Source organism: Neopsephotus bourkii, unplaced genomic scaffold (genome assembly GCF_033783945.1).
Source record: "Neopsephotus bourkii isolate Nb327-2 ecotype Australia unplaced genomic scaffold, CSIRO-AGI_Nbou_v1 NB_1183, whole genome shotgun sequence".
Lineage (NCBI taxonomy): Eukaryota > Metazoa > Chordata > Aves > Psittaciformes > Psittacidae > Neopsephotus > Neopsephotus bourkii.
The window spans coordinates 3190150-3254096 of record NW_026901668.1 but is presented as its reverse complement, the minus strand read 5'-3'; the positions used below and the strand labels follow the sequence as shown (position 1 = coordinate 3254096).

The following is a 63947-nucleotide window of genomic DNA, read 5'->3' as shown; positions in this document are numbered from 1 at the left end:
TGAGGCAAACATGCTGTAGTGATAAGGTGGTCGGAATGCAATGCAAAAAAAACTTGGTTTATCAACAGGATCCTGTAAGTACTCCATAATGCTATGTTAGGGCTGCTTGTGAGGCTGTAATGTTTGCTTGTACTTGGAGAATGGATCCAGGTACAAGCGTAAGTTTGGAGCACTGTGTAATGATGCATTTTTCTCTGGCTGCCTCTCCCACAGCAGATGCCCTGGCTCTTTTTGCTTCATTTAACTGAAAGCAGACAAGATAATTAGTTTTTCTCTTTAATCCTCCTCCTGTTTTTTGTTAGTGCCATCGGTTACATAACAGTTACACAACTCAGGGTTTATCATTCATCCCTTTCTTTTGGGATTCCTTTTCCATAGGACTGCTCTGACTCTGCTCAGCTTCTTCGGCCTTCGTTGTTCAGAGAAGTCAGTGAAAAATGCACAGTGATAGATTTTGTCTTCACTGCAGTGCATTTTCTCCAGAGAGACTAGAGATCAGCTGAAGTGCCAGTTTGCTCCTGCTCTCCTTTATACTCTGAACCACTCAGGTTTGCAGTGCTGTGCTGGTGATTTATTACTGTCAGCAGTGCCGCATTCAGCAAACAGTCTGTGATGAGTGGGTTTCAAATCTTGGTGTAGGAACTACCAGAATCTGTCAGATTTTGTACTAGAGCAGCACCAAGGTGAACTGGCGCCATCAGAGTAGTGCTTAGTGAGTCTGACAGCTTGCAATGCCTGATTGTCCAAGTAAGATGGAATCTCCTATACAAAAGGGCAGAAGACCCTGCAGTGTTCTCATTCTTCTGAGCCTGTGTTTTTAGGGAGAGGTTTCAAGTCCTTGTGTTCCTGCAGCAAGGAGCTGGGTAGAGTGTGTGAGAACAGATAAAGAGACTTGGTGGAGAGCCTGGCTGAGAAATCCAATTTGTCATTCCTCTTCTTCTGAGATTTTGGTGTTGATTCCTCTGTGAACTCATTTCTCCAGTGAAGGTGGGTGCTTGGTTTTCCCCAATGGTTTCTTGAATGAGATACAGCTTGGTCTTTTAGCAGAGGATTTGGGGCAGAAGGTTTGCATTTTGCTTTGCTGTTTGCTGGGAAGACTGAAACATGACAGCATCTGAATATGGGTCAGACCAGGGGTCTTCTCTGGGCAGAAGGTTTGTATTTTGCTTTGCTGTTTCTACCTGTTGGTGTGACACTTTCTCCAGATCATGCCAAGACACAAGAGGTGTCAGTCGTTTCTCTGTCCTGAAGGCATGACTGGGATTGTCAGATGATTGTAAGACCTTTGGGAAAGAAGTATACTGAAACTTGATGTTTATCTTGCTAAATGGTGTGCATTGATTCAACTTCCAGATGCTTGTTAAGGCAGGAATGCAGGTAGAGGTTAGAGGTTTAATACAATTCTAAGACCTTCGTGTCTTTCTTGCATTGAGTTCACATCATTGAGAGCATCTTCTGAGATCCTGCCACCACCTCTGCATCTTCTCAAGAGTTATTTGAAGACTTTAGTCTTTGATAATTCTTGCTTTTTGGCTATTAATTTGATGAGCTGGCAAAACAGCATGGGAGGGCTCTGCACCACATTGTAAGCAAGATCTCAGCCTAAAATGTCTTTATTTCTGTAAAATGTTTTTGAGCAATTCAAGAAGGGCGCAAGAACTATGATGAACACAATGGTACACTTGTGGTCAAGCAATGAACTTTTTCTAACTTCAGTCTCGTCTGCAGCTCCACTGAAGGTGACTGTGTAGCTCACTGTGGGGCAGGCAGTCAAGGTGCTCAGGGAATAGGAATAACTAGGTAATGACTAAGCGTGGACATTATGAAAACCTACTTTGTACTGCCTTATGTTCCTTCGAACTGATTTTGTATGTATAAGACAACACTTCTGTTACTATTGAAGGTAATGAAAATGTGGAAGAGGCTGGTGAGGCTATAGCACATGTCTCTTCTGCTGTGGCTGAACTTACCTCCCATGTCTGTAGAATATCTGTGTTGCTGGGTATAGACGTGTCTTTGTCATCTTTGAGAAACAGCTCCTTGTCCGCCTGTCAGTGGGAGAGAAAATGCTTGAAATACTCTCCATTGGAATGCTAGCTATATAAAAGAACCAAACAGGAATCTAAGGAGCTAGAGCTAACAGTGCGTGAAAAAAAACTCAAGTAATTCTCATTATAACTTAATTCTTCAGTCATTTCTCATTCTTAGTTCGTGAAGGGTCATGGCATTTTTGCCACCTATTATCCCAATAAAGAGGTATTTCTGCTGAACCCATTGAAGTGATGATCCACAAAATACATGCAGGGAAGTGATTTACTCATAGAACAATATCCTGGAATCTTACAGGAGTTCACTTCATGTATTGTTCCCTTATACATGTTTAGGAATAATAGCTTATTTAGTTGTTTTTAAAGAAATACATGGTCCCGTGAATGTACATTTATACTGGAGTACATCTCTGACAAAGTACTGCTGCCAGATTTCCCGTGGGGGAGGCTCATTGATGAAGTTGCTCTATTAGGAAAGTTAGAAGAGCCTATAACGAGACAGTATGGCCAAAGTGTTTTGAATTATTGGAATTTTCTAGATGCCACAATATTATGCAGTTTCACTTGACAGCTTTGTCCACATAACACTATCTAAAATAATACGGAGAGAACGAAATAAGGTTCAGTTCAAAAGCATGAGGTGGAATAGAGATTTTGATCTGGATGTAGCAGAAGGGAAAGGCTAACGGTATATGTACACAAATAGACATAAATCCTTTGAAGGACATGTAGTCTGTGAGAGTTTGGTATTGAAAAGCCTCATTTTTTGCAATCCAAGATCTGTGAAACACCACTAAGGCTTCTACAGGCAAGGTCAGCTCAATTTGGACTGTATTAAGTACTTGGTGATTAAAGAGAAATGGAAAACAGAAGCATTTTCTTTGGCTCTGCAGTTCTGTAACATGCAGAGGAAAGAATTTCTGTCAGGCAGCAAAGCACAGCCCTCTTTCCCACATGGGGTAATTTTCAGATGAGCATGCTTTGGATGTGTAGGAGAAAGGGAAAGTGGCATAGCTTATGCTTGCAGCTGTAGATCTTGGTGCTAAATCTGCCTCTCCCACAGTCAAAAGGGCAGATGATGCTGTACAAGCAGTGGTCTCGGGCAGAGAACAAGAGCCTGGCTCACATGGCCAGAGTAAAGCTGAATGAGTGGCACTGGAGCAGTGCTGAAGCACACAACAGACACACGGTCTTTCTGGACTGGAGCAGCAGTAGTAGTGCAAGCATTACTAGCCATTTTGAGGAGGTCTTCCAGGAGTGAAAGCCAAGGGCATTGCTGTTACTGTACCTTGAATCCAAAAGGCCAATAGTTGAGGTAGAGAGCCAGGTAATCCAGCTTCAGGGCAGCAAAAGTCTTCTGGCAGACTCCCTTGCCCAGAAGCTTGTCATGAAATGTGTACCATAGCTAGACAAAAACCCAAACAAGGCACACTTCTCCTCATCCATCCCCTAGTGCTCCTGGGTCTCCCCAGCAGAGTGCCAGGCAGCAGCTGTGTGCAGAGACTGTATATCCTTCCTAACACTCAGTACAGAATGAGGTGAATTAGCCAGCTCATATCAGTTTATTGGTTTATCATGCAGCATAAAGTTTGTTTCCAGTACTTAAGCATCCTACTATGAAAATACTATAGGCAAAGTGCCCCCCCCCCCCCCTCCGCTCAAGGCTGGAAGATCACCAGATCCCCTTACCTTACTGGCAACAAAGAGGTCTTCTTGCTTCACAACGCCTTCCTCGATATTCTACTGAGGATCCCTTCCTCAACTTCATTCTTATTCTGGTACATGTAGTCACAATCAAAGTGGTGGTACCCAGCATCAATATATAATTATATACATAATTATAGTTATATAATTAGTGTCATAAACCAATGGCTCCTTTTGCACAAAAATAGAATTGAATCCAGATGGGTGGAAAGTGTATTTTAATGTTTGCACACACGAGGGCAGAGTTCAACTTCTGTGGAACTGCTGCTTTTGTATTTCTTTGATAATCTCTCAGCTTCTCAAACTGAATATTGCACTCCTTAGATTCTGTAATAATGAGAAGGTGGAAATCTCTCTTCCTCTGTCTCTTTTCCTAAAAGGGATAATAAGAAAAAATTGAAGGTGGCTTACATTTGTAATAAATAAATAAATAGGCATGAAAATTTTCTGGTAGGAACTCAAAAGGTACAATCTGAGTTTTGAAGAAGACATTAACGATTAGCACTAACATACCAACTTTCCCAAGTGTCTGATCTTTAAAGTAGAGGCACAGAAAAGAATTTCCATTTCCCTGATGTCTTTTGCACTGAAATGTATGAGACTGCTTTTCCTACCTCAACTCACCGCTCTCTCACAAAAAGGTTCCAAAACTTGCACTTTTAAGCATTGTTATGCAGGGGAAAGCAGGGGAGAGGGGGACACATCTATTTTATGCCTTCTGTTAACTGGGCACTTGCTTACAACATGTTCTGTATCCCTGGGGAAACAGAAAGACTGCTGAAAGTTATAATGGTTGGATTTACTATGACTGGTACTACTCTAATGTGCTTGGCACTTCCAACTTGTTTTTTACTGCAGCAGTCGATGGGGACTGCGCTGTCCACAGCTCATAGGAAGCAGTATGTGCTGTACACATTTGGATTCTTAACTACTCATCTGTGGCCAGAGGCTACTTCCATTGGGAAATTTGCCACTGATTCAACATCAAGCATCAGAGCAAGCCTTTTGTTAAAATGTCAGCCAGTGGTGTCAGCTGTCTTCTCTGTTCAGCCAGTCTAATACCAGACTGTCTAACCTGTTGTATATTGGCCCTAGTGTCCTCAGAATGGCTGAACATCATGGTTTCAACACTGTGTGTGTTTTCCAGTGCTTCATCACCAGAGATCCCCTCTGCTCCCGGTGCAGCTTTCATGCAGTTATGGTGGTGGCTTGGACACAGTGGGGGAGACAATATTCCTCAGGGCCTGCATCTCAGCCTCGGCCTGAGCATGCTGGTATCTGGGGGAAGGGACCAAGAACAGCAAGAAAAGTAAGAACTGACCTTTTCCTAAGCACTTTCCCCACTCTGGTGTAAACCAGTGGGCTCAAGCTGATTGAACATATGCTGGGATAATCATGTCAGGCTAAGATATGGTTTATGGCCTTTTTTATACTTTTGCTCAGTCACTGTGTGTGACTTCATCTCTCTGAAGTCACTGTGTGTGATTCATCTCTCTGAAGTCACTGTGTGTGACTTCATCTCTCTGAAGAGAGATGGACTTCCCAGAAGTAGTAGTCACATTCTGACACTTCCACAGCATTGGACACACAAAGAGCCCGAAGTGATATATTTTGGTTTCTGAGGAAAACCCATCCAGGCTCACTTTGAAGCTGAGGTACCTATTACTGTTACAAGTAGAGGAAATAAGGGAAAGTTGTGGAACATCAGCTTGGGACTGCCCTGAAGAGGAAACCTTTTAACTTACCAGAAGTGCAGGAAGCTATAGTTTTGAGAGCTACATCAAATGGGGTGGTTTGGTGATAAAGGGGAGTGTAACTTGCCAACAAGTGGGTACCTGAGGGTAAGAAAGACAGGAAGAGAGTTAATAAAAATGTCAGGTGCTGAGGAGCAGACCCCTGGAGGCAGTGGAGGAGGGCGTTGACAGCAGGTAAGGACAAAACTAGGCATGTTCACATTATTCCTAAAGTGTAATATGGTTACATTTTCTTCTGAGTCTTGTCTGCATGAAAATCTTGAGCTATTTCATTATGTTGGTGCAAATGCATTTTTTGGACACAAATCAGTTGAAGTACGTTGCACATTGATTTAGCCTAAATCTGTTCCTTGCCATTTCTGTTAAAACTGTAGAAAGCACTCTTTGGCAAAATCACATCTATCCTCCCACAGACTTAGCATTAATTTAACAGCATCAGATTTTGAACTGGTTTAATTAAACTGCAACTTCCTTGCACAAGCCCAGACTGGTTACTGCAGAAGCATGTCAGTGTCTTTTGTGAACCTGTGGAAAGAAACCTTCTGATCATGGACTGGAGAGGTGGTTTAATGTAGGACTGGTGAATGCTTTGCTTGATTTTCTCTAGGTCAAGCCATGTGAAAAGAGCAGGTACCAAAGCATCAACCAAAGACCACATCTTTTCAATTGTTTCTGTGGAAGAATGGGCTTTGTAATGAGAGGATAAGCAACTGAAGTTGAATAGGAAGGACACCATGGCTGGTGTTCAAACCCAACTCATCTGCAAATGGAAAATTTGCCCATCCCAGACCTACATTCCTGTCCAGTTCTGTTGGTAGGAATAGTTATCGCAGGAATGAGGTTTTCCTCTTTCGTGTATGCAGACTGAACGTTTTCCAAAGCTCACCACTTTTGTGACCAGTCTGCTATTTTTTTGTCAAGTGGAGGCTCTTGTCCTTGTGGAAAAATATTTTCATGCTCCATTTTAAGTTTCAGCAATCAATCTGCTTAGTGTTGACAAGAAAAGGGGTGACTCAAATGCCTTTAGAGTGGAGGAAGCGATATGCCTTGCATTTGTGGAACAGGAAAGTGTTGATAATATTTTCCTCATGTTTGAAAAGCAAAACAAAATGAAGCACACAGTATAACCAGTGAGTTCATCTTGATTAGGAACAACATGAAAAATACCACGTGGAATCTGCACAATTAAGGCCGAATAAAAATTGCTTTATAACCTGAACTTTACTCAATAAGGAATCCAGATTGTTTTAGTTGAGTTACTTAAGTTTTGTGAATATGAGAGTGGAACTTCATGTGGTCTTTCTCCTTCACATGGCAGGACCTGTGGGCAATGTGAACATTTGGTGTGGCTGTGGAAGGTCCAGTGATTCCCACAAAAGTTCAATGTGTTGTCCTTCACTAATCAATGGATCTGCAGTTATATCACTGCACGCTCAAGGTTTTCTGTAAGGTTGGTCAGGTGGGCTTCAATGCTCTCAGCATCTGTCATTTCCAGAAGTAATTCAAGGCATGCAGAGGGAGGATGCCATGAGCTGGAAATTGTTCTGTCAGGATGCTTCCAGCTGTTATCTGGTCTGGGGACTCTCACCTGTCCTGTAACCAGAACATCTCTTCACCTGAGGGGCTGGGAAGAGGTGGTGGCTAGGTGTGGGTTGCTGCAGAAGCCAAGAATATGAATTTGACCTCTCTGTGCCCCAGCTGCCCCTGTAAACTAGATGTAAGTCATAAGACCAGATAAAGTGGCTTCTTCATATCAAAAGTTTGTGAGGGCAGGAGACCTTGGTCAGATAGCATAGGGCTCATTTTATGGTATATTTCTAGAGGTATGATAGCCTCTTCCCCCTCTAAGAAAGACAGTTTGTTACCAGATCAATGTTGCTTCTGCAAGCACCTTCTTAAGAAGGTAGGACCATACTGCCTAATTGTTTTTTTTTCTCTTTTTTTTTCTCACAGGTCCATTGAATTGATCTTGGCTCAGTTTTTATTTGGTATATTGCAGATGCAGACTTTGACAGGGAAGAGTAATGACAGCAGTACCGAATGTTTAAACAAGTATTTGACCTATCCAAAATGCTAAATGTTGGATAGTGTATTATATCTCTGGGAAGCAGAAAAAATGTCTTTCATGTAAGATAAAAAGGAGATGCTGTTTTCCAGGCTTTTTTGTGAACAGCCTGATCTGATGGATATAGAGAGGAATAAACTAGTTCTGAGTAAAAAACCTCCAAAACCCAGTGGAAGTCAGGCACAAAATTATTTAAATGAATGGATTTCCATGTAAATAAAACAGGTGTGAGACAAAAATTAGAATTGAAAAATTCTGGGAAGTTGGATATCCTGACACCCCATGCATTATTTATTAGTTTTGTCTGCCTTTTCATTCATGCACCCTCTTTGTTAAAGAAATGGAGGGGGGAAGCATGAATTAACTTGTGATACACAGCTATTTATTTAGCAGCTTAACTTCTAAAGTTTCCTGGGAAACAATCCTGTAAAAGGGAGGCCTGATTTTGTTGCTTTTTAAAGTCAGGAGCAACCCCACTGAATTCTGAGAAGTTACAGTAAAAGTAGAACAACAGTGTGACTCAGTTCTTTATATTATCTCATCATGACACATAAAACAGATTTTTTATATAGGAAACTAATTTTTGAGCTTCATTCAAAACCATGTTAAACATCAGTCAGGCTTGGTTTGTAAACTGCCATGCTGCAAGAGAGCCACATACCATAGAAAGAAACGTAAGAAGCATAAGACACGTCCTTGCAACTTGTATTTGTGAGAAAACAAACATAATAAATACAGACAGAGATAGCTTTGAACACACACATCAACAAGTTCTTAGTTAACCCAGGTTTTATTGTAACTTGGAAGTAAACTTTAGAGCTACTTAATTGAGTTGAACCACTAATTTTTCATAGAAAGACATTAGTACAAGCAAACTTGAGTATGTTTTGTGTGTGTTTATTGTTCTCCCCATTCTCTGCAATGACATTATAACCATTCTGGTTGTATTTGCCCAGATTCTTATGTGCTGTTACCATGCTCTAGTATCAGCACTATCCAGTTTGTTTTCTAACTAACTTATCATGCCTTGACTAGACACCACCCTGCTGCTTTCTTTTTTCAGAGGCCCTTTTAAATTATCTCTTCCCAGACAGTTTCTTATTGACGTCTGATGTCTGCAGCACTTTGTTTATCATGGGGGGGGGGGGGGGGAAGGCAGATTAATCACAGGATTTTTTTTGCTCTTGATACTGCTAGAGTAAGTTAGTTTGCCCAGTACTGTGACTAGAAAACAGTGGAACGCCCTAAACCAAAACCTGCATTGTAAACCACTCCAAACCCACAACATTTAAAAGTAAACCTTGCAGCTCTTCAAGTCGTGTTTCTTGCCTTAGAAACAGGAAAACTTGGTTGTGAGAAATAATTTTGTTTTTGCAGCTGTTGGCACCTTGTGCAGCTTCTTTTAGAGCTATTTTAGGTCTGTATCCGTGAGCATTCGTTCAGAACACTGTGTTCTGTGCACTTTTCCATAGCACCTCGGCACTTGTGGTAAGGTGCTTACTTGAAGACGTCCATGAAATGATTTTGAGGGCATAGAGAATGTAAGGTTTTTTTCCATGTGTATGTTTTCAGCTTAGGACATGCAGAAATAAAAGATTCTGAGTCAAGACTTCAGGTGAACTGACAAAAGTCACATGTTTTACCTCAGAATACTAGTACCTAGCCATAGGGATTACATTAAAAATTTCAGTTCCATTTCAGGTTTGGAATATGATGTCTCACATAGCAGCTTCCCTCCACCTGTTCTGAGTATAATGCAGGCTTTTATGTATTTTCTTCCTCTTTCTCAGTCATTTATTTGGTACTTAATGATTCAGAAAAACTTCTGCATTTACTATGATTCTGGTGACAAATACAGGGTTAGTTTATGTCCTTACACACTGCTCTTTTTAAAACAGATTTCCCCCCAAGCAATGGAGTTAGAGTGAAACAACAGCAACAACAAAAGTAGAACACTTTATTTGGCCTCCTTATACTTGTGGGTTTCAAATAAAGAGAATTCACACAGATGCGTGAAGTTATATATTGTCTCTGTACCCAGAGAGGACGAAAGCTCAACTGTATTTACATATGAAAGCACTAGTATAACAAAAGGTGGAAAAGGCCCTTTGCTGAGAGCTTAAATTGTAATTGGATGACTAACAGATATGCAAGGTATGCCTCACTGCTCTGTCAGGTGCACCCCTCAGGTTCTAGATAAGAATAGGCTTGGTTTAAGACGTGGTGCTGTGATATATTGGCAAATAGGGGTAGGTGTGTGATGAAAAATTACGCACTCGTAGCTATGCCTGAGCCAAGGAAATGCTGAGAACCACTTGTCTGCTTAATGCAGTGAGTGGCTCTAACAAACAGAAGTAGAATTGACATGTCCTTGCCTGCTATGTGTTCTCTGGCCTGTGACGGGGAAGGCTTTATCTTGTATTATAGACCAAGGTCTGGTGCATAGAGAAATATGAATGAATTCAGGCCAGTAGGACTGTGCAGCACTTCATGTGAGCTGTGGCTGTGGTCTCAGGAGCAAGGAAAACCACTTCCAGTCCATGAATACATTGAAGTTTGCTTGGGATTCAGCTAAACAAGTGGGTTTAGAGACTAGGCTTGGATAAAAATGTGATATTGATATCTTGCAGACTTGCAGTCTTCCTGGGATGGGAAAAAATGAAGCTGAATGAAAAAGCAATGAATACAGTGGCCTTTTAAACCAGAAAAACTGAGTGAGCAGAGGTGTAAAAAAAATACAAAAGGAGACCGAAGACATAGGTGTGTAAATTGGCCATGATGTTACAAGGAATTTATCCCTCCTGGGTAGCACTGTCCTGGTAAAGGAAGGTTAACACACACTGTGGGCTTCCCAGGATCCTGTCCACTTGCAGATTTGGAGGTTGTTTTTTTTCTTGTAAGAAATCAAGCTTGTGTTCTGTTTACAAGAGGAGAGATAACTCATGTACTGGGGGGTGATGGGCAGGGAGATGAATGGAGCCAATGTGAGAGCATAAGGATGTGTTTATCTCTTTGCATAGTCTGTTGTACTCACATACCTTTCCCAATACGGATTTGGCCTTGAATGAAGGTGGATCATCAGGAAAGTTGCAGAGGAACGTGGGACAAAAGTAGCATGGACATCAGGTAAAGAAAAGACAGGATCTAGGACTTGTAGAGGAAATACTGTCAGGTTTTCAGAATGGCCCAAATGGGCCCACATCCAGAAAAGAAATGGGTGAGGATTCCTTGGGTGGCAGAGAGAATGGTCATGCTGTCAGCAGGCAGAGGTGGGAAGGACTAGGGAAAGTCTAGCAGGGAAGACATAAATTCATGAGGTACAAAAACACCCAGGAGGAAGTTATAGAGAGAAAGTTTCAGAGTTATTAAAGAGTGTGAGGATTTGATTGCAGAAGTTTCTTTGGAAGATTAAATTGTTAATGAAGACAGATTTTATATCAAATAGATCTAAACAAAGAACTCAGGGTCTTCTGCAAATTACAGTGGGTATGTCTGTGGTGGTCTTTGGTAAATACTTGATCTAGCTTTGAACAAAGTAACTGTTCTATCAAAAGGTACCAAGGGCATGATCAATGAAGAAAGCTCCTTGTTGGCACAGTTTTCGTCAATCATTAATTGGCTTTCTTTTTTTCCAGTTCTGTTTTGTTGTTGCCTTGTTCAGCTCCAGGCCTTTCTTCATTGTGGTTCAGTTACACCGGCACCCTAGAGGAAATTTATGTGTTGAGGAAAGTTGTGGCATGAACTTGTGTTTTGGCCATAAACATTCCACAACGGCCTGGAAGGGCGCCAGAGCAGAGACCCTGAAAAACACAGCCCAGCTGGTCTGGGAGATAATCACTGCCAAATGAGCATAGCTGTCTGCAAGAAGTCACGCACATGGACATGGCTTTGACTGTTCTGTCCTTGTGTAGTTTGAAATGTCAGTCAACGTCATTAGGCTGGTTTTGGCCTGCTAATGAAATGGTCTTGCTCAAAGACTAATGGAGATAAGAAGTATGTATTCAATGGCCATGGAGGTCCTGGCGTGTGGCACAAGTTGCTGTCTATTCACTTGTAGTTATGACTGTATGTTGGCTTATAATGTTTTCTTCTGTTAATTGCATTCTTATTGGTTGAAGTACAGCCAATACATTGTACTGATACTCAAGAACAGTGATTTTTCTTTTTCCTCTCTAGGATCTTTGGTTCTTTTTCTTGCAGTCAATCAACCAGTTTGCCTGTGATGCACTCGTATTCAGAGCTGTACCACTAGTATATTTGTACAAGAGGAGACGGATTTGATCTGACTAGAGGCAGGGTGAATGCAGGTGTGTCATCATGCGCCACGATGTGGGAGCATTTCTCTTGACCAGTTTGAGCTGATCTGTGGCAAATCAAACTCTTCCGGTACAGTAAACTTAAGAGCACTACTTTGATTATGTAGGCTGGACTGGCTTTATAGTTTGTGGTTTAGACAAGGTTGATAGAGGCTAAAGATAATTGTTAACGTTACCTTTAGTTAGTGGGTGAGGTGGAAAGGGTGATATGTGTAACTGTAAGTGCAAGTCACATCCAGTGGAAATATCTTGCAGAAGCAGCAGATTTTATTGTGCTTCTCTATTGAGGCAAGGCATAGTTCTTATCATCTGGAAAAACCTTGAAAATATTCTCCCTGAGATGCAGAATTCTTTCCAGAGCTTCCCAAATAAATAAGGAACAAGGTCAGTGCAGTACCAACCAAAGATATATACAAAGCTGCTCACTGACAGCCTGTGCTTCGCACACTTGGTGCTGTGCTGTGATGAAAGCCTGGTGAAGCAGTGCTTCATCTGGCTGGTCCTTCTTTCCCACTGGCAGGTTAGGCTCTAACCCCTCTAAGTGCGAAACAAAACACCCTTTCTCCTCACAGCACTTTAGAGACGTTATTTGAACACCACTGCCCCAAATTTTCTTACATTTTCCTGAATCCTCCATCTTCCATTTTCCTGCACTATCAGTTTAATTTATGAAGACTGGATGATCACCTCTCCCTCTCCCTTGTAGAGAGGGTGATAGGGCACATTCAGTATACATTCAGGTTATGGCCCTTTAACCTTTACATTGTGGCTGTTCAAGGGTAAAGTCTTAGAGAAGAAAACGTGAATCTGATTATAAAAGATGTGCTCTGCTTCTTTTAAAAAATAAAAGCAGACCTATGTCAATACAAGCAGTAAAGGACAACAGCTTCCCACACCGCTTATCTCCATTTCTAGCCAGAGCTGCTCTGTCCACTTGGTTTTGATCACTTTGAATTGGAATTACAGGTTGTGGGTATGAGGGTGGCTAGCATGACTGTTAGGAAGACTTGCGTCTAATTCCTTTTCTGTGTATTTCATTACGAGTAATGGGATTTTGGACACTTGCAGCTCACCAAACCAAAAGGTCCTTAAACCAGAAGAAACAGGGAGTCCTGCCTGGGAAAACCTCTATTTAACTGCCCCTGGGCCCTGTTTCCTCATGTCCTGGGAATGAGGGCAGCCCAAGGCATTGGTGCTACGCTCCTTCCTTGCTATGGAGGAGGCTCTGGGCCGGGGAGCAGGAGGGAATCCACTGGCTGCGCTAGGGATCCTGTCCTGCCTCTGACTGCAGCCTGCATGCCCATCCGGGCCATGGGTGAGGCAGCAGAGATGCTCCGGGGTGGATGGGCACCAAGGCAGCCGCGGTTCTGGAGAAGAGGAGCCTATCTGCTGCTGAGGCAGCAGTAGCTGGACCAGGGTCGTTTCGGGAGAAGTCAGCGGCTTCGCTGCTTCTGGTTGTGTTTCTGAACAGGCTGGCGTGACCCAACTTCTCCGTTGTCGTGGCCCACGCCAACGCCGCCTGCCTTGCCATGTCCAGAACCACGGGGGGACCAACATCTCTGCAGTGACCCTTCGCAGAAGAACGACCTGCTCTTGCAGGACGGGACTTTGGCGGCTGGACACGACACCAACATCCCTGCAGGATCCACTGGGCACGGAGTCCCGCGGGGAGCTGAGGGAGGGCCGCACACGGCTCTTGACGCGCCCACACCAAGCACCACATCCCCTAGGTACCACGCCACGCTTCGCGTCACAGCCCGTAGGCTCGGTCTCATTGGCTGAGGGCGGTGCTCATCTTGTGGACCAGCCAATCAAAGCCCCCCAGCTTCGTGGGCTGGGCGACTCCGAGGTCTTATAAGAGGCAGGGTCCGCCATTCGCCTGGCGCGGCGGGGGTTCTGGTTGTGTCCTCGGGGTGGTTGCGGCCATCCGGGTAAGGCAGCGCGGGGTTAGTTTGTGAGCGCTCTGGTGCTGAGACACCAGCGTGGCGGGAGGGCGGTGGATGGTAGTGGTGGTGGTGGGGCTTCCTGAGGGGGAAGAGGGCGGTGCGGTGTTCCCTGGGGGTTGTGCCGGCGGTCCCTACTGCGAGGAGTTTTAGGGGCCCGGGGAGACTCCCTGAGGCGAGGGGTGCAGGCCGGGGTCCCTTGCGGGGAGGGGGAGTGGCGGTGCTAGGGCTCGGGGCGGATAGCGCCTAAAGAGGGGACAGTAGCTGTGAGGCACTCCGTGTCTCTGTGCGTGATGGGCTGTCCCGCTCCTGGGCAGTCTTGTGTGTATACGGGAGTTGTTCTGCTTCTGGTCAGCCTCTCCCGTTCTAGGGAAGGCTGGACGCAGGTGCACTGCACAGGGACAGGTGAGCTGGTTGGAAAAGGAGTCTTGGGAATGATTGCCTCGGCACTTAGACCTTAAAGCTGTGCTTTGCTGCAAGCTCTGCCGGTGTTAAGGTGTTATCCTGAGCACCTTGTTCTGCGCTGAGCCAGGGCTCTCTACTTCTGTTTTATGGTGAGTCCAGGTCTGCTGTCTGTATCCTCCATGGTGTCCCAGAGGCTTTGGTATGTTTCTGTGTGCTAGAGCTATGGTAATTGCAGTCTAAACAACTCTTGGGGAGTAAATGATATCCTGGGGCATCTGGGAGACAAGCAGTTTCCCTTGTTGGAAATGCAGGAGCTGTGCATTCGCATCTTTTGGGGAGAAGGAAGTTGGTAGCTTTCCCAGCTCATATAAGGGATGTGTGCTCTATTTTCTTAGAGCTCTGAGAGCCAAATGGTGGTTGGCATAACCATTTGTACTTGTGGTCTTTTTCTGTGTGAGCACTTAGTGTTTATTCTTTTCCTGCAGGTAACTTAGCCAAGAGTGTTGGCTTCTGTATAAAGGAGCTCTTGAGTCTGTACTGGGATTTGTGTAGGTTGTTCCTTTGCCATAAGAAAGGTGAGTAGGATTATTTCCATGTGTTTTCTAAGGCTTTCTAGCTTAAATACTTCCATAAGTGGACTGATATTTAAACAGCCCTGTGACTGCCAGTCCTTTCTAAACTTGTTTGAGAATCACAGATTCAGCTAGGTTGGAAAAGACCTTTAAGCTCATCAAGTCCAACTGTTACCCCAGGACTGCCAAGTCCACCACTAAACCATGTAATTGAGGGCCTCATCTACAGTTTTTGGACACCTCCAGGAACGGTGGTTCCACCACCTCCCTGGGCAGCCTGTTCTGATCACCCCCTAGTTGAAAAATTTTTTCCTGATATCCAGTCTAAACCTCCTTCTGTGCAGCTTGAGGCTGTTACCTCTTGTCCTATTGCTTGTTACTTGGGAGAAGAGATCAGCCACCTCCTGGCTCCATCCTCCTTTCAGGTAGCTGTAGAGAGTGATAAGGTTTGCCCCTGAGCTTTCTCTTCTCCAGACTAAACACCCCAGTTCCCTCAGCTGCTCCTCATCACACTTGTGCTCCAGGCTTTTCACCAGCTTTGTTGCTCTTCTCTAGACCTGCTCCAGCACCTCGATGTTTTTCTTGTAGTGAGGGGCCCCGAACTGAGCACAGTGTTTGAGGTGTGGCCTCACCAGTGCCCAGTATAAGGGGAATGGTGGTGCTGCCTAATAGTTTATATAACTGAACTGGAAACTGAAGTTTATGGTCTCCAGATGATCTTTGGTCTTTGTATGTTTTATGTATTTTGGTATTTTTTTTCCCTCTTCTACTCTATGGTCTTATTTTTTGTATTCAGTCTTAATTTAGATTTGTAAATTATGCAATCCACTTTTATCCATTGTTCCTGTGGATAATACAATCAGTCTGAACAGTGAGGTGTTTGCAGAGATGGAGCTTTTTATGGGGTTGTGTTTGGTGTAGTAGTTCATGCTGTGAACACACTGCAGTCTTTAATCCTGTCTATGGGATGTTGGGGAAAGATCACTTTGGCTTTAGATGGCAATGCCATCTGATACTAATTTTTGTTATAAATCTGGGATCTTAAGGGATGTAGTTTAGAATTGTATCGGATGTGATATGACACCTGAATCCTAATAATAGGTAATTCTTTGCTTACTGTGCAACTGATTATTGTGAGTACAACATGCAAGGTATTTTGTCTGAGATGCTCCTTGTAATGCACGTAATCCAGACCTCATTGGCATGAAATCACAGAAGACTTTCTTTTGTATTTGCCAACTGTTTGTTGTGTGTCAGACAATACCTCTGGATATTTCTGTGAAAATCTCAGTCCTCAAAGGCTTTGTAATCCTGAGCAGTAGCAGTAGACAGAAGTTAGAGCTGGGGAGGTGTTGCATCGCGCCTTTGTGTGATGAGAGTGTCTTCTGTGGGAGTAAAGGAGAACTAAGCTGCCTTTACAGTCAAGATCAAATTACTGAGGCTGTTAAGGAATTCAACCTTTTTTACTTTTTGAAAGTCTGGTAAAGATTAAGGCTGATACTGTGTTGAGTTCCTAAAACCCAGCATGCATGGGCTGAATCCATTCTACTCACCTAATTCATGATCACAGTGCACTTGAGTTTGAGACACTTGGAGTGTGATTTAAGCAGCTCTGACTGATTTGAGATCGTGGGAGCTCCCATAAGCATGTTTCTTATGTAATGTAGTCTGTAGTTGGGTATGCAGAAATCAGACCTTGGACTCCCCCTGTCCACAGTTTTGGAAGTACGAGCACCTCCCATATGAAGATAGGCTGAGAAAGTTGGGACTGTTCAGCCTGGAGAAGAGAAGGCTGCGTGGAGACCTCATAGCAGCCTTCCAGTATCTGAAGGGGGCAGATGCTGGGGAGGGACTCTTCATTAGGGACTGTAGTGATAGGACAAGGGGTAATGGGTTAAAACTTAAACAGGGGAAGTTCAGATTGGATATAAGGAGGAAATTCTTTCCTGTTAGGGTGGTGAGGCACTGGAATAGGTTGCCCGGGGAGGTTGTGAATGCTCCATCCCTGGCAGTGTTCAAGGCCAGGTTGGATGAGGCCTTGGGTGAGATGGTTTAGAGTGAGGTGTCCCTGCCCATGGCAGGGGGGCTGGAACTTGATGATCTTAATGTCCTTTCCAACCCTAACCATTCTATGATTCTGTGATTCTATAATCATTTAGTATACAGCACTCTTCCCAGTGCAGAGTTGTATTTCTATATTCTCCCCCCTCCATTACTGTTTTGTCTGTGACAGATCAGAATGATCAGATGGAGCTTTTAGAGTTGCAGTGCTATGTCAGATGGACCTTTCAGGCATCACACGTTTCACCATGTTGTAAAAGCTTGTGTGAGTGGTCAAAATCCATCTTCCATTGAAGTCAATCCACAGATGGTGTTGCTTAGTCAACAGGAGCAGAGAAAGATGCTGTTTGACCTTATGAATATCTAGCTGTTATTTAATGAGGACAGCAAAGACACATTCTCTCGGAGCCAGTGTGAGCCTGGGAAGCTTGGACTCCCTGTCTCACTTCTAAGCTCACCAGTGAGAGTGAGATCTGCTTCTCTGGTAGGTAGCCTCTGATATTCACTGGGGCTCTGTTTAAGCATAGGAAGGAAATCTGTAGGTTGAACAGGTTGTACAAATCTGCAACTAATCAATTGGTTAAGTGGAGTAGTTGCAACAAGCTGGGTAGAGGGTGGTTATTTTCCTCCCACATGAAGCTGGAAAGGAATTCAAAGCCAAGAGACCTCAAAGGTAAAAGCATACTCAACAGACGCTTGTTTCTTGAGTTGTTCTGATTGATAGTTGACTGTTCTTTACTGCTATATTACTACTTGCAATACATGATCTGTGGGATGTTTGATGAATCTGTCTCATGTCTCTGTCCAGATGGGTCATTATTAGATGCCAGACCAGTTGTCATCGGTGCTAAGCTGCAACCAAAATGGCTAAGTACAGGCTTGTTCTCTTAAGACATGGGGAAGGAGCCTGGAACAAGGAGAATCGCTTCTGCAGCTGGGTGGACCAGAGGCTGAGCAGTGATGGGATAAAGGAAGCTCAGAACTGTGGCAAACACCTTAAAGCACTGGGCTTTGAATTCGACCTCGTCTTCACCTCTGTACTCAGCCGCTCCATCCAGACTGCATGGCTTATCCTAGAAGAAATGGGTCAAGAGTGGGTCCCCATGCAGAGTTCTTGGCGCCTGAATGAACGTCACTATGGTGCTCTGATTGGTCTCAACAGAGCAGAAATGGCTCTGAATCATGGGGAAGAGCAAGTGAAAATATGGAGGAGAAGCTATGATGTTACTCCACCTCCCATAACCGAATCTCATCCTTTCTATGAAGAGATATACAATGATCGCCGGTATAAGTGCAGTGATGTCTCTCAGGATAATCTCCCGAGGGCTGAAAGCCTAAAAGATGTGCTTGATAGACTCCTTCCCTATTGGAATGAAAAGATAGTGCCAGAACTGAAAAGTGGCAAGATGATCCTTATCTCTGCTCATGGTAACAGCAGCAGGGCATTGCTGAAGCATGTGCAAGGTAAGGGTCTTCATTTCAGCCTTTCGCTCTTCTCCTTAGCTGCTTAGAGCTTTACATATTGTTCTGTAGTGTGTATTACTACTCTGGATGATGTAACACAATGTCTGTGGTCTCCAAGGAGAAAATAAAAAAGATGGCTTATTGGAACAGGAATCAAACTGGGGTATGTGGAAGAGGGAGAGAATTGGTTAGGTTAGTGTAGTTAAGGATAGAGCTAGAAGCTTTCACTTAGCATCAAGCTAGATGTTTCTCCCTGCTTATTTTAACTTACTGTGTTAAAACCAACTTTGTTGTTGGTCTAGATAGACAAAACTCCTCAAGCTCTAACTATTTTTGGATTTATTTGGCTGCTTTGTCGCAAGGGCTGAGGTTGTAATCTGTTCATTAAACAACCATTGCTATAAAGCATCAGAAAAATGCTTGTGTTATGTTGTGGAAGACATTCTTGACTGTTACTGTGATGGGTCACTTTTGAAGTTTCATTCCTGATAATTCTTTACTTTAAAAAGCTTCTGTGACGGGGAGTGCTGCAGAGAGCAGGTACTTGCTAAAGCTTATGCAAACACTGTATTATTTCCCAATATAGATAATGTATACCAATAAACAGCTAATTTGGTAGCTTACCATGAGGTTACTTAATTGGGACTTGAAAAGGATGTGGTTTACCTTTAAGTCATTGCTGGATTCTTCCCCCACCTCTTCTCTGACATGGCTTCTAGTTTAGGTCATCCTTAACTGGAAGATGGACTATATTAATTTCTTTGTCTGTGGGTAGAGTACTATTTGGTGATTATATATGTATGAATGCAGCTTGTTAGAGTTGTAGTTGCAAATATGCATGCACTGTATTGTGTTCACTCAAGTTTTTAGTATAAAACCCTCTGGTGTGTGCTCTACAGCTCTGAATGCTGAACACATTTTGCAACCAGGCACACTGTAACAGTCAGGGTATCTGATGCTTTAGCAGGGGTCAGAAGCCTATGGAAAAACCATGCACAGGTGGCTTCTGGAATAGTCTGTGAATTCTGGGGTACTGCTTTGATGAAGGAGGAAGGCTGGTTCAGTCAGTTCCACTGATGTGGTCAGGGTGGTTTATTTACACTATGTGAAATGATTAAGAATTACAAAGGAAAAAGGGGCAGGGGGATCTGCAACCATGGTAATTCTCCACACACACCCCACACTCCCTCTCCCCCAAGAACTGAACCATTTCCGTGAAGCCATGCTGGCCAAGTCCTTTGGGGGTGGAATGCAGAAACTGTGGGCTACCTTCTGTACAGGCACGCACCAAGGCCAGAGCCAACAGCGTCAGTGACCGGTAAAGGTTACTTTAAAGTTAGCACGGCTGGATTCCTTGCTGCATTGAGATCAGGGAGCAGTGTAAGTTAAAGCAGCTGCAAAGCTTTTCTTTGGAACAATCAGCTATAACTCCTCAAGGTATGCCCACACTCAACCAAAGCAGAATAGAGCTGTGTCTCTTGTCTGTCCTACGCCATACCTTGTCCCTCCCAGCATGTGCTTACATAGGGAAACGTGAGGAATTGTGCCAGAGGATCCAGTTCTTTTGGCTGAGGATTGTCCATCAGCTACCCCAGCTGTAATTGCCCCAGGAGTAATTCTTGTTTGTGTTGCTGACTGTCCCTTTCTCTTCTGAAAGGTTGTGGGCTGCTCTGGGGCCCTGCTGGAATTGGACCCGAATCAACAGTGCTTAGTTTGTCAGCTACTGTATTTATAGCACCCACTGTGAGGTGGGCTTTGTTTTCCTGGACTTTGTAAAGCTTGGTGTGTCTTGCAGTTGAGTGGAAGTTTCTAGGCACTTCTGTCTTAGCTGGAGCCATGTTTTCTGGCTTTCAGAAAATGGGGCTTCAAATGCCTCAAGCAGCAGTTATACATGATTGCTTGAATGGTCATCACAGTCATCGAGATAACTCAGTCTCAGAAGATGTATCTCAGAAACTTTAAATGGCAGTAAATATAAATGTTTTTAATCAGTGTGATCTGATGAAACAATTCTAATTGTTCAGTGTGAAATGTAATGTCTTTTCTGAAAGACTTTGGAGTATTCTTGAAGTAACGTTTTTTGGGTGTATTTTTTTTAAACAGGCCTGCAGTTCTCTGAACCTGAATGTTTTCATTGTTAAGTAACTGGTAAAGGGCTTGAAATGTAGATCTGCTTTCTAACTTGCACACGAAAATCGTCAAACTAACAATATTTGGCTAACATGGCTTTGATTGTGGGCTTGGATTTTGCTCCTATTTTCTAGGTGCCCAGAGAGGACCTCATTATATGAAATATACTGAAATATGGTATATGAAATGTCTGTACTATTTGTCATGTTTGCATGTGAGGACTTAAGTGAAACCTCCATAGTCTTTCTGAAAACAGTACTTAATGCAAACTGGACCATATTTTTGTATGCACTTGAAGATCGGAAACAGCAGCTTCTCTGAGAGCTTGTTCTTCTCTCCTGGTGGGCTGAGTGAGATTTCTCCTAGATCATGCTGCTGAAGATGTCAATGCTGTGAGCTGTTGGTGTCTGGTGGGGATGCTGGGCTGTGTTCCTTCTAGGTAACCCCTATGCATTTGATAAATGCCACCAAGGCCAAGCAGGGCTGCTTCGTACAGTCCTGGTGAAGAAACAATGTTGACATCAAAGTGAGTCTTTAACTGAGCTTACCCAGTCCTTTCAGAACACTTACTCTGCATTATCTTCAGCTGATGTATGTGGTGATGCCAGGAATCACTGGCACAACTGAAAATTGTCAGAGTGAGAGGACACTTTTCATTATATATTGTTAGGCTTGGAAAGGCTCTCTAAAAGTAACTTTGTCTTCAGGCAGCAGTCTTGTGTTTGCAATGGAAGTATCTCGTCATATCTTAGCAACTGTGACACCTATTAGTGTGGACCATGACCCATAACTGATCTTGGTCACCTCCTAGATGCACCGGATCTATTTACAGGTGATTTTTCTCAGTTCTTTGAAGGAGGGATTGTTTTCTCCTTTACCTGAAGTATCAAACAGATACTTCAGATCGAGACTCTTAGCAGTGTCCCATATGGTATTTATCTTCTGGAGCAACAACCACTATGCATACTGAAGCCCTGCTTCTTGGAAGTGGCTTCACATTGCCTGCTGATGGGAAGTAGAGAGTAAATCCTTTGTTTACCTTTGCTTCTGTGTCTAGCTTTTGCTTGTGATTTATTGTAAACTGCCCTTATCTTGACCAACGAGTTATTTACATCTTACTTTCTCCCTACCTGTCCTACTGAGGAGAGGAATGATGGAGCAGCTTGGTAGCCACCTTGTGTCCAGCCAGGGATAATTCCCCTTACAGTGCTTTCTGGTGCCTCACTGTGGTGAATTGACCTTGGTTGAATGCCAGGTGCCCTCCCTCTTGTAGCCTACTAGGTCCTCTGCCAAGAGAGCAGAATCTAGCCCTGAATATTTAAATTATTAGGCTGAAGCTTTGGTATTTTCATTAAGGTTGTGTGAAGCATGTGATGACCCTATTGGGATCTCAATTACAAAGTACCAGTTCTAGAACAAGCCTGTTGTGGCTGAATTTATACATATGATCTTGTTTTGCTGGGTGAATCATCTGGCCTCAAGTGTAGTTGACATGCAGGGGAGGAGGTGTGCAACTCTTCTCAAGAGCTGTTGTTGTTTTTGTGTTTTAGCCATATGAATAGAAGGAAGGAACTTCGTAAGAACAGGTGGGAGGGCAGAAGAAGCTGAGCCAACCCTTATAGAAGCAGGCTGTAGTGATCAAAATCAAGCCTGATGGGTTTTGCCTTTGTAGGACTTTACAGGCTGCAAAGCACTTTTCAAAGCACTTCATGGGCTACCAGGTAAAGGTGAAATCTTAAGCTTGCACAGAAATGTTACTTGTCTGGGTGTCTGATAACCCAGTTCAGTTAGATGGAGCATAAGTGAGCTTGGAAAGAATTCTGAATGTGATGTTAAAAGATCTTTTAATAAGTGCTCTAACAAATTCTTAGTGTTCATGTACCAAACTGCTTGCTGCTATTCAGGAATGATGTTTAGTAAGTGCTTATGAGAGAATGTGTGAGATTTCCACTTCAGGAATGGAGTTTGCCCGATCAGCATTTTATCAGTTCTGAAGAAGGCATCCCGAGTCCTTCAGTGATGTCTGTGGGATCTCATGGCTGTAAGCAGGTTTTAAACTGTTTCCAGTAACACAGTATCCTTCATCAATGCTGCGACCCAGGCTCTATGTTCCTTTTTCAATAGTCTTATTTCCCATTGTACCTTATAGTCAGCAGTTGAGGCCTTGCCCTGATTTCACCCTTCCCTCTGAAATAGGGTGGGGTTATGACCCAAACCAGCTCAGATGAGCAAGAAAAGGTCACTTGGCTATAGTTACAGTACATGAAGTAACTAGATAGTAGTTAGTTCATGTTTGTGATGGCTGAGGTGTAAGATGGGATCTCTTTACTGTCCTCCTGGCCTGCAAAGTTCTGTGTGTTTTGCCTGCAACTTGAAGAGCTTGTGTGACAAGCCTGATAAGCTCCTTGTTTCCTGAAGACCAGAAATACTATACAAATACAGTAACAGTGCTGAAATAAAGCAACAGGATACTTCAGAATGTCTTTAGAATTTTCATCTGACTTGCATTTCTAGCCTGCTGGCTATGAGACAATGTTCCTGTATGAGGAAGAATCCTGAGGAGAAAGGCAACGTGCTTGCTGCGGCTTGTTTATCCTAGACTGCACTGCTCTGCTTTGTAAATTAATGCTAGTTGACATTGGTGTGGTCACTTTGTGTTCTGTAGAAACAGTAAACTACATTTCTAAATCCATGTAGCTACAGCTAGTTTTGTTTAATATGTCTTTAGAGGAAACCTTTAAATATCCTGGCTTCTGACCACAGTATGTGGTTTGCCTAAATTCTCCTGCATGACTTCATCTGCTATGTACATCTGAATGGTTTAGTCTGGGAGACTGAATTTGAAGTGAGCAGAGCACTTCTGGGGGTGAGATTCTCTGTGGCTACATGGTGATGTATGTATGTTGCTAAAATCTAGTATGATTAAGAATCCTTGAAATAAGCTCAGGCAGCTTGGCTGCTTGTTTTGCAAACCAAAAAACCAAAGTCCTTGAGAAGAGTGCTTGTGCCTGGTAAAGGGACTTAGGATTTTCCCATTAATTTCTGTGTGGATACAAATTTTTAGAAGCTCCTTGAGTTCTTTTCTGTAGGTCTCATTCTGCTGCCTGCAAGGGTAAATTATTTACACCTGTATTGCAGGGATTGCTTGAACTGGGACAGTGTGACTTTTAATGGGCTGGTACCTCAGTATAACAAGGTGTAAGCTTCTTGGAAGAGTTTGTCTGTTTCTCTTGCTCTCTGCCTTTCTGAATCTTGGGGCTCATCTACAGCCTGAAGCAAGGCTAATCAAAACAGGAATAGGTCACTGCAGAAGTTGCGTGCTTAAGTATTCTCTGTGCAGGAGCATAAACTGATTCTTGCTTCATGATCAGTTCTGGTTTTTTTCTGACCTTTTGTCATCCAACTGTTGCTAAGTGGCTTGACTCTGGGTTTTCCTGTATGATTGCTCTGCTTTTCTACTTAATGTGTAAATTGCTGGCAAATTTGCACCCATATGTTCTGAGAACCATCTGTTTTGTCAGCTGCTCAAGAGGATGTTTTCTTCATACACCTTGGTCTCGTTTATATGGTGTCATCATTTTAGAAGCTTGAGTGTGTGCATTTTCTAAGCATGAATTACTTGAAGCTGTCTTGCTTTACAACAGCAGGCTGCTGCTGTGAGCTCAGTGCTTTTAAAAGGTGGTGGTGGTAGGGAGTATTGCCTTTTCTGATGACATTAGCTTTCTTTTGCCTAAAGTTTTAGCAGAATACTGTCTTTGCAGCCACTGCTTCTTAATGCAACTGTGTAGACCTTGTGCAGGAGCTTTACTAGGAAGCTGGTCTCAACATTCACTTGGATGAGTTAGAGATGTTTGGCCAGCAATGCATTGATATTAAAGCCCCAGACTAATTAAACAGAGCTGGGTAGAATAATTTTTCTCACCCAGGTACACATTATTTCAGTGAAGTGGAAAAGGTTTCAGGTTGTGTATTTTTTTGCCCTTTCTTTGTTTCCTTCTCCCTCATTTGAAAGAGGAAATGAATAGCCTATTAATTCTGAGAGTAGTACTGTATGCAAGATGCTGTAAACTTGCTTATGAGAAACCAGATGTGGGCAAACAGGGATCTTTACACTAGAAGAATTAAATACTGATTTTGAAGACGGCTTTGCATAGAAGATTTAAGAGGAAAAATTAACCATGGTATCCTGCCTTTTTAAAGAGGCTGTTTATACTGGCTACTTAGCTAATAACACACTGATGTTTTATTTGTTGCTAAGTAGCACTTACCCTGACCAAGGACTTCTCAGTCTAGCTAAGAAATTGGTCATTGAGTGTTGGTGTTGATGGAGGCTGGAATGTATCTTTGTTTTAAGACTAGATAATCTCAGATACAAGGCTGAGCTAGGTAGACAATTAGAAAGCTGCTCACTTTGTGTAACTGTGCTTTTGTTTGTTTTTGTTTGACAGGCATCTCTGATGAGGACATCATCAATGTTACTCTTCCCACTGGTGTGCCCATACTTCTTGAACTTGATGAGAATCTGCGCCCTCTGGGCCCTCACCAGTTTCTGGGTGATCAAGAAGCTATCCAAGCTGCCATCAAAAAAGTGGAAGATCAAGGGAAAGTAAAAGCTGTTGAGAAGTAAAATGTCACTGACACAGCTGTTTCCAACATTTATGTATGACTGCTAGGTTGCACTGTGTAGAAGTCTCAATTTTAAGCACAAATAATTGGAAGGGAGAGTTGTTGAGTCTCAGGTTGGTAGATTTACCCTCTGCCTCTCAAAAACTGGAATTTAGATCTCAGCATGAGGTTATGGACATGGGAGAAAAAAGAAATCAAGAGATCATTCAGGTAATAGAAACTTGCAGAGCAGTCTGCCCCACATCTAGGATTGAGGGTGGCCCAGTACAGAAATGAAGAGATATTGCTGGTGTCTACTGGTCATCAATCCTAATCTAAGGGGAAAAGCACCAGTTTACTGGACTAAATAACTCCAGGTTATTCTGTGCACTAAAACTTTTACAGTGTGATAAAATGGCTCTAAGTTGAGTTATCCAGTATGATTCTTCTGTGTCACTGGCCATGACAACTTGTTCTGGATGGAATTCCTTTGGTCTTTCAGAACACTTTCAGCTGTATAACTCTTTGCCTTTGTTATTTTGAGTCTTCCAAGGTCAGTTCATGTCCAGAAAATTTTGTAGAGATTTTCTGACTGTTACAGTTAATCATAGCTGTGTTTTTACACTTACAGTCCAGTTTTTAAGGAACCTAGAAGGAATCCCTTTTCCTCCACCATCTTTGCAAAGCCTAGCATGACTGCATTTTATTGCTTGAAATAATAGGATTTAACTCGGACTTTAGTCCACAAACTAAGCACAAAGGTTTCCTGCTTACTGTTTAAATGATCACTTAGTGAGTGACCTGAATAGCTTTGAAACACTCAAGTGACATGTACTAGAAGTTTGATCATCTCTTAGTCAGGTTGTTAAAATAATTCCTGTTTACCTCACTAAAACTGAATATAGGAAAATCCCCCTTTAAGCTTTCCTGAGTTGTAAGGGTCTCTTGATAAATGTTCCACGGGAATATTATGTGGCATTCTCTGTATGAATTTCTCTGGATGGTGGAAAAGATGCATAAGGCATATACGAAATGTTAGTGGGTGCAGCACATCCAGCCATCATGCTGGTAGGAAAGGGTATTCTGCCATGCCTGAACGTGTTCATCTGTAAGACTCTCCTCAAAACCATGGCTTAATTCCTGCCTTGCTGTTATGTTTGTCACTAAATTCAAACAGTTCTCACTGGTTGGGTGTGGTGTAGCATGTTTGGCAGTTTGTTCTTTTTATGTACACAAGGATCAGGATAATACCACTTTTGAAGACTTACCCCAACCTTACAAATATGAAACTGTTACTTAAATTCAGATCTGACCCAGTGTCTCAACACCTGAACCTGACCTCATTCTGACCTCAGTTATCAACATGGGTGGAACTTGTGTGTGTACTGTTTGAGCTGAATGTGTTCTCAGCATGGCCTATCTACATCTCAAGACAAATTGATGAGAACTCCCTTGGTATGATGACAGCGTAAGCTTTTAAAATCCTGGAGTAGCTGCTTCTTTGTAATGAGCAGCTCTGTAGCTCACTTCATAAGTGTGAGAGGAGGTTCTGTGTTTTTTTTCCTTTGAGGAGCGCAGTGTGAGTGTGATAGGCCTGGCAAGTCCCCCTTCTATATGGAAGTAGACTTTCCAGGTCTGATGCTGCCTTGCATTGGCATATCACATACTCCGTAAAGTATTTCTTGCTAGATGGTAGTTTATCTTGCATGAATGGTGCTTCGGCTTCTCTTTGCCTTTGTTTTTTGTAGCCCTTGTGGTAGGAGTGAAGTTACATGTTTTGGATTTTTTTTAAACATAAAGCTGTTAGGTTTCCCCTTGCTTTTTACAAGAAAGGATATTTCAGTGTTGTTTTTCTCTTAACTTCTATTAGTAGCTGCCCTGATACTCTACTTGATACTGACTTACTCCATGCACAGAAAACTAAAATCCCAGAAAGGAATAATTGCTAATCTTAGTTGATACTTTTCAAGTCAGTGTTATGGAGCTGGATTGTTGATCAGCAAATGTTCACCTGTCAATGCCTTGAGGAAGGCCACTGACACTCAAGTGATTAGATTGTTTCCCCAACACTGAGTAATGTGTGAAGCTCAGCATCAAGTGGAAATCACTGTAGACTTGTTAACAAGGCAAGCAGAGCCAACTGTTACCGGTGGGAACTGCATGCATCCAGATGTGTGAGCTTACAGGCCTTGTCCATATCTCTTAGGCATTGTGGTATTGTAATGTAGAACTTGTACAGGATTTGAGATGCAGTTGGAATATACTTGAGAATGAACCCTGCTGAACAGGAAAATGTACTCTGTCCTCTCGTCTTGGAGAATTCATGATCTCTTCTGGGGATGGAGTGGAGAATGGAAAAGTGGATGAATGAAAGGCTGTTTTCAGTCAGCTTCATCCATTTTGGCTGCAAGAAGAAATAGTAATGCTCCCTACATTCATTCATTCATTCATCCATACATTTGTGGACAGCAAGAAAGAAAAGCAGGGTGATGTTTTCAGGTGGCACTGTTTCTACAGTGCTGCTTGAGATCTAAATAGTGACAGTGCCCTGGGCAGTTTAGAGTCACAACCAAAGTAAATCAAGTCAAAGTCTTGACAAAATTTTACATGCACATCTGGCAGCAATACCACCTTGCAGAAGTATCAAATGGAATCAGCTGGAGATTTCATTGTGCTCTTCAAGATTATTTTAATACCTTGCAATGCTTGCTTATGAGTTGTATGTAGTTAAATTCCTCATTCATAAAATGTGTGTACTGAAGAACAGAAACCAGTTTCTGTCAACAGTGGCATAATGATGCCTGGTTTTCAGGCATAGCTGACTACAGAAAGAAATGAGAATCTTGGTGGTAGCTCTAGAGATCGTGTCTGAGTATTCCTCAAGGTCCTTTAAGGTAACTGGTGTTTCTACAGTTGACATCATGGATGTGGTTGATTTGGTTTGTTTATATGTTTTTAACTTGTTGATCAGTAGGAGTAGAAGCTCTAAAACCTCTTGAAAACCTTTGTAAATATGGTGGAACTGGCAGTTTCTTTATAACTGAATAAATTCACTGGAAATGGAATTTAACTTGGCTTCAGTCATTCTTCCTTCTACTTCTGTACTCTTGTCTCCTTTCCAGGGCTGAAAGGTAAATAAAGTGGTGACCTTTAGAGTCCCAGAATTCATCAAGCAGTTGTTGATTACATGATGCAGTCAGTTAGGTTAAAAGTGGTAGAGCAAACGCATCTCATGTAAAGTAGTTGTGCTGGAGGGAAATATGTATGAGTTGGAAAATATGAGGGCACTTGCATAGGAACAGCAAAATAAGCATTTAATTACACAACAGTGGAGCATAATAAATGGTCACTGTTCCCTTTCTTGCTTTTCACATAAAAAAGAAGCACTACTATTTTGAGGGTGTGGAAGTGCTCCCCCAGAAGGTTTCTCTCAGAAACTCCGTGTAGGAAGCTGTTCCATGAAAAGAAATTATACTATGTAGAAAGGAATGCAATTCTTACCCCTGTTTTTTCTGTCATGTTTTGTGATGCTGTATGCTTAAATGTTTGGTGGGTTCCAGCAGATGGTTGGATATACTGCAGTCAGGAGTACAGGGGTTTGTTTTGTACCTACCTGTTTTGTAAACACTAAAAGTGGATTACAGAAAGAATAAGGTAGGATACATAGGTAAAACCACTGTAAACTGCATAGCTCAGATATTTTTGTTACTGTTTGTTGTGAAACTGAGTGTTAAGGATTGCTAACAGAATCCTTGGCTGGGGAATTATTTCTTGCCTGTTTGGTGTAACTCACCATCCTTCACCATTTTTCTTGGCTCCTAATAGACTTGCCAATTTCTCATCCTTTGTTTGATAACTTGGAACTTCATTATCCACGCACTGATACTTAATAGGCAACATTAATAGAAGGTCCCCACCCACAGCTTCTTTGCCTGCTTTGTCATCAAGGCGATTACCAGTATTCACTGGTGTATTACTGGATTGATGTGCCTTGCAGTGCATTATCGCTGCCTTTCAGGGTAGCTGGACTCCTTTTAGCAGTTCCTGTATTATTTGCCCATATTTTACAGGGGACCCTGAGAAGTTAATAGCCCCCTTCCATATAGCCCCATGGTCATGAACAATTCTGAAAGCAGACTTTGAATCCTTCCGCATGTTAATGATTTTACCTTCTGACAATTCCAGAGCTCTCAGTAGCAAAATCAGCTCTGCTTTCTGCGCTCATGTGATGGGGGCCAGGGCTTTACCCTCTGTTACCTAATGTTGGGTTACCACAATGTATCCTGCTTTCCAGCTGCCATTCTTCACAAAGCTGCTACCATCCACAAACAACTTGCAGTCCACATCCTTTAGGGGTGTAGCTTGTAGTTTGGTCTGACTGAAATACACCTGCTCAATAGTCTGTAAACAGTTGTGAGTCAGCTCTCCTGCTTCTGGATTGGTTGTCAGATACACTGTTGGGTTCAGAAGGTTAGCTACTTTCAATTCTATGTCCTCTTGGTCCAAATGCACAGCCTGATATTCTTAACAGTTTGCCTGGGGAAAGCCAATGACTGCTTTTCTATGCCAGGCTGGTTGTTAACCATGTGAGGTACAAATACAGTCCATTTTTGTCCCAAAGTATTCAATAAAATTTTCTATTAGAGGCTCTAGTCCTTTTCTTGCTTCCAGTTTTATAGGATATTGCTTTTGTCTTACTGGTCTGACGTTTGGTTTCAGGCAGATAGTCTGATCATCCTGGTACTCCAGCAACCCACCGCAGCAGAGTTACTGCATTCTCCACTTCCTCTGGTGTATCCAGCTTGGTGGCTGGTTTCTGTAACATAAAAACTTGGGCCTCCACAGCCTTTTTATCAGTAATGTGTATCTGGACTTTTACTTCTTTAAACGTAATTTATGCATGTGATTTACTCAGTGTACCCTACCTAATAACAGCTTAGATGAGGCACTCAGGTGGGTCAACATCCATTTGTCAATTTTGAAGGCTGAAGGAAAGGCCAGTTTTCTTTCTGCTTGGAGCACCAATGACTGAAGCCGTTTGCTTGCTTAATTGGCCTTTACAAGTATTTGTAACAGAATAGGTAGCTCCCGTGTCTACTGGAAATTTTACCTTATTATTTCTGAACCTAGGATTTCAAATATTCCCCAAGTCCTCCGCAGTCTTATTCTAAACTAATAATTTTCACTGCCTGTCCTGTCATTCCACTGAATCTTTGGTATTTATTTTGACTCAGGGCATTCTCTCTCTTCTAGTGCCCCCCTCTGGTTACAAATTGCACCCTGATCCTTGTCACAGTGAACCCATGGAGTCTGTTCACAAGTATTTCCATGTAATCCTTATTCCCGACCCTTCTCTCCTCGGCCGTCGGCCCCCCCCACCCCCCCACCCCCGATTTCCTATGTGATAGTTACAGCCAACAGTTGTCTTTCCCTATTCCATTTTTTGCAGCTTGTGTTTAATATCTGGACTTGATTGTTCAATAATTGTGCTGCATCATCTTTTTCAGGGTCCATATCAATATACTTCCTAGCCATTGATTGCCATAAGTCTTTCATAACAAGGCAGACAGAGATTCCCTTTTCCCCTGTACTACTTGATGTAATTATTTTCTTCAGGAATTGTGTGTTTCATTCCAAACAAAATCAATCATTGATACTTGGTTAATAGATCCTATTCAGCTGGAACATTTGGATCACACTTAGGGTCTGTGAAGGGGGAGTGGTGGTCCACTGACCCCTGCTGGGCCTTCTGCACAAGGATCCTTTCTGCCTCTTGCTTTTGCCAGCACCATATTTTTCTCATCATATGTTACCAAAGTATTCAGTATTGTAAATCATTCCAGTCTGGGTCTTGTGTTCTAATAATCGTCTCTATCACTTTAGATGCTTTCTCAGGATCTTCCCTATAGGTTCTGGCTAACTTTTTCCAGGCTTGTAAATCTGACACAGAAAATGCCACTTTGATAATCACCAGTCCCTCTGCCTTTACCCCCTGGCATAAGGGGGGGGGGGGAGGGGGTGTGTGTGAATGCTTAGGGGAGCACCTCTCCTTGTTCTCCTCACGATGGGGCTAAAGCTCTCATTTCCAGCATAGTAGCTTTTCTCCCTCTCTGAATCCAAATTTGTCTCCTCCCTGTTCCCTTGTTTTAACTTTTAGCTAAATCAGTAATTTCACATCCTCTTCTTCCTGCCTGTATTTAATACACTGCTTACCAACACTACATGCAGAGCAACATCTCTTGAGCAGCTGCTTATTATCCTTTTCTAATGCTAATACCATAAGATTCTCTAGGTATATGCATCCATTTCTTTTGCAAATCCAAATCATTCTGCAAATCAAAGAATAAATCAACATACAGTAATTCATCCCACTTCACCTTGCTTTGCATAACAGCATTAATTGCAAAATCATAATCAACAGCTTCGTTAACAAACCATTTCTCATGATCTTTCAACTCACATACTGGCCACCAATGTACATGTCAAAAGGACACCCCCAAACTTCTTCCAGGACCTTAGAATACAACCTGAAGGAGAATGGTTTGGAATACGTTTCCCTCAGGATTGCCAAGATTGTTCTGCACCACCCACTGTGGTGCCCAAAGGAAGTTTTGGAATCCTTTCCCTTTGAGATTGCCAAGATTGCCCTGCACCGCCCACTCTAGTGCCCAAAATTCCAAACGCTGAGCTGTACTCTGGCTGTCTCTGTAGTAGTGTACAGCTTTATCAAATGTACCAAACCTTTTTAGCCCAGCACTGTGTACTATCACTGAGTGCGACTTAGATGCAGGCAAATGCCTTAGAGTAATGTCTTTACCTATTTCCAAAAGGGAAATGCATGGAGTACTCACCAGACCAGGGAACTGGAATATCTCCCCGAAAATACTTCAGTGTGTGCTGGAGCTCTAGCAGTTTCAGTTTTTCTGTTCAGTTAGAAACCAACGTTATTACACTACTAGCTGGAGGGGGGATTTTTCTGCTTATCATGCACACTGAGAAGAGACAGTTTACAGCTTATATATCTTCATTATATACATATTCATTATAATTCCTCTAAATGCCCACCCAGTTCTTGTTACTCATGCACATGGTAATTTGGGTAGATAAGGCAGGCGAAGGCACTGTGAATTTTTAGGAGTGGTCTTGGGGGGTTGTGGTGGTTATTTGGGAGAAACACCCCTACTCATTTTATCCCTTTATAGAAATCTGTTAGTTAAGGACATTGGAATGCATGTTTAGTCTTTCCAATTAACTACATGTTCTTGTTTGGTCTAATTTATGACCAGAGAGGCTCCTCATGTTGTTTTCTTTTGCAGGCGTTTACCTATTTCTTGGGCCTAATCAACAGGAGGAAGGCTTACACTGGTTTGAGAGAAGACATCTGGTCCTCTTGTTGCATGCCTTCCTTATCTTGAGAATCCTTGTAGCCTTGTCCATATCTAAGTCTATACACAGTGAAATACTACTTTAAGAATCCTTGTAGCCTTGTCTGTATCAAAGACTATATACAGTAAAATACTAATTTAATTTGGTATCAATTATACAGTGAAATACTAATTCAATTTGGTATTACTGGAGGATCCTGATGCTGCTAGGGCTGTTTAGTCAGTGTTTTTCCCTTTCATTTAAAGACATTTTTCCTTCTTGTTCCTGATGCAAACCTAGCAGAAGTGCTGGAAAGGAGGAATGTGTATTTGCTATTAATCCCATAATCTAAATTGGAGATGCACTGCTGGTGGATTTAACTACCTAGTGAATCCTACTTTCCTCATAGATGCTTGTCAGGCTCTCAGTAATGCTGGTGCACTACCTATGATTAAAGCTGAGCTAGTTCTTTAGCTCAGATGCGTGGTTCTCCAGCTGTTCCTGAACTCTGCTGACTGTGCTTTCCAGGATCTGTTCAGAGGGCAGTGGTACTGGCTATGCTAGGAGTGAGCAAACAGGCAAAACATCCATAGCAATAAAGCAATTGCTCTTGCAGAAATACAAGTGGACAAGAGGTGGAGCAAGTGCATTGTGGTTATGTGCAGGAAAACAGGAATAATTTTACACTCCTGTGTGCATTGGGGAGTAGGAAGGTGTAATCAGCCTCTCCTGAAAGGCGTCATTTTCTGTCTCTGCCACTGTTACCCTATTGTTTAACTCATGATGCAAAAGTGACTTCGTTCTAGTGAGGAACGATTCCATTCATCATTGCTTGTACAGACTGGCAATTAGTCCTATTTTTCTCCTGCATCAGCATCTTTCCTAGACTAGATAAATTCAATAGGAGCACAAATGGTTATTTGCAGATGGATATTTTGTCTTTTAAAAAGCAAACAGAAAAACTCGCACCGCAAAAAAACCCACAGTCTGGGTGAGTTGATAACACATTAATAACTGTGCGTGTTCTGGAAAGGTCAGGAGGAAGTCCGTGTTGCATGAGAAAAGGAGCTCAACAGTGAGCAGATGCCAAATACATTTTAAAAACTAACAAAAATTGGAGGGTGCCTAGGCTCTTAGGGAGCTGACTGCAGATACTCTTACACTTATTTTTCCAAAGGACTGTGTATTCTTTTCCTTCCCCTATCAGAAGCTGTGGAAATTTATAAGCATATTACCTGTGTTCAACTTGAGCTTTAGGGTTGGCAGTCCAGATCCCCCCTTGAGAAATGCTGACTGATGTGATTTATCCAAGTAGAGTGGGTCTGTAGGTGTAGCTGATGCAAAGCAAATCACCAGTCTTGTACTGCAAGCCCAAACATCACTGCCTTCCCTAATGTGTTAGTGTGAAAAATGCTTGTTAGTGACACTGACCTCACACGCTTTGGTTTTGCACTTGCTGTATGCTTCAACCTGTGCCTATAAATGAATGGTTGTTTTTGTTTTGTTTTTTATGTACATGCACACAGACGAATTTCAATTTTATGAAATATTGTAGGAACTGATACACAAATATTGTGTAGTAATAGAATCATAGAATAGTTAGGGTTGGAAAGGATCTTAAGATCATCAAGTTCCAACCCCCCTGCCATAGGCAGGAACACGTCACACTAAACCATTTCACCCAAGGCCTCATCCAACCTTGCCTTGAACACCAGAAGGGATGGAGTATTCACAACCTCCCTGGACGACCCATTCCAGTGCCTCACCACCCTTACGCTAAAGAACTTCTTCCATATATTCAACCTGAACTTCCCCTGTTTAAGTTTTAACCCATTACCCCTTGTCCTATCACTATAATCCCTAATGAAGAGTCCACCCCCAGCATCCCTATAGGCCCCCTTCAGATACTGGAAGGCTGCTATGAGGTCTCCACGCAGCCTTCTCTTCTCCAGGCTGAACAGCCCCAACCTTCTCAGCCTATCTTCATATGGGAGGTGCTCCAGTCCCCTGATCATTCTCGTGGCCCTCCTCTGGACTTGTTCCAACAGTTCCATGTCCTTTTTATGTTGAGGACACCAGAACTGTACACAATGCTCCAAGTGAGGTTTCACGAGAGCAGAGTAAAGGGGCAGGATCAGCTCCTTCGACCTGCTGGTCACGCTCCTTTTGATGCAGCCCAGGATACGGTTGGCTTTCTGGGCTGCAAGCGCACACTGAAGCCGGCTCATGTTCATTTTGTCATCGACCAGCACCCCCAAGTCCTTCTCTGCAGGGCTGCTCTGAATCTCTTCTCTGCCCAGCCTGTAGCTGTGCCTGGGATTGCTCCGACCCAGGTGTAGGACCTTGCACTTATCATGGTTAAACTGCAAATAATAACAAAGCATGGTGACATATCTTTTAATAGATACATCAAACTGCTTTGGTATTATAATCATATGCCTCAGAAAGACTTAGAAAAAGTATAATTATCCTCTAAATCCATTTTATGTATATACTTGGTACTTCCTGTCTGACTAGTCTGCTGATATTTGACTAATTCTAATCTGAAATTTTATGTGCTGGGATTAAGCCTACAGCAGCCTACAACCATGTGGTGCAAATCTGCAAGAGAAAGACTGGGTAGCTGTGGAAATTACCATATAAGCTCTATCCCAAGTTTAAGTGGATCATTTTGCTTGTTAGCATAGTAGCAGAAGGTAAGTATCAGTATGTTGTGCTTGATAATGTGTCATTTGCCATAATTCAATAAATCAACAGTAGTGTGAAGTTATTAGGGTTTTCCAGATGAAGAAAGTCCTTTTATCTCCTAGCTTTCTCGAGCTCCGTATTCAGCTTCTCCACCCTTCCCTTCTGCCAGTTTAGGAATCAAATTCCAGAGCAGCTTGGATTTTGGTGCTTGATTTCTCAGCTTGGAAAGCATTACTTAGATTTGGTCAGAATCCACCTGAAATACTTGATGCATCTTTATTCAGAACAGGACATAAATGAAAAAAAACCCCAAACCCCAGCAAGTGCCAAACTGATTCCCATAGAAAGCTACTGCCTATGCAAGAAAACAAATGCCAGTTGGCTGAAAACTCGTATGGTCCTTCATTTTTATTTGGGGAGAGGAGTCACCACTGCGCTCTTGGTGATCCCTTTGGCTACTCTTTCTTGCATCTTTGCAGACTTGTGGTTCTGCCCCATCCCCTGATGTGACCCTGCCCTAAGCATCCAACCACATAGTCCCTTCTGCATCTGCTCCCATGCAGCATACGTCCATGACACCTTCCTCAGTGCCATGTCCCACTAGTTTCAGAGCTGCTTTGTAAGAGGTGCTTAGATGGGAGGAGACAGGGTGGAGTGTGGAATAGGTCTGAGACGGAGATGTATCCAAAAAAGCCTGGGAAATGCCGTGCTGAGGTATGGATTTCCAGCTGAATCATGTTTTATACTTTACAGTCCTGTCTGCATTCCTGTGATGCACAGGGGAAAATGAGGATTTTTGTATTTTAACTGGAAAAAGCCGCCCATGTGAGAGAAACATGAAGTGACCTGTTTTCTCCTTAAGAATTTTTCTCTGCTTGTTTTGTTCTTTCTGTTACTCCAGTGAAACTCCCTCTCCCACAGGTGGTCACTCACGCACAGCAGATTTTCACAGTTGACAGCAGAACTACTTGCATAGTGGGACCAATGGGATGCAATAAGAGGGTGCTATGACTGTTGCAGTGTGTTTGTGGTGCACGGGTTCAGCAGTGCTACATGACAAGTTATTTTTTACTGTTATGGCTTGCTAAAGACTTCAGTTTGTGCCTCCACCACTGCTGGTGAGATCTGTGGTTGTTCAACACCTCATGGATCAGGTATTTTCTTACTGATGTCCCTAGAATAAACATCATAGTTGCTTATAGGCATCACTTGATGTTAATTCCTTCAGGGTCCAAGGGTAGTGTGCCAGGAATGAAGAAGTACTAATTGAGTTAACAAAGGGAAAAATCAATTACAGATATATTAGGGTGCTATATTAGATATGCCTGTACTCCCAATAGGATAAGCGCAGTGCTGTCAAAACACTGTGCAATCTATTTCCCAGTTTTATGTAGCTTTGCATTTGGTTTTCATGGAGATTTGAAAAAAGGCTTCACAAAGCCTGGTAGTTTGGTCTTGATTCAAAAGGTGCTGAATAAGTTTGCCTCAGTTGTCCCTATTTTTGTGTTACACACAACGATTTCTGCAGTATTGAGCATCTCTGAGAAAAGCAGGATCACTTTAAGATTTGTCTAACCAGATGCAAAGCGAGGTCTTGATGTGAACACGTGATCGTGTGCAGCTCTCTGAGGCAGAGTGATGGGGAGGATGCGGCAAGGAAGTGCTTTTGTCTTGTAGATCCAGTTGCTGGAAGAGTGCTCAGCCCTCATGTGTTTGTGTGTTCACTGATGAAAACAGAACCCACAACTGAAAGCGCAATAGTGGATCTAGCTCTTTGCACTCATGTTTTGCTGTGCTCACCATGGTTGTTGCATGCAGGGACTCTTGTTTTCCTTGCAGTAAATGGTGGAAGTCCCACTGACAGCAGAGGGAGAGGACCAGGCTCTCCATAGACTCTTTGTCCCCTGAATGAAGAAATAAAGCAGCAGACTTTGAAATGCAACCTTCGTATCTTGTCAGTATGTTTCTTTCTAGATTCCTGGGAGGGCCCTTTAAGGCAGCACCCTTAATGGACCCACAGGAAGAGGGCTAGACATTGCAATGCATGAATAATCCTAAATTCTAGCCTGGTCACTCACCTAATGGAGCTCTGAGTAATTAAGGTTTCTGAGAAAGAAGGTGGAGTAGAAATCTCATGCTGTTTACAACAGCTTTGTGCATTTTGTTTTTGTGTGTGCTTAGAAAGATTGTTTTTAAAATGGAGTTCCTTGTCCCTTCACCAGCACACATGTGGCCCTAGCACCCCAACTGCCATTGTAGCTTTTTCTTGCTTTGCAAGAGAATGTGACACCCTGTGATTGTTTCAACACCTACCCAGGCTGCAGACAGACTGCCACTGAGGGCAAGCAGAGCAGAAAGAGGTTTTGTGTGGGCCCATGTAAGCGAGTGGACAACACAAGAACCAGCTCTGTGGTGTACTGAACAGGACTGGGTAGTGGAAAGAGCTGAGGTCTGTATTTCCACATCTGTGACCAAAATCAGTCTCCCTTTTGCAGCAGCATGGACCCCAGTTCTGGAAGTAGAGATCCCTGTGGACAGACCCCTCCCATTGAGTGCAGCACTGGCATGGAGTACTGTGTATTTGTGTAATTACAACCTGTGGGCAGTGATCCTTTCTAGGACGATGACTTCTGAGGCAGGATTTGCAGAGGGCAACAGAAACAATCCCTAGGAGTCAGGGAAACCAGGAGCCATGGTGAAGAAAAGCATATATATTTGCAGTATTTGTGCCTCCTTTTGTTCTTACTACAAGAACTGTTGTAAGCATTTACAATGTAAAACTTGTAGCGACAGTCAAGCTCAAAAGTCGTTAATGGCAATTTACGCTGTATTGGCAGAATCACACCATAGGTAGCAGCCAGTATCTCTTAAAGAGTTCATTCATACAGGGAAATGAATGTCAAAACCAGCCTCCAATAGGCCAGCCTGAACACTTCCAGCTCTGCAACAGAGTCTTTGTAATGCTATTGCAAATGGCCAGGGACTTTTTCAGGTTAGATAACAACCATGATACAAAATTAGATCTGGAGGAAGAGCTTCTGCCTGTTGTGATGCAGCACTTTAGGGCATGTCCCCAATAACACTGGGCTCTTCACCAAGGGGGACAGATGGGACAGGCTTTACTCCACCTCCCTGTACATGTCTGCAGTATAAATATCCCCACTTAAGCAAGGCTCTCCCTTGGCTCCTTTAGTTGGCAAAAGAGAAGCAGGCTTTTTTTAGGATGTGAATTGATTATCAGACCTATTTTTGACATACCATTTTAGGTGAGATTAATGGTGGCTTCCAGCTATTTGCTTCTTTCCAGTGTGACTAGATTTTATTTAGAATGCACAGAAACATCACCCATCCTGACTAGACCTGATTTCTTAGTGGCAGAGTTGATTTTGGAAGGTGATACATATAGCATGCAAACAAACCAGGGATGGGTACGTTTATGCTCTATTTTGTTTTCTGCCCCAAAGCTGGATTTTGCTGTTGGTGTTGAAGATAACCCAGCAAACTTGGTCTCACATATAAAACTTCTCTTCCATCCCATCCAGGGTTGGCTTCCGGTACGCCTTGCAGGTTTGTACACTGCCCAAAAGCACCCTGAGGGAACGTCTGCAGGCTGCTGTTCCATGCTTGCTCCTTAACTGCAGTGCAGGCAAATCCACGGTGTCAAAAGAAGTGTTGGGGACGTGATGCTCCTGGTTTTGGGCTGTGATTTCACAACTCAGGAGAGCTACATTAGGGTAAATACAATGTGACTCAGGAAAGAAACAGATCCACATTCTTTCTTAGAAAGTCAGATGCCTTACAGGACTTTGGTTTTCATCTGCTGTAGTCTCCAGCAGGTCCTGCTGGGGAGACAGGTCAAGGCGGAGGGAACTGGGCTCTTTCCTCTCATTATTGAAGTGTTAAATATTTTACAGAATTGTGGTGCTGAAAGCTGCAATGGGAACAGTTGAGGGAAAGTTCAGACCTGCATACTTAGCTTCCAGAAAATGCCCACATGAATTTCTCTGACTTAAGTGGAACAACCACAAGGGAAATTCTCAGGACAGATAATCTCAAATTCTAAATAGAAATGTAACAGGAAATTAAAGTAAAAAAGGAAAGACCTATGACCAGTGCCCCTAAAGAATCATTTGACTGGTGTCTATATTCCAGCTTCATAACAAATCTAGGCAAACTACCAAGAAAAATGTATCTTTTATACTTTTTCAATTCTGTTTCTCAAGCTCAAACCACTTGAAGTAAATAAAACTGACTCAGGAAATTAGCGTATTAAGGTTTTCATTGATGTGAGTGTAACTGTAAAGAATATTTTGCAGTATTAACATCAGCATCCGATCATTACTTTGCAGTCAATATAGTTGGATGTATCTGATAATTAAAGACCCAAACCTGAACCCATCAATCCTTTTAGAACTGCTTCTCCAGTCAGCAGATGTTTGTATTTGGTGTGTATGTTACAGGTATGTGAGACTTCAAATGAGGAAAGCTCCAGTCTTCCTAACAGCAATGTCTCAATCATCTCCTCAGTGATTTTGGTGTTCGGAGGCAATAGATACCTACATGACGTTAAGGAGCAAGCACTCACAAACTGTTCTGTTTCAGTTAATGGTGTGACTTTGTAAGTAACTTCTTACAAGTTGGAGGTGAGTCTTCACCACTGGGCCACTAATACTCTGGATTTTTTGGGTTCACAAAATCTGTATGGCAATGCTGCCACATGCACAGCACCACTAAATGGGACATCCAGTGACCTAAGAATACAGTGGAAAGAGGCAATTAGTGCTTAGGTCTGTTTGTAAACCTGAGAGAACAAATACTACAATTGCAAGCTTACTATTTACTTAACAAAGCCTTACTATTAGGCTTTCTTCTCAGATTAATATTTCCAGACATTCAGTGCTAGAAATTTTTTTAAATTAAAATTGTAGTCTATAGTATGTGAGTGTACACATACGTATAAGTATACCCTCTGCCATATATAACAGGATAAGACTAATTGTAGTGGAAAATCATACATCCTGAGTTCACTATATATATACATATCAGTATAAGACTAATTGTAATGCCATATTTAACAGTGTAAGAGTAATTGTAATGGAAAATCATACATCCTGAGTGCACTATTGTTACTCTATTAAAATTGCCTATTTGGTGTGTTTGCACATAGAGGCTGGAATGTTCTTTCTATGTAAAAAGACTTTCTTTAAAAAAAACCCGCCCCAAAACACAGCTTTTTAACACTTTCTGTCTCTCTACCCCAACAATTAGAGATTAATTGGATGTCTTAAAAGTCTCTTTCTCCACTCACAGGTTAGAAAGCAGCATGAGAAATGTCAAAGGAGGTAACAGATAATTATCTCTAGATGTGCATATACGCAACATCATACACATTTTTATACGTTATACGTCAGAAACTTCGGCAGTGCAGGGTTTGTAAGGGGCTGTACCATGCCAGCCATAGCAGTAATAGCAGTTGCTTTCCTCCCTGAATATTATCCCATAATTTTCAGGATGGAGAAGCAGGTTGCTGAGCTGCAGTGAGAAACAGCTGGCAGAACCCCATTGAGCAGTAGCATTTGCTTGCTTTGCCCTTGAGTTCAGATAACTGTTTTATTGGTCTTCTAAACAAGCTGTGAGTCCCATTTGTTTCTTCAACATGGAAGGAATGAGAAGACCTTTAAACAGTCTTGCATGTGTGTTTTACTGATGATGATTATGGAGCTTTTGCTGCGCACTGGAAGGGGCTGGGATGCTTCCAAGAATGGTGGGTTCCTGCATGTACATAGGAACAAGCTGAAGAGTGGCTGCAACAAGATGGGAGGATTTCTTTCTTGTAGTTTTTCAATGCAGCTAGATGAATACAAATAAAAAGCAACTGAGCAAGTTATTCTCAAAGTACCTCCTAGCCAGGAGGAGTGATCTAAATAACATAAAACACTTATTTGAGCAGTGGAAGGGAAGACAGATGGTTCCATAGGGAGTCAATTGAATCTTGCTTGCTTGGCATCGTTTGCTAAGATTTTCTCTGCTTTTTAAATATGTTGTAAGAATTCCTCCCCTGAGTTGGTCTCTTTTCCGTTCTCTTCCCATGGAGTATTTATGCAAGGGCTTGGGGGCTGCTTTATTCAACGTTAGAGATTAAGATCACAGGTAATTAGGCCCAACTTGTAAATCCTCTGTCCTTGCAGGAACTTTAGTGGGTTCAAAATGTATCAGACACACAAGCATGGTGTGTGACTGACAATCCTGTTTCCACGTAAAACAAGGCAAAAAATCAGTAGGTGGAGATGAAAAGCATTTCAAGACTCTAAAATGTATGCATCTCTTCCCCATGTGTGACCCAAAAGGCAGTATAAAGTTTGCCAATAAGAATCCAAGCAAATAAGTTGGAAACCTATTCTCATTATGTGTACAGATACTTACTGAGATAAAAGAGATCATAAAGCAGTTTGAGGTCTGTAAGCTGCCTGCTGCTGCAGAAAGAGCAATCCTCCTACCATCTCCTGTGTGACTTGGAAGTCTCCCATCTAACTCCACAATAAGCCTAGCCATGCTTAGCTCCATAAAAAGCAGGCAGGAGCAAGCATATTTCAAAAACCCAGCATGTGCTACTATTGTGAAGAGTTGGTTAAGTTTTTTCCCCTTACAGCATTTCAGAGGACAAAAGTGTTTTTTCATGGATAAAAAAAAAAAAAAAAAAAAATGAAATGAGAAACCACAACTTTGGGGTACAAATATTTTGTTTATGAAAACTGGAAATGATTTTGGGAAGTGGTTTCTAAACATTCTTTTTTTTTAATAGAAAATGAGTTTAAGTAAACAGGAGAAAATGCAGTTTTGGGTCTGATTTTTGTCCAAAAAGAAAACATTTTGTGTGGGGAAAAAGGGGAAAAAAAAAAGCTTTTGTAATCTTCTACAAAAATATTTGGCTTTTGTTTAACACTTCTGTGTCTTTGTTTGCATCTCGCTCTGCCTCTTGTCCTAATTTATCCTTCCCAAGATGCAATATTAGTTATCAAGGAATTTTGTTAACTGCGTCATACGCTCAAAGAAAGGTGGTGAAGAGGAAGGTTTCCTGTTGCAAGACAGCATTCCTGGGGGCAACTCACTCTGCTAAAGCTCTCTTCAAGTCAAATAACTATGTTATAGAAGAGTGTGATGCCACAAAGAATGTTTGCAGTGAGTTGTCCTTTCCTTTCTTAAAAGTACAGCATATACGTCATCTTGCCAAATCATTGTTCTCATGTCAACCGCTTTCCATGTTGAGAAACTGCATACCTCTGTGTAAAATTGCAGCTCTCTAAAGGCAGCTGGAAGTTCAGGGTGGTACTGGGTTATAGGTTGGAATAAGTTGCTGCTTCTACATGTTGGCATAGTTTGGGAGAAAGGTGATGCTTTCTCATTAAATTTCACCAAAGGTTCACTCTAATTCTGGTTGTCAATACTGGGGAGAAATGATCCTCAGTGTATCATTTATTTTTAGCAAGAGACGGTCTAGACATTTCTAGCTTTCTGTCAGTAGATTTGATTGCTATTTGTACTGTCATTTCTTTCAGTGGCAGACACACACAGCAGAGGTTGACAACAGGGCCAATCATTAGGCTTCCCTAACAATTTAAAAGAATCATTAGTCTTGTCTTGATCCTGTTTTCACTTGTTGATATTTCTGTTAAACTTCAGCCCTGTGGAGTGGTGTTTTCCACACCAGAAGTTTTGCCTAGGTGGAGTGGCAAAAGCTAAATCACAAAGGGCTTGCTGAGTCTTCAGTCAGGAAATAGGCTATTTTTGCCACTGTGAAGTCTCAGGAAGAAGGAGGAGAGGATACAGTTTGCCCTGAAAGTGGAGTGGCTACGTGGGAGGTGGCAGCAGGGTCAGCAGAAGGGTGACAGTGACTGATAGGGAAGCGACAACTGAACTACAACTCAGTGGGGCTCGAGGAGTCAGCACAGACCCTGAGACTTGGCATTTCTTTCCTGCTTGGCCAACAAATGGCTCTAAAGCAGTTTTTGGCCTTCCCTTGGATGCGGTCCATGCTGCCTGCCTCCTGTTGGTGTAGAGCCTAACAGTCCTCAGTGTGCCCCAACACAGAGGGCTTTTGTGAGACATGGCCTATGGTGTCTGTGTTGGTCTTATGGTCAGCTTGAATGGAGACACCTGTAAATCCCATGTGTCTTTGTAACAGATTATATTTGGGCCTGCATCAGTTATTTATTGGCTTTCTATGGGCATAGGAAGCTGATGGGGTAGGTACATGATTATGAAAGTTCTGAAGCCCAGGGTCTTCTTATGGATATCTGTGCATATAAAACACAGGGTATATGCCTCCCCATGCAGAGCTGGCAGGTTGCTTGATATCTAGCCTGCTGATGGTGTATTTGACAGTATGTGACATGGGCAAACAACAACTTTGTTCTTGGATGCAGCCTTGGGACTGTTCTTGTGCAGCACTGTGGATGTATCTTCAGAGGATAAGGAGCATTTTTTGTTAGCTTGTGTGGTGTGTGTCCTTGTGTGCTGGTTTTGGCTGGGATAGAGTTTATTTTCTTCACAGTAGCTGGTGAATGTCCATGTCTTGGATTTGTGCTGGAAACAGTGTTGATAATACAGGGATGTTTTAGTTATTGCTAAGCAGTGCTTACACAGAGTCAGAGTCACCTCTGTTCCTCACACAGCCCTGCTCCCAAGTGGGCTGGGATGCACAAGAAGTTGTGAGGGGTCACAGCTGGTACAGCTGACCCAACTGACCCCAGCGATATCCCACACCATATGAAGTCACCCTAAGCAATAAAACCAGAGGGGAGGTTGGTGGGGGGGCTAACACTCAGGCACCGTTTTTTTGTTGGTAACCAATTGTTTTCATTTGCATCACTTGTCTTTACTGGGTTTTATTTATCTTTCTTTGTTTTTATTTTATTTATTATTTCCCTTTTAATTATTTCATCATCATCATCATCTTTCAACTATATTAAGCTGTTTTTATCTCATCCCATGAGTTTTCTCACTTTTCCCCTTCCCCTTCTCTCCCCTTATCTTGCTGAGTGGGCATGAGCAAGGGGCTGTGTGGTGTTTAGTTGCAGGTGGGGTTAAACCATGACAATTTGCATAGATCTAATGCTGTGGGTATAATCCCCAGCAGTAGCTTTAACTGCCTGTGCTAATCTGCAGCTGCCAGACAACCTGCCGAAAATTCCACTCCGGAATCAGTAGCTCCTATACCAAGACACACTGAGGTCCTCCAGCTTTCTTACCTGGCTCTCTCTGAACTGATATTACTCCATGTCAGACCCTCTGTGCTGGTAATGTCCAATAATTAAAGGAAGGAATCCCTGCACAGTGTGGCTGGTTTGAAGATGAGAAGTGCTTTCACTGAAAATTACTGTTAGGAAACAAAGCTAGTAGGAGTGTTGGTTTGTAAAGGTCATTTGAAGCTGCTGGTAACAGCATTCATGAGAGTGGAAACTAAAAACCAAAGGGGTGGCAGGAGCCCCTCTCAATTTGAAGAGCTTAATCATATCAGTATTACCCAGGGAATTCCCCCTAATTTTTGAGTACTGCTCAGCTATTTAAGCATGACACTGTCATTGCTAGAATAGGCCTAAAAGACAAGAACTCCGTCAGTGGTTTTTGGAGCTTTGTAAGTGAAGCTGCGCTCTCTCCATTCTGAGACACACATTATTGTACTTTGTCATACCTTCCGCTATCTAGATACTCTTGCTCCATCTAGTGAGTAAATTTATTGCTCCTACCACCTCAGTTTTGGCTGTGGAGAGGGCCTGGGGAAAAGTAAAATAACTTATGAATTTGACCTATGCAAGGATGGGAATTACCCGGGAAGATTCTGGGATTGATTTTGTTGGAAGAGCAAGAATGACAGTGATTTTAGCTTACAGCTGCTCAGTGACATGTCTTTTAAACTCTTTTTAAAGCAGACTTGAGGATTTTTTTAATGAACTTTCCCATGAAAATCTATTTGTTTTTATATTCTGTGGGTGGATTTGCTTGTTATGTGAACCAATCGGGGGAAGAGATAAAATGAATTAGTACTTTAAACATATCTGTTACAACCCATCTTTACTGTTCTTGTTCAGCAGCCAAAATGCATTCCTCTTTTAGAAAAGAAGGAACACAAGGGCACCAGCTTACAGATATTTAATGCAATAAGGCCATCTCTGAGGCCTATGTGAGGATCTGCATCCTGCTTGGCACTGATGAGCAGAAAAACAGAGACAGGGCATGCCAGTATAGGGATGATCAGGGCCCTCTCTATGCCTGCTGATTCCTTGTTATGCTCAGGAGAGGACAGGATTTCCCCCTTCCTTCTTCCGTCCTGCCTTGTCTTTCTGCTTCTGAGAACCTCTTGCCTAACCCTTGCCAGACACATATCATGCCTCATTCCTCCTTTTCTTTTCCCCTTTCCAAGACATTCATTAAAACCGTGAGTGGAAAGTGGAAAGAAGGGATTATAAAAAAGAGACCATGGCCTTTTTTATGACATTTTGTTTTTGGGATCCCATTTGATAGCCATGGAAGAAAACTCTCTCTGGGTGAGACCCAGAGTTTCACCAATCCCCTTGGTGCATCCCACCACCTGACCTGCACTGGGCACCATCCTCACCTTGCTGTTTTCTCTGCAGCCCAGCTTGTGCCTCACAGTCCTGTCATGTGTCACAGCCTTCTCTCTCTGGTCCCATCATTCCTGGCTGTGGCTACTGGCCATGGCTAGAGAGGTGACCCTCCTCACTGGGTGCCTCTAATGCTGCTGGGCTCACTCTTCCACCACTTCTTGCCTGAGCCCTCTGACCATTCATGACCAGGCTGCAGCAGCATGAGCGAGGCCCATTTGCTGTGTTTGAGCATGCATGTGGTTTATGGAGTAGTGACAACCTGATGTGCATATTTAAGCCAGATGTGATGACTATGTAGCATGGTAGCAGCAGGGGCACTTGACTGCACAGTAAGTGCCATTTTCTTTGGGTAAGTTTCCTAATTTTATTTGAAAACTCCTGTTATTACTTCTAAGTTTGGTTAGGCTCATATATATATATACCATATATTAGATAGATATACATCATATATTAGATTTTTATGTGTATATATATATATATGTCCTGAAAATACAAGCTGAAGACACAGGGCTTTCATGCCTAACAGGATTTTCTGCTTTTAAGTGAAAAGTTTTTATTTTGAAGAAAGATTTAATAAGGAAAGTTCGCTCCCCCCACCAACCCCCTGAAAAGATGTCAGTACTATTTTTTGCCTGTTAAGGCCCAAGTTATACAGGACTTACTGAGACAATCTCATGCTTTTACATGGCCTTGGCTTCCTTGTTTATTGGTCCAGCATTTAATGCTAGAGTAACAGCGAGCAACTCATGTAGCCACCTACAAAGGGTCTGATACAGTTGTTCCCTCTATACAGTGCTCTTTGCTATTAAATATCCTTAGTCTAATTCTATTGTATGGGACCGTTTTCACATTTTCTTAGTCAGTAAGATTTTATTTTTACAGGTTCTGGATTGTAAGGTTGGATGCAGTGCTAAAGGAAACGGTTCTCACATTTACCTTCTCTTCCCTGGCAAACAGTGTGGCACCAGGAGCCTGCCTGATCTGATGGTCTTGCAGTGCACTGGTCCACTGTTGGCCTGAAGGACTGTCATGGCCATTCTGAAGGAAAAATATCATCTAGTACATTATGCTGTGCATCTATCATGTCTATTGCTATTGATTGTAACCAGGTGCCAAAATCCTGCATTTCTGGAGAGAAAAAAAGCAAAGATCTTGACAATGAATGCTTAGTAACGCCCTGGTGACATTTGCTGCAGTCTTTGTTCTGGAGTCCTGTCTTAGCTGAATGTCAGGTCAGGCAGCTGGCTTGTCTCATGATGCAGCTCCAGACTGACTTAGCTTCTTCCTTTTAAATAGTTATTAATAGCTCTTAGATTGTTTTACTGCTCTATCAGGTCACTTGGTTAATTTGTTAGCGATAGTCCCTGTGGACATCACAGTGAACATCATTCCTTACCATTTCTAAGGATCGGCTTTTTCACTTCTGGGGTTTGATTGCCTTTCATGGCCTTCAGAACTCACAGTGAAAATGTCATGTTCTTATCCTACACGTCCCCATTTCTACATTCTTACCTATGGACCGTCATGAACCTTGTGATCTTTAATGCTGTGATCAAAAACGTCAGATTTACACATCTGACCTAGTCAGCAGAATAACATTTGCAGGTAAAAAGTAAAAAATAAGAAATCTGCCTAAAGCAAATCAGAAAATCTGCTCAGGATCGACCTTCCTGAGCTAAGGAATCAATGCAGAAAGGCAGAAGGAAGGAATACAGGTGGGGAAAACTTCTGCATTCATTAGAAACTATAGACATCTGACAACCAGGTATTATTTTTCCTCTGAGGCAATGTTAAATGCATTCAGAAATCAAAAGACAGTGTAAAACAAAGTGACTGACTGCTGATGTTTTGACCGCATAGAAGAGGATCCACTTTGGTGAAAAGGAGTAAGGAGAAGCCTTCAAAATATGTAACCACAAGAGCTTTCTGCTAAAGTACAGGAGTTGGTGGGAACCCTGTGAAGATGTGTGCCATTTGTGACCACAGCTGCCCCTAGTAGGGTCTTTAAGCATTGCCATGGAGTTCAGACAAAGGTGAAAGATGCTCTGATCATATTAAGGAAACGGGACAATAAGACTGGACTGAGAACCGCTTTTAAAAGTCTGAAAACTGTCCTAGAAGCTTTTGGTGTTTATTTCATCAGTTCACCTAACAGATAACCAGGCATTTCCTACCATGAACGTAATCAAAGGCTTTTAGCTGTGCCTGGGAAAATGTGGATGACTTAAAGAAGCTCAAGTGGTTGCTTGACAGAAGTAACGAGAAAGATAGATTACAAGAAAAGGATGGTGAATTTACAGTGTTCCTGTGGAGAAGAAAGCAAGATGGGGATGGCAGCTACTGAGCAGACATTTGTGATGGTTAATGTACAAGAGAGCAAGTGATTTATCAAAGGCAGAAGAGATTGTCTGTCAAGCTTTTTAAAACATACCATAGTTTCCTGAGTAAAAGAGAACCTGTCATCTGATCAGTTTTTGAATCTCCGGTTCTTTGAAGGTTTTATATTGGAGGACACACACTTCCCTTGAACTATTATGTATGTGAATGTGCTCAGATGAACTTGGAATCAAACCTATCCTGTTGATTACTTGAGAACATTTTGGCTGATAGTCTGACCCAAAAATGGAAGTGCCAAGAAATCAGAGGAAACTGTTTGTTTGGTGTCTTCAGCATGGGGTAAACTGGATGTATCTTATATATGTAGGGCAAATAACCAAACAGAATTCAGGAAGAAAGAAAAGTCTAGGTGCTCTGACATGCAAGTCCCACTGGAAATGCAAACAGCAGGTTGGGAGCTCTGCATTGCTTGTGCTGATTGGAGTCCTGCCACGAGGTAATGTGAACCTGACCAAATATTCTTCTTGTCATGAAATGTCCATGGGGACCTTTCCATGGACCACAAACTCCATCTTCAATCTCATGCAAAAGACTCAACCTCGTATGGCTAAGAGGCTTGGTCTTTCAGGCTAAGAAGCCTTGGACTTCTGTTACAGATTTTTTTGGGGATCACTGCCACCAGGTCTGCCAGCGCTTGGGTTTCCTCTGGGAAACTCCTGGCTGATCTGATGGAGTCAGCTCACATGTTCTGCAGCAAGTCAGTAGTTGTTAGGACCCATTTTCCTGCAGACTGTTTGGGGTTTTTTAATTATTAAAAATAAAAAAGAAGGAAAACCCCAGGTACTTTGCTTTTCTTTTTAAGTATCTCTAACATCCATTAGGGAAAAAAAAAATCTGAAGACATTTCCATACAAGTTCAAGGGCACATTATTCAGTTCAATACAATCAGCAGCTGAAAGACCAAAAGATATATTAAATTAAGATGGTATATGAATTGGCAGCTGAGACCCCTACTTTGCACGCTTTGCTTGTGGGCCAAGGGCTTTATTTTGGGCAGCAGGTCTGCTCTGAGCCTGAGCCATGCTGTAGGCATACAGGTCTTCAGCCTTGCCTCTGCCCTGTTTCCTGACTGGATCTTGGCCTGACGTTGCAGGCAGCCTCATCTCCAGCCCTGTGTTTGGCCCTTTTTCCCTCACTCCTGATGGGACCGCCAGCATGGACCCGGACCTGCCTGGGGCTGTCAGTGGACCTGGTTAGCAGCCCCCTGACCTGCCCATCTGCTACTGTACCTGTTGGGTACCAGGGCACAGCCTGCACAGGGGTTACCCTCAGCTTGCTCCCGCTCCCAGATCAGCCCCACTCCTTGAGATTGAGTTAGTACCATGATGATCATTTAAAACGTCAAGAGCTAATACAATTGGTACTTGGCTTTTAAACTTCAGAACACAACAGTGCACGGTTTTATTCCTCTGCACTAAACTTGATTATGCATTTTTTATTCAGATGTCCTACTTTTTCAAAGGACTAAACAGGGTACTTGGAAGCAGTATAGAAATACAAATAATATTGGCAACCCATTGCTGTTATTTTTGCAGTTTATTTTAATTAGTAACCAAACTTCCATATAATCTTTCCAACTCTATATTTTTTTTTATTAAAAATGTTTAATATCTTCCAGATCCACTCCAGGTTCATTAGGCTGGGTGGTAACCAAGTCTTAGTTTTCATCCAGAGGAAACTGCCATGCCCATTTTGAGCATTCCTCATTTGCTTACTTTTGCTCTTTTATTTTTAACTATATTTTATATTGCATTTCTCTCTCTGTGTGTATTTAAGATTACTTTGGACTTTTCATTTTTATGTGGCATCGATTCTTGGCACTGAGGTTAAAGTCTGGAAGTGAGCAAACTATGAAAATACTGCATCAGCACAACCACTTGAAAGTCTCTGTTATGTACTCAGCCCTGCGCTTGTCAAACCTCTGCTCAACCACTGTGCAGGATCCTATATAATGTATTCCTCAGCTGGGGAAGAGGGAGCAGTGAGAATACGAGTCAGTCACTCACCGCTTACCTGGTTAGCTGTGGTCCAGAATTTGCCTACTGAGCCCTAAAATGCAGAGTGATCAAAGCTTTTCCTTGCAAGTGAACCATTAAAAACAAAACCCCCTTCTTTTTAGGATGTTCTGCACCAAAATGTGCCCCTGCAAGAAATCTGTTTTACCAAAGGGAGATGAAGCAGCAGTGGATGCTGATGCTTTGTTCAGGTGTGATTTCCCTCATCAACATCAGCGATGGGCACAGTTCTGGGCTGGTGACTGGTACTCTGTGCATGGGAATGTCATGGCTTTGAAATCTCATGCTTTCTATCTTCCTGGGAAGCTGAAAACATGGAGGGAAAGTCCATATGCACAGGAAAGAGAGGTTCTTCAGTTTCCCAATCAGTCTCTGTGTTCTTCTGGAGGACATTCAAGTAATCTTTAAAGCTGTGATATTCCTGTAATAGTATTACACGTCCCAGGCAGAGGTGTCTCTTAGCCTATCACTTTTGTCAGTGCCACTGTACCCTTCACAGTTAAGACCAGTGATCACTAGTGGGTTTTCAAAGCAAAATGAAGGTCTGATTGTCGCTCTGATGAGGTGACATGGGCATAGCATGGGACAGAGGTCTAAGCTCAGTGGTGGCTACTGTTAAGCTAGCAATGCTAAGGTGCAGCTGTCTCAGGCCATTTGCAGCTGGGGTGGTGTTTGGTGGCAGCTTCACAGCCAACGCAGATCCCAGGGGAGGTCACTGCCACATGCTTCTTTCCCAAAAGGCTGCTTCCTCCTCGTCCTTCCCTTTTTCCCTACTTTCTCCCATGTTTGGTGGCACCGCCTCTTCTCCTCTTTATCTTCCCTGCTAGCTCAAGCGGCAGAGGCCTGCTCTTCTGGTGGAGGAAATGCCAAGGTAATGATTTAGCCTGTAAAACCAGAAGCCTTTATACTGCAAGTGCTATCTACAAAAACCCCATTTCTGAGTCACTGCAGACTGTCTCTGGCAGTCTGGGGGGTTAAAACACAGGAGTGTCTCTGGGTGTGAGGAGTCACAGGTTGCTGACTGGGTAACTGTCTCAGCTGTACTGCTGAGCACATACCTAAATAGGTGACAGGACATACATGGTAAAAGGCAGATGCTGATGGTTCATCCCTGCTTTCTGCTTTTGCTGTTTGCGGTCCTTCCCCTGTGTACGTGTGTGCATTGTGCACCCATGTGTGAAACAGCCAAAGCGCTGAATGTGTGAGCACATGATGCACCCGCATTGCACTGCAGGATAACACCCTGTGCTGGTCGTACGTTACCCTCGATGGCAACAGTGACTGTTTCTAAGGCTGAAAGCCTGCAACCAGTGTCATGGAGTTGTGGCCCCAGCCCCTTGCTGGACAGGGGGCATCCCCCCTGTCATCAGGGGCTTCTTCCCAGGGAAGGACATTGGCTTCTCCCTTCTCAAAGCCTCACAGTGCAGCAAGCTGCAGCCCCCAGACCCCATTGACCCTCTTATGAAAGCACACTTGACCTGAGGAATAGGGTGAGAAGCCGTGCTGGCACAGCAGGCATCTGGCAGCAAGGGGGCATCGTGTTCCCAGTGTGCTACATTTTCCTTGATGTTATATTAATATACAATGGGGTATTACAGATGTTCCTTCTACATCTTAACCACAGTTAGACAACTTGTGTTATTAATGCCAAGTATAATAAAAATGTTTTCTAATCTTCAGTTTCTGCTTGTCCCTGCCATCTTAAGTTTCATTGCCTTTTTTCCCTTCCAGCGCTTCTCTCTCTATAATGATTCTTGTGTGTCTTGGGTCTTCCATAGACATGGCCCCTTTTTAGGGCTTTCTTTAGCTAGTCACAAAGTGCATTTTGAATTTTTGCTCTTCCTTTATTAACATCTTTGCTTATTTACAGAGGAACAGTGAGGGAGTGCTTGGGGAGGATCTTTATGTCTTCTTTCTGCTTTCATATTCTGTCATCTCCTATCACCTCCTCCTTTTCGCAGTGTGGAACCTTGTGTGAATCTCTGGACTGACAACTGCACCATCTGACTCATGGATGTCCTGTCTTGTGTCCTTTGCCTTTGGTCCCTTGCAAAGCAGAATAACCTAAGCCTTGCGGATTATTGGATGTGCAACACTCTCAAATGCAGCAGGTGAATCCGTGCCACATAGAGTTTATTACCCTAAAATCCAGACCAGTGCTATGCTTATACTTGCTTCTGCCAAAAACACCAAAGAAGAAAGAGCAATAGAAAGGGGACATCTGTAAAGCAGGGGGGTCTCCATGTCTTTGTAGGGAGTGATGAGAAGGGGAGATTCGAAAAAAATATCATGATAGAAAATGGCTTATAAAAATTCTGTGTCTTCTTACAGACCCAGATTTGTCAAGATGATAGTCTTTTCCTTTTTCTTCTCTAGTTCACAATTTAATGGGGGGCTCAAATATTTCCAGAAGATCATAAAATCTGAATACATTTTTACAGAACTTTTCATGGGAAATCTTTCTGATAATATTTTCTTTTCATTGCTACCAGTTACAGAAACCCTATCCATATAATAATAACAGCGTGTGCCAGCATAGGACTGTGCCCTTACCTCATGCAAGTTCCCAAGGCACTTTTCAGACCATATATAGGGATCATTCCCTTACCTCTTGGGCAGGAGGCAGGGTGCCACTTTTCAGCACCAGCTGCACTTCTCCGCAGGCCTGCAGTGGGGAGATGAAGAGGCATTTTTCCTACTGAATGACAGTGGAAATTCTTACGCAGGCAGAAATGTGGTTACCTCAGCCATAATTTACAGGGACACCCAGGACTCCCTCTCAGAAAATAAATGTTCTAGAGGGTTTTTAATACCCAGAAGTGTTCAGGGCATCTGTATAATACATTGGCTATAGGACAACAGTCTTTCTCTTCCCTGAGAAGTCATCAGGGGATTGATTTAAAGTAGCAATGAGGCTATTGGGAAGCAGTAGAAAGATCAAAGGAGAGTAAGTATTACAGCTGTTTTCCAAGGTATTTTATTCACAGGGTCAGCGTATCCGATCCCCTGCTTGATGGAGCTGATGGTTACATAAAATGCTGCTTCACAGGTCGGTGGGACCAAGATGCTGGATGTAACTTTTATATTAGTCTTTTTCTCTAACCATCTGTCTGACATCATCAATAAAATTCCCAATGAATTGCCGTCCAGGTTCTTGCTTGATTTCTGTCCAAAATTGATTGTGTGAAATGTTAAAGTAATTCTTCAGCCATGCCTGAAGCCAGATTTGGGGGCAAAATAAATAATAGCAAATAGTAATAAAAAAAGTTTAATGGTTTTCTCTGTAAGAAAGAAGCTGATGAGAAAGAAGGGACTGCCTGAGACTGTCCAGAGCCAGTCAGCACTGCTTAAATTTGTGTCTGAATAGAAGAATGGGCCTTGAGTAAGAGACCTTGTGCGAGCCCTGGGAGACATCAGCAGCCTGTGTGGGGTGACAAGAACCGGTGGGTGCCTGGATCTTGGGCCTGGAGGGGAGAAACCAGGTGAGAACAGAGAAGAAGGAAAGAGCATTTGAGAAGCAAACAGGTATCTAAAGGGTTTGTTCAGCTGAATCTCTGCCTGTTCCTTTTTTCACTTCTTATTTCATCACAGACAAAGAGCAATGACCACTCCTTCTGTTTTCAGCTATGATATTCTGCCTTATCATGGCTTGTTCCATGCCCAGCAAACATTGGTAAGGCAAAATATCTTCAGGGAAGAGTGGGCCTATTTTATTGCCTACTTTATGTGAGGGTCATTTATCAAAAGGGCTGCCCCTTTGGACAAAAGGCTTCCTGAGGAAGCACGTAATAGTCCATCTGATGTGGAGTGCCACATATTAAGAGAGATGATTCCCATGTCACCTTCACTGCAGTCAACTATTTAAATTACCTCTACTGATCCTGATCTAACACTGCTTGGTTTAAACTGACTATAATTTCCCATCATTATGTAGCAGCACAGAGCACTGGGCAGACCCTGAAAAACTGGTGACCAGACTGGCTGCCTGAGTGTCAGTACCAAATGATCTGTGTGGAAATAAGGCATTTCAGCCCTTTGTGTTCCCTTGCTGAATCTACCATTGGGTGGGCAATCTTCCAAAAAGAGAATTATGACTGATTACATGTCTTTTAGAAGTCCATGGAGCTGCCAGCCCTGCTCCATCATCAATCCCAACTGAGGTGCTGTGGGGAGACGTTTCCTAGATAGGGCTGAGCACGCCTCAGTGAGAAGATGGTTTTTGTGGGGTAAGAAAGCATTAAGCAGTGAACTGAGGACAGGGCAGGGAGAAGCAGCATGTAAAAGGTTTCTGTTGTCTGTTTTGGTCAGTAAAATAGTTTTGTGTTTGGAAGATAAGCCAAGCCCTGAGGAAAAGGAGCTGATCCAGCCTCCGTGGGTGGTGTCAGCCCCTCCCCAGTTGCAGAGATGGGCCAGTGCTGTACAATGGAGTGCATTTTTGTGTGTGCATGGAGTGCATTTTTTGTGTGTGTTTGGACTGCTTCGAAATGCTTTTCCTCTAAACCTTGACATATGCTCTGCCCGAAGGGATTAGTGTTGTTTGCACTGGATTGATCAGCTCAAAAAAGAAATCTGACCACAAGTGAGCGTGTGGGTAAGATTCACTGGTGTGCATGACACTGGCCTTGCCATGCACAACAGGCAAAGTGAGGTGGTGAATCTGGCACAGTTGGTGGCTGTAACTGTGGGTTTGGTGGAAGAACATTTGGGGTTGTGTGTAGTCATGGATGCTGGCTGGCTGTGTAACTATTTCCTGAACAGTAAAAGATATTCCAGGTAAAGGGAGTTTTAGGAAGGAGAAGCACCCACTGAATACCCACACAGCAACACAGGCCCTTGTGTATTACATTTATTTGCTGGCAGCCTAATTCCACAAAAATTAAATGGATTAACAGCAGGCTGCCCATATGTGTGTTGCCTAAATGAATGTCCCAGAGAGGGCTCTGTACCAGGTGGGGGGGGCACCAGGATGCTTTAGAGATAACACCATCCCCTTGAACACCACAGCTACTGTACAGAAACTTGGTTAATTGAAAGGAGCCACTAAATGGAGAAACACGGTTCAAAACGCTTCACGTTTTCTCCCATGATGACTCAAGTTTTCTGCTTATAGTATGATGAATAGCAGCTTGTGAATTTGCCAGCCCTGGTGTAATGCATCCTTGGATGAATGTTATGGGGGTTTCTTCTCTGTGTGTGTGTTTTTTCACTGCAGTTGGCAGGGTGGTAACTGGTTACTTCAAGTCAGTAGACTCAATGGTAAGCAGCCTGAATTTCTCCCTGCTCTCTTAAAGTGGTCTTGGGTAGCTGTGTGAAACTGCACTTTCAAAACGCCTACCGCCCTATGCTTCTCTGTGACAGCAACTTCTGCTATTAGAAACTTTATAGTGTGTGTACTACAGCTACATAAGTAAGATCATGAGCAGTTTCTTTCATCCTGCATAGCCAAGGAGCTGATGTTGATCAGCATCTGTATAAAAAAGATGGGTTGGACCCTTAAGTCTGTTTGCTGCAGGCTGTAGCCTTGCCAACCCAGTTACTTTCTGGAAATAGCTTATTGTTTTTCTTGGCAATTTAGTGACCTAGTCAGTTCTAGACATCTGGCTGCTGTATAATATCAGATCAGTCTGTGCACCTATGGTAGCCTAGCATACTTAGGTTTGAAAAGTGGCTGTTGTACATTCATGAGGATCCCAGCATGGACCCATTTGGCTTGCTGTGTGTGAACAGGCTGTTTCTGCATGCTGGTATCTGACCTCCTTGATGCTGACAGGCATGAATTGTTAGCACTGTGTGTCAAGACTGTTTTTGGACCATGCACAGTGCTTAGAGTTCCAGCTGATGGAGCAGGGATCAAAGATACTGCATCAGCACAGGTAACACTGGGTGATGCTCAGCCAGCACTATGTGTTTTTGTCATTCAGCTCCAGCTTTGTGCTTAGGTGAAAGGTGATCCAGAGCTTGCTTATCCTCCATGCACACTAAATGAAAAGTGTCCTTCATAAGAATGTCAGATGTATTTCCTAATGAGAACTCGCAGGACAGGATAAACACACTTATTTTGCATCTACATGACAAAGTCAAGAGATATCAATCTTTTTAATGTCAATACCGCTCAAGTTCAAAAGCAAATACTAGTCCCCAGAATGCGATGTGTTGCCTTTTTAAAGCTGTGAGTTAGTATTTCCATCCATTGTGTCAAAAACCTGTTGCACTGTGGGGACAAAAAACAAACCATTGTGCTCAGAAGGAAGAACAATACTTGAACAAAGACATGGCTTTTTTTTTTTTCTTCTGTCCTTAAGAAAGCCAAACCCACCATCTAGAGCATATTTAAGAAATCCAGCTGAATAGAGAGCAATACTGGCTGTTCACATTGTGTTCTGTCTCTTTAAAATGCCTAATAGCCTTGGCAGTCTTATTTTAGGTCATGTCGCTAGGGAGAAGCTGACATACAAGTAAGAAGGACCCAGTCTTAAGTGGTATGGGATGGATAAAGCAAGCAATCATGAGTCCCCCTGTAGCAGTCCTGTTTTATGGAGTTGGCAAAGAAATACACTCTCTATGAGTACCAGTGCTGCTGTGGGAATTTCTCTCTTGTTTTATATTCCCCAAATGCACTTTTGGCACCTCTGGCAACTACAGAGTTGAAGGGATAAAGGCACCCCATTTGGGGCCTAATCCAAACACCATGGATGTCACTGAGAGTTTGTGCCAGCAATGGGACTTGGTTGAGTTTAGTTATGAGCCTTTATCTTTTCCCCATGCGTATGGATAACTATGATTTAACTACTACTGAGTACGGGTGAGTCCCACTACCTGCCCTTTCTCTGAAGGGTGGCTGCAGGGTTCGAAGTAGTTTTACCTCTCCTCTCTAATAAAAACTCATCCTTTGCTTTTCTCTGCATCTATTAGCCAAAAAGACACTATCTAAAGTGAAAACACATTCCATTATTGTAGTTTTGCTCCTTGGAATGTTATGACACATGGCTCAGATATTGGCTTTGTTAACTGTCAACAAATTAGTGTCTTTTCTCTCCCAGCACATGTACTCATGGGTCCTCTTGGCTCCTGCCATTATAGAGAACAGCACCAAAGCTGCAGTCCAGGGAACAGTCCCTTTCCTGACCTTCTACCTCAAAATTCACCTTCTTGGCAACTGAGTGGCAGGACAGCGTCCTCACAGCTAGGAAAGCTTCCTCACCTTCATGTAGCATCAAAAGAAGAGGGCTGGCACTAAATTTCTTCCCCTTTGCCAGGAGAACTTGAGGTGAAAAATACCAGGCATAGTACCGAGCCAGCTTGGTTATGTTTCCCATCCAGGTTTTTTTAATATACTTTATGAAAGCAGATGAAGGTCTTGGACAGTATCACTTGGATAGTACTTGCAGTGAAAAGCCTATCTGGAAAGCCTGACCCAGGACTGCTATACACTGTGCTGAGAAACTGGCGTGAATGGGGAAAACCACAGCCTACAAAAGCAGGAGAAGGAGAAAACCCAGAAGCTTATGTCTGTTATCTCTTATCTCTAACTCTGTTCAGTTAGAAAACTAAGAGTGGAGAGAAAGTCTGAGAGTTTTCTGCACCATCATCCCACAGCCTTAAGCTTAACAAGAGTCTGAGCCTGTTTTGCATTAGCAGATTAGCTGCAGGACCATGCTTTGCTCCCTCAGTGACCCTCAAGGTCCCTTTGGAAACCTGATGCTATCCCAGGCTGAACAGTTGTCCTGGAAAGGCTAAATGTGGCTGTGCTCTTTGCTCTGCAGCTCGCAACAAGAGCTGGGTTTCCAGTGTGATCAGTAAATACTCATGGGAGTAGTCCTGCTCTCAGGATTTAGATCGGTGTGAGAGATACCAGGATCTGGGTCCCTGTGATCTGGGGATTATAAACTGGTTATTTTAATCAGGCAATTAGAATGGGGATAAACAGCCAGTGAGTAACCAAGGCATGTCCCCCAGATATAGTGAGTCAGACACACCATTTAAGGGAAATGAGAGGGGAATATCTTCATTCGAGCCCCGAGGCTTTTCCCCAAAGTGTTCCAAAGCTTGTCTTGAGACACTGGCAGGAGGAAGCTTAGTCTTCACTCCCTTTTGTCTGCAGTATCATGATGCCATTGCTGTACCGTAGTCTGCCAGTCAGTGTGTTACAGTTATGATGTGCTAATGTGGTTTCCTTAAGTAGCTCCTATGTGCCCAAGGTCAACAAATATTCACATTAATTGTGCATGGAAGCCCTGTTTTCTGCTTTCTGCTGAAGAGAGTAAGCAACTGAATCAGACTTTACAAGGAACCCGCTGACTTTTCTCTCTTAGAGACCTAAATTTATGAAATAAATGTATCATATCTGATTTTTCATGGCCCCCAAGCAATCCTGCTGACCATGACAGTACAACAGGGTGAGCAAAGGGGAGCTGGGCATGCTAACTGGTCAGCTCTGCTTTTCATGTCTCCCCTTGCTCTGATTATGCATCCTGGCTTTCCTCCTCTTGTTTGCTGTTTTGAGGAATGAAGAGTAAATTCAGGGTGAATTTAGGCATGGAGAAAATGAATTTCTTGGCATTTTAATGCCAGTCTTGTATTTCAATGCATGGAAATTGCTGCCTGGTCTCCTGCAAAGTCAGTTTACACTAAAGTCAAAGCCTTGCAAATATTCAATTAGGAGACCAGTCAAGTATGTGGGATTAAGCTGTTTATATAAGTGTTTGCAGAACCAGAGTATGAGTTCACAGGCAGGCATGGGAGCTTTGGTTTCCCAGCTGATCCATAAAAAGGGTCAAACACGGTATACTGATAAACGTAGAATACTGACAAATAGCCAGCTAGCTTCAATCCAGTCCTAACTGGAGCTTCCAGTACCAATTTCCTGTTGTTTATCAAGGTTAAGTTGGAGGTTGATGAGGTTGAAGGATGCATCATTCAAAACCAAATTCAACCTTTTTTCTGGGCACCACTGCGTGGTTTTATGTGCATATATAGACATTTGGGAGCATAAAAGCAGATTCTGCTTTAAGTAAACCAAGAGCTCCCACTGATCACCAAGAAGCAGCTCTGGTGTGAGCTGTGGGAACAAGGGAGAGTGGAAGAGGCCTCATAGAGTAAGGTCTGAAAGTATGGGGCAACCACTCCCTGGAGTTTCCTGCATTCGCTCCTCTTTGTTTCTGTTTCTGGTACCAAACTGCTGAGAGAAGCTAGAGAAAGTGCCTAGTTTTCAAACCAAGATATGACAAAGGATAAAATGAACTCCTCCTATGGAGAGAATCAAATGCTTTCTCAACTCCAGCTTGAATTTTGGTGAGCCATGGTAGGACTGACAGAGAGTGCAATGGAAGTTAAAACTAGGCAAGGGAGCAAAATGTGAAAGAGGAGCATTTCACTCATTTGTGTTTCTACAGTGTAATTTTGGGGTAGCATCATTTTCACATAAAATTTCTAGAGTCTCTCAGGAAGTAGAGAAAAGCAAGGACTCCAGTGTTCTGAAAGTATTTGGTGCCTGGCTCCCTCTGTGCTGATGAGGACAACAGGACATGAAGCCGTCAGTAAGCAAACAGGGCTTTATTCAACCCCAGTGTGCAGAAGGAAGAGTGACTGTTTTACATTTGTTTTTTTCCCTGTGCGAAGCTGGCATAAGACAATTGGGAAATCCCTTATGTCCTTGTGGTTTTTTTTAGGGTAGTTTCTTTGGCAAACTTGTGGTTATGCTGTTGAGAGTATGCAGTTGGTGTCTTTTGGGATGAAAGGTGCTGTGTCGGTGCAATATGTTGCTTTTGTTGCTTGAGCCTTTTTTCTAAGCACTGGTATCTATACTGGAGTTACTAATAGGCTGAATTGTCCAAGCCAGGCAAATTACATACTATATTCCTGTTGCCACAGCATATACAGGTATGTTACAGCTCCTATAGCCTGTTTTTCACTAACTGCATGAGTGAACAATGTTTAAAGAAGGTTAAAAAAAAGAGAAGTACTGGCACCAAAGAGATGACTTATCATTTGCAACTTTAAACAGGAGCCTGCAGCTATACGAATCTGGAAATAATATAAATTTAACCCACAGGACTGTTGCATTGGTTTTAGAACAGCTTACTTTAAAGCTGGTATGTGGGCTCACTGAGAGACTGAGTGGTTGGCAAGGATGATAACGATTTATGGAATGTGTCTTTGGAATGGATTAAAGCAAAAAACATGTTGCTTCTTACCAGCTCTGAGCTCGGAATATAGCTCTAAGGGGCGAGTGTTAAATTTTAAGCATTCAATATGTAAAGCTTTTAAAGAATAAACTTTTTTCTTTCGTTGCCCTGGTGCTTGGGATCAAATTCAGTCCAGACCGGACAGACTAAAAATCATTCCCATCTGACATCCAGGAAAAGGTCAGGAGTTAAAGGAGTACTGGCAGTGGTGAAGCAGTTCCCAGCTTGCGTAAGTACTATTTGTGAACTGCCCAAGATAACAGTCAGCATTTTAGCTCTAAAAGTCCCAAGCCCCATATAACCATGCCTCTTCATTTTCTCCCTCTAAGCCGGTTTTTAAAACTGCTTTGCACCAAGTAAAAGCACAATTAGAACTGAAGCCTGACAGCTCATTTTAAATGCTAAATCCCTGGGATTTGGTTGGGAAATCTTTAATTTCCTACTTTCATTGTCCCTGTGATGACTTTCAATGTGTTATGTACTCATGGTCCAGCCCCTTGCTGTGTTGTCCTCTTCCTGTGGCATGCCCTGTCCCAAGCTCTGTTTGAAAAGACAGTGACAAATCTCCATAAGTTGCACCATTTTCCTCTAAAACAGATTCCCTGTTACTAATGAAAACAACTCCCAGTTTTCCCACTATGCGTGTGAGTGGATGTGCTGTTGCATCTGTGTGTGTTTGCAGAAAGCACTAAGACAGGATTTGCTGCCAAACTCGAATTTCTATGCTGTATGAAGGAGAAGAGACTCATGGTGCTGTTCTCAGCTCTGCCATTTTCACTAAGTGCCCAAGCACTCCCCCTCCTTGAGGGGAGGAGTTTCACCACTCCGGAGGGAGAAGTCACCGGCCAGCAGTAGAGCTCATCCCATGAAAGGCTTCAGGCATCAGAAGGATGCCATAGTTTGGGTTTTGTGTGCAAATGATGGAGCTTCTCTCAAACTGTGTGTGTTGCAATGGGCTGTGCTCATCGGTTGTGTCATTCCTAAGTGCAGGGGTAGATCCAGAAAGTTGCAAAGCAGAACTGTGCTCTGTGTTAGGGAGCAGCATCAAGCCAGCTGCCACTAGCAATGCAACAGTCATAGTTATCAGGCGTCTCGCAGTACTGGTAGCTCCCAGTATGTGCAAATCTGCAGCTACCTGCACAATGTGAGGGTAGATGCTGTTGCAAGCAGGTCTAAAGACAAAAGCTGTTAGAAGTAACACCCAAGCGGGACAGTGTCTCTTCTCCCGTAAGCATGTCTGCAGTACCATAGTCATCTGCTCTTTCTCCATGTGCTTCTTTGGCTGAGCAGAAGACCTGATTCATGGTGGCAATGCAGTGCGATGTGATGCAGTGTGAAGGTGTGTTATCTGCTACTTGTCAGTTTTTGTGCAAGTCTTCGTGACTCTAGGGGGGAAATCACGGGTAGGAGTCTGACCCTCAGGTGCAGAGCTGAGGACTCTGGATGTGGAGGATCACCTCAGTGAGTTTTGGAAGGCTTCTACTGACTGTGGCTGTTTTTAATAGAATCCTCCCCCTAAGAGACTTGTGTCTCTGTGACCATTCATGAAACCCAGAATCCAGTCCTGTAGTGTGAAAACACAAGACAGGGCGGACTCAGTTTAGGGGTGATCTATGTTAGAGCCTTCCTCCACAGTTTGCACCAAATGGCAAGACTGTCTTTGGGGTCTCATTTTGAAATCCTTGATTTCTTATTCTAGAAACTGACTGTAGTGGGCTTTGTGTATAACTTACTTTTCAGTGTTTAGGAAATATTCTGATGAGCTTGCTTTGACAATGGATGTGTACATCAGTGTTATAAAAGCACGATATCTCATCCTCATTGTGTGGCTCTGAGAAAGAATAACATAGCTAAAACATGGAGGTGATCACTGCTTATTTTTTTTAGTGAAAAATCCTAAAACTATTGCCTTCATTGCTCAGAATAATTTGCTTCCAATTGAATGGCATTATATTGAATACTCACCTTTTCTTCACCGTAGTAGTTACACTGATTAAATTCCAGAAAAGGTAATATCAGGTGCTCCTTGTGAGAGCCCTAATAAGCTGTAATGTCCCTAAACAGCTTCACCTGAAGTTCCATCCACACTCATGGGTCCAAAAGCCCATTTAAGCTCAGCTCCAGATCATTAGTTTCTCTTTAGGTTATGTTGTAAGGGTGTTGGTCTCAGCCTTGTATTTAGCTCTGCCTCCTAAATAGATATTGTACCTGTGCTGTTGGTAGCTCTCTCCTGGCTGGGGCTCTCCAGTGTGCCTTTTATATCTCCTGTCTTCTGTCTGGTTGTTCCAGAGAAGACTCCCTGGATGGACCTTGGGCTTGGTTTGCTGCCTGCTGAGCACTGAGCTGTTGGTGGACCCTGTTACCAGCATCCTGTGAGCTGATTCTGATGAGTTACCCTCAGCTTGCTTGCACCTGGGCAATTTTGCGCTAAGCTGCATGACTTGGCTCCTCTCTGCTTTGCTAAAGTAAGGTGTGAATGCATAGGAACTAACAAAGTTAAAAATATGAACTGGAAATTAATCTGGTAATGATAGAATTAGTAAACCTGGTTTTATCTTTTTATCCCCTATGGTTTTATGGTTATGGTGTTTTGATGGTATTTTCTGTTTCCTTGTTCTGTGCCAAATATCTGCACGTCTGTTTTTGGGCATCCCCTAGTTATGGGTTGAGTGAATAAAGTAATGTAATATGGCTGGGTTTAAGTTGCAGATGTGTTGCTCAGCTATCTGAAAGGTCAAACAGCACAGGTAACCTCCTCAACTGCAGTTGCAGCTTTGCTCTTGGCACAGGTGCCAATTTACATCCCTTGTCCTTATGATTCGCTAAGTTTCTTTGTCTTTTCACAAACCCTGAAAGAATTTAATAGCTTTAGAGCAGTTCTTTCAAATGAATTTAAAATTGGCTATTTGTAAAATTTGTATTTTATTTTCCTGTGGGGGAGGAATGAAAAGAATAGCGGATGGGCAGAAGCCAGGCAGCCTGCTTCCACAGGTGACTATGATGAAATGGTGTCCATGCTTTTTGTGAGAAAGGTATTGATGTGAATTCATGTGAAGTTTTCAGAAACTTTTCAGTTTTGGGAGTAAGGGGTGTGACTTTATCAAGTCTGGGCCAATACAAAGTTAACAGATATAGAGGAAGAAATAGAGGGAAGTTGTAGGTGAAGGGACCTGGTAAGACTGGAAAGGGAAAAGCGAGGCCTTGGATCAAACTGTGATGAAATGTGAAAAAAATTGCTTTTGTGGAAAGTTAACGTGGGCAAAGTTACCACAAAGGGCATAGGCTGGGAATATGCCTGTGCTGTCATTTCCACCCTTCCTTGAGGTGGTGAACCCCCTGCATGTGTACGATGCTGTGTGTGCATGCTGGAGGGCTGGGTTTTCTGGGCAAGAGGTAGCCTTTGAAGGTTTGATGCTCATACCCAGCAGTAGCAGGGCTTTTCATAATGAAGGCTGCCCTGCAGCCAGGAGTAATTCCTCAGTGTCTGCCCAGAAGAAATTTTCACAAAGCAAAACAAACTCAGTTGAGTAGAGCAGAGATGACATTCCTGATAGAAATGGTATGATATCCTGGCTAAAAAACTTATAATAAAGCCTGGAATGGTTA

General features: G+C 42.8%; 1 protein-coding gene across 2 annotated transcripts; it reads left to right on the top strand.

The window, feature by feature from the left end:
- Positions 1-13805: 13805 nt before the first annotated feature.
- Positions 13806-26198, top strand: BPGM (bisphosphoglycerate mutase). 2 transcript variants are annotated; one of them, XM_061363925.1, is made up of 4 exons: positions 13806-13883; positions 14721-14810; positions 17677-18332; positions 24911-26198. In XM_061363925.1, exons 3-4 carry the CDS (start codon positions 17732-17734, stop codon positions 25087-25089), a joined length of 780 nt encoding a protein of 259 aa, XP_061219909.1. In that variant the 5' UTR covers positions 13806-13883; positions 14721-14810; positions 17677-17731; the 3' UTR covers positions 25090-26198. The 2 variants fall into 2 exon arrangements, with proteins under 2 accessions (XP_061219909.1, XP_061219908.1); XM_061363924.1 differs by lacking the exon at positions 13806-13883 and having other exon boundaries at positions 14126-14810.
- The last annotated feature ends 37749 nt before the right edge of the window (positions 26199-63947 follow it).

Coding starts and splice junctions, on each gene's coding strand:
- BPGM (XM_061363925.1), top strand. CDS start 17,732: ATGGCTAAGTACAGGCTTGTTCTCTTAAGACATGGGGAAGGAGCCTGG. Junction 18,333..24,910: donor ATTGCTGAAGCATGTGCAAG/GTAAGGGTCTTC, acceptor TTTGTTTGACAG/GCATCTCTGATGAGGACATC.